The 72,089-nt window shown below is 42.9% G+C and overlaps 2 protein-coding genes across 2 annotated transcripts; one reads left to right on the top strand and one right to left on the bottom strand.

Moving 5' to 3' along the window:
* Positions 1-20,327: 20,327 nt before the first annotated feature.
* On the bottom strand, positions 20,328-25,144 carry LOC144894334 (cilia- and flagella-associated protein 300-like). The gene is made up of 4 exons (XM_078787019.1): positions 24,250-25,144; positions 23,534-23,706; positions 23,047-23,113; positions 20,328-20,923 (listed from the first exon to the last, which is right to left on the bottom strand). Exons 2-4 carry the CDS (start codon positions 23,704-23,706, stop codon positions 20,795-20,797), a joined length of 369 nt encoding a protein of 122 aa, XP_078643145.1. The 5' UTR covers positions 24,250-25,144; the 3' UTR covers positions 20,328-20,794.
* A 1,374-nt stretch (positions 25,145-26,518) lies between these two features.
* LOC144894206 (casein kinase II subunit alpha-like) lies at positions 26,519-41,579 on the top strand (the record flags this gene model as incomplete). The annotated part of the gene is made up of 3 exons (XM_078786305.1): positions 26,519-26,699; positions 36,498-36,575; positions 39,017-41,579. Coding segments are annotated over 3 exons (366 nt in total), but the record flags the coding sequence as incomplete, so codon positions are not given.
* Between the last annotated feature and the right edge of the window lie 30,510 nt (positions 41,580-72,089).

Raw genomic sequence — 72,089 nt, 5'->3', positions numbered from 1 at the left:
GGACAGATCATGAATGTATGATATTCATCTTCCATGCATACACCATCATCCATGCACTGAGATTTAATCCTTAATTGGATCGAGTATGATCCAGGGTAGACTGGGTCCACTTTTGCTACAAGTTAATTCGGATGTTTTGACAGTTTGCCGATCACTTTATACTCATTGTCAATGATAACGTGAATTGCATGCTTCCTATATCTTTTGCTTACAAACTATACCATATCTTACAAACCATGATCATTGGCGAACTTGGTGTTCTTTCAGACAACATGAGTACGCGATTTCCTGGAGTGTTGTTCTCACAGTTAGTATCTCAATCGAGGTCTTGACAAGGGGGGGGCGGGATATGTCTGTTGGAGAAGGGACGGGGGTATTTTCATCTGTAATTCTACATAAGTATGAAGCGGCTAATATTTATTCCACTCGATCTTCAATGATGGATTTCGACGCTACACGCACGTTCCTCTCTACTCATGAATACCCTGCAATGCGCATTGGTGATCGTGGGAAGAAGTGAAACTTTCCACAGACAGCGGCAAACTTTACAGTCATCAACTCAGAGTTGTTCTTCAAGCGCAAGACTACAAGAAACAAGGAAAAGCAAGGTAGGTCCGAGTTTACTGACTACTGATGGACGTCTTTACAAAAATATTTGTACTCACGTGATTTTAAAACATTCAATCTCAGTTGAAGTACGTGTAGCTATAGTTTAAACAATGTTTAAAACTACTATAAAGCAAAAGTTTTTACTCACCGCTAAATTAATATTTCTTGTTTAATTAAATAAATCTCTCACAATGTTTTCAAATAACCTTTTAATTAAATTAAATTCACCAAAAGAGGATATTCTAAAATCGTTAACAATATATTCATGCTCCGAAATACCCTTCCCATGCATTCTGCAATGTAAATATTGAATCATTTGAAAACTGTGATGATCATAAATGAACTCGTGTCTTCTTTTGTTGTATTGAAATAATGATGGGCTCAAATATAGTACATGTATTCAACAATTGAATATTAAGATCCGACAATATGATGCACATGCTCATACCGTATATATACACTAGAATACATAGTAACAGCTCTGTTGATCATTGTAACGATATCTAACATCCTGAGTTATATTTCCAAAGTAACTAAATATATCTTTCCATTCTTTCTGGGGGATTGACTTTATCCTAAAGGGGAGTGCTTTGATGCTGGAGGGAGTGTGTTGATCCTGACAGGGGGAGTGATTCTGTCCCAGGATAATTACACTCGAGAGTGTGCCAGTCCTCGGATTAGTTCACTCGAGAGTGAGATTTTAGGGGAGTGAGAGAATCCTGCTACAGCGGCACAATTGTCCTATGTGACTGCAGGGCCATTTAGCACCCGGTGCTCCCCAATGGCCCAGGTGGCCTTTCCACAACTGGAAATTTTAAAATTGCCTGGAGGACCCACAACAATCCACAAAAGGGCCCATTGGACTATGGGATGTCTGCTCGTATCGTTCAGTCTTGTGGTCCACTCATGGGGGGGGAGATGAAATTTGGTTTAAAGTGAAGCTAATATATGTGTCATCACTATTATACCTTATCCCACATCCAGAAGTTGCACATTCGCGAAGGGTGCGGGCTCAAAGTTTTGGGGGTAAACAAGGAATTAAGGGCATCGTTACTTCAGACCAAAATGTTGTTTTTCTACTTGTGTGCTCTGTATGTATTTAACCATTTTTAAAATATTAAATATGCAACTGGTGTATTTTTATTATAAATATACACATCTGGGTAATAGAAAAATGTAATGTGCACAAAAAAATAATGACCTGATAAGAAAGGAACTATCAAAGTTGGTATAATTTTATATAAAATGTGTTCTGGACTATTTTGATGTAGAGTGTAATGTTGTGTGATGTAAATATGACGGTAGACTCAACAGATATAGTCGGTTGACAGTTATCTACATGGTATTTGTATTTTATTCAGGAGTTACTATGCTTGTGACTCGACTCGTACATAGTTTGGAAACATGTGGAGAAACTTTGTATTTGAAAGTTTGATTACACAGGTTTCCTGGTATAACAGAATAATTAGGGCTCTAATGTATCGGCATTACAATTGAATTCTCCTCGTATCAATTGAACATGTTATGATTTGTATTTATATTAACATTTACAATATTAATATTTTCTTGTTATAGTCAATCAATTCATGATTTGTATAATACATTTACATGAAGAGTGATTTTCTTGCTGTAAAGTCAATCAATAAACTTGAATTGATAAATGAATCAATGACTTGAATAACATTCTTTCTTTCTTTTTTTTACAGTTTTTACAATTCATCATTTGTATGTACATCTACTAGAGAAGTAAAATTTGGAAATCAGAAATCCATAAAATCTGAAATCTGGCTATCAATATCTCATTGATCCACAAAAAAAAAATACAATCTGGCGTCTCGACTTTTGTTAAAAATAAATGAAATATTTACAAAATGTATACATGTACCTGATCCGTCATACATGTAGAAGAGTGAATACATTTACAAAACTTTGTCATGTATGACTATGAATTGTCAATGTACATGTGGGGTTTGGATAACATTTTGACAATGACCATAACTCAAAACCCCCTGACCTACATATGTTACAAATTTACCTCAATTTTAGAATTCCTTGCATCACCTCCCATTACATGTGGTGATGTAGATCCATGTCTACTTTTTAAAAAATCCAAACATTTGCTTTTAAGGTGCATTTCATGATTCTAGCATCATCTTTGATGTATGGTTCAGTAGATATCCAGGAAAATGGCTTATTTCCTAAAATTCAGTTGATTCAAACATTGAATTTGAATTACTACAGTTAAATTAAGTGCCTCATAGGCCACTGCAGTGTGTTGCAATTTCTGTCTGCCCACAGACATTCCCTTTACACAAAACATTTTGGAAAACTTAATATGTATTTTGGCTGTATCAAGAATGTAGATAAATCGAGCAAGGAACTTAATGTGCACCTGAAAAATTGGGCGTAGCTCCGCTGTGTGACAGCTTTTTAAAAAAGGTGTCAGAAAACTAACAGGTCTTGGGTGTAAAAGGATGCACAGAAGGTAACAAGAAAATGTATGCACTGCTAAAATTGGACATGGCTCTGCTGTGCAACAGGTTTTTAAACGAAAAATTTAAGAAAACTAATACATTCAATGTCGTGATTCAATAAATGCATTTGATTTTACCTGTATTTTGACGCACACACCTGACAAGTAGGTGCAAGAAAATGATTTAATAATGTTAAATGTGCCCCTGAAAAATCGGGCGTAGCTCCGCTGCATGACAGAGTTCAAACCATGAGATTTTCTTGTGTACAAACATGATAATACAGATAACATATTGATCACGGACGAGCAAGCTTTACTACTACTACTAGTCATGCTATTTATGAAAGAGCTGGTTGAACATGTTCACATGGATTCGATCACATCAACACATGTGCAGTATTATCTGCCGATGTTTATGGCATTATTGTACAAGGATATCAACGTAGGTGCAAAATATTTATCTTCTTGCTTTTGTTTTGCAACCAAGCCCCGTTTCTGCTTCGAAGAATCGGTAAAATACTGGTAGCATCGCCGATGAAATCCAGCGTCTTCGGGTGTAGGAACGTTAATGTAGCCGCCATGTTCTTGCACAAAACATGGATATTTCAGCCCGATTTCCGACTAGATTTTGCCAAATATGAACACTACATAAAAATGAAGCCCACAAAGATTCGATGAAGGGTCTTATATCTTCATCAGCAACACCAAATCGTTGCAAATACACTTTAAATTGAGAGAAATTCTCTCCCTTTCCGCAGCCATCATGCCACTTACGACACATAATTACATGCGATCAGCTGTTTGTGGACGTCGGACGTGACCCAAAAAATCGCGGTTTACGTAAATCGGCAATGAAATGCCAATAGCTGCCTTTGCCGTCGTCTTCCCAAACAGCGTTCCTTATTAGATAAACAAGAAGACGCTGCCGAAGACGTTACTTAAATAATATCTCATTGGATGAAAGCTTGCAGGTCGTTCAATACTATTTAGAATTGTAAGTCGCTTATATTTCACGAATTGCGCTAAAATGTGCACATTATATTCACGGGATAAGGTAAAATAGGTAATTTCTTAATTATTTCTTAATTTTAAACTGTTTTTTATGTCCCCCCCCCCGAACCGGACCACAAGACTGAACGACACGGGCGGACATCCCATAGTCCATACCGTCATATTTACATCACACAACATTACACTCTACATCAAAATAGTCCAGAACACATTTTATATAAAATTATACCAACTTTGATAGTTCCTTTCTCATCAGGTCATTATTTTTTTGTGCACATTACGTTTTTCTATTACCCAGATGTGTATTTATAATAAAAATACACCAGTTGCATATTTAATATTTTTAAAATGGTTAAATACATACAGAGCACACAAGTAGAAAAACAACATTTTGGTCTGAAGTGACGATGCATGCCCTTAATTCCTTGTTTACCCCCAAAACTTTGAGCCCACACCCTTCGCGAATGTGCAACTTCTGGATGTGGGATAAGGTATAATAGTGATGACATATATTAGCTTCACTTTAAACCAAATTTAATCTTCCCCCCATGAGTGGACCACAAGACTGAACGATACGAGCGCACATCCCATAGTCCAATGGGCCCTTTTGTGCATTGTTGTGGGTCATCCAGGCAATTTTAAAATTTTCAGTTGTGGAAAGGCCACCTGGGCCATTGGGGAGCACCGGGTGCTAAATGGCCCTGCAGTCACATCGGACAATTGTGCCGGTGTAGCAGGATTCTCTCACTCCCCGAAAATCTCACTCTCGAGTGAACTAGAGTATTTGAACTCGAGAGTGAACCAGCAGTCGAGTCGAGTATTTCGTGCCGCGCGGCCTAGTTGTTGAAGCTTCCTACCTTGAAGCTTGGTTCTCTCCAGGCATCCAAAGTGAAGTTATTTTTCCATTTGTGTGTTTGTCAAATTTCAACTCGTTATTTTATCGTCTATGCGTTATTGTTTGTTTATAGTTAGTTTTGGTTTGAATTTCCTGTAACTCGTAATAAATTAATCGTGTTCTGTTTGCTCCGCATGTGCGGCCTTGTACCCTGAGGCTACCCCCGTCGGTGGTTGTTAACTTAAGTTCCCTACTTCTTGTTTTGCTTGGTTCTTAGATGTTTCCCTTCTCCCCCAAACATCTACTCTTTGTCTAACGTTTTAAATCCCACCCCCCCCCCCCCCCACCCAAAAAAAAAACCAAGAAAAAAAAACCAAAAACATTTATTTTCCTTTCTCCACGTGTGCTGTTGTCTCATCGTGTACTTCTGTCCACGTGTGCTGTTCGCCCCGCCCCCATTATCTCCTTGCCATCCACCTTTTGCCCTGTTCACGTGACTCGTGGTTGTCCCTCTCGGCCCTCTCCCCGTTGGTATTTTGTGAATATAAGATTGTTCTTCACGGTTCTGTTTAAATATCATTTAAATATGTTTAAACTTTCCCCAGCAGTTTTATTCAGTGGTTTATTACAACACGCTGTTTTTCTTCCTATTTAAAAGGCTCTTTTGAATTTCCTCTCCAACTCACTCCACTTCAAAAAAAATAATTCAATCTCTTATACTTCTCCCTCACTACATGCTCTAAATTCTCATTCATTCCACCCCTCCTCCATCGTTCTTAATCAGATCGCTAACTTGAAAATCACAATAAACCCAATTTGTTACCAATGTTCGTCTTTCATTAATCATCCACTTTCTAAACTCCCCTCTTGCCCCTCCCCTCCAAATCCCCCCCTTGCCCCTACACTCCTAAACTCCCCCCTCCCCCCTTGCCCCTCCCCTCCTAAACTCCCCCCAACCCCTCCCCTTCAAATCTCCTCCCATACCATTCCTCTCCAATTCTCCCTCCTCCCCCCTCCTCCTCAAAGCCGCCTCCTCCCCACTTTGTCTCCCTTCTATCTCATACCTCCACCTCCCCCAACCTTCTACTTTCCTCTGCCACCCCCCCCCCCCCCTCAAACAACCCTCACTGTGCCTCATCCCATCACCATCAAACCTTTCGTCCTCATCCTTCCCTTTCTTGTAACTCTTCTGTAATCTCTGACACACTATCAACTGCTCTCCCTACCTCTCCCTCTCATCCTTCATCTTACCCTACCCCTCCCCTACACTGTCCTGTACCCGATGCTCCCCCTCTCTCTTCATTAACGGTATGAACCTCAAACATCCGGGGCCTTCGCTCAAACCTGACTGATCTCTCCATACAGGTTGCTTCTGACAATCCAGACTTGATCTGCTTAACAGAAACTTTCCTCCTTCAAGATGTCTCTGATTCCTTAATATCTCTTCCTGGTTACTCCCTCCTCCAGTATGATAGACCTGAGCCTCGTCCTGGTGGTGGGGTTGCTATCCTTATCAAAAACTCTTCCTCACTCTCCTGTCACTGCCCTCTCTCCACCTCACCCCCAGGAGTACCTCTGGCTACGGCTTCTTCTCCGCTCCCACCTTTTGTTCATATGTGTTCTGTACCGTCCTCCAAACAGTGATGACTCCATTTACATTTCACTGTCTGACAACATGGACCAACTTCTATCAACTCATTCCAACTCTCTCTTCCTCATATGTGGCGACTTCGACTGTCATCATGCCAGCTGGCTGGGTGTGCGTTCCTCTCTCACCAGTCATGGCACCTCAGCAAAGGACTTCTGTGACTCACTGGGATTGACACAAACTGTCAATTTCCCGACCTGGATCTCAGCCAATGGAGTATCTTCTCTTCTCGACTTGGTGATGACAAACTTCCCTGTAAATGTCTGCTGCTCTTCTTCTGCTCCAATCGGTTCTTCTGATCATGTGCTTGTTAAAATGGACATCTCTCTGGCCATTCTCAGAGAGCCTCCTCAGCGTCGACGAGCCTGGCGTTTCATTCAGACCGACTGGCACGGTCTTCAAGCAGCCATCAATCATCTGGACTGGTCTCCCAACTACTGCCTCTGACATCAATTCTTCCTGGGAATTCTTCCAAAGCAAACTGCTCTCTCTCATGCACAGATTTATCCCATCTCGTCTTCAGTTGTCTTACCCTTCCTCCCGTCCATGGTACACTGAATCTTGTGGTGAGGCAGTTGCCTTGAAACAACTTGCCTTTGCCTCTTGGAAGGCTAATCCAACTGAAGGCAATCTCAGTTCCTTCCACCAAGCTCGGAACAAGTGTGTGTCTACCCTCAGGAGAGCCAGGAAACAATATCTCTCCGTTCTCAAGACCGAACTCTCTTATCTGTCTCCCTCTTCCAAATCCTGGTGGCGTCTGGTCAAATCCGTTTCTGGTGTTTGCTCCCCCTCCATCCCCTCCCTCACCTCAAATGGCTACACAGTTGACACCGCACGTGACAAAGCCGAATGCCTAAACTCTGTGTTTGCCTCAAAATATTGTGTCCCAAACCCATCTCTCTCTGTTCCCACCTTACCCAGTCGAACCCAACTGCTCCTGGACTCTGTCCTTCTCTCCTGACAAGGTGGAGAAGTTTTTGTCAAACCTCGACTCTGATTCTGCAACTGGACCAGATGGCATCAGCCCACGGGTCCTAAAATCCTGCTCTGCCGCTCTATCTCACCCTCTCTCTGTTCTTTTCACCCTCTCTTTTGCTCAAGGTCATCTGCCATCTGCTTGGAAATCAGCAAACATAACCGCTTTACACAAAAAATGTGCAAAAACAGATCCTTGCAACTGCAGACCAATCAGCCTGCTCCCAATTATCAGCAAAGTCATGGAATCCATCATTGCTTCGGATATCAAATCCTTCCTCTTCTCCAATGGCTTGATCTCAGATCATCAATTTGGATTCAGACCAGGTCATTCAACTCTGGACATGCTGCTTCTGCTGTCTCAACAATGGATGGAGGTCCTCAATGCCAAACAGGAAATCAGAGCTGTCTCCCTTGACATATCACGCGCCTTCGATACGGTCTGGCACCCAGCTCTGCACACCAAACTCTCCTCCTCTGGTATCCATGGAAATCTCCACGCATGGCTTGCGGACTTCCTCTCTGGTCGTAGTCAACGTGTGGCCCTGAATGGATTTCTCTCATCTCCCCTTCCTGTTCAGGCTGGAGTCCCCCAAGGCAGTGTTCTGGGCCCTGTGCTCTTTCTTGTCTTTATGAGTGACGTCTCCGACTCTCTGGAAAATCCTCTATCTCTTTGCTGATGACTCCACTCTCTGCCGCTCCATTCCTCTTCCCCCAGATCGGCAGTCTGCAGCCTCCTCACTCTCTGAAGACCTGGACAAAATCACAGACTGGTCAAACAAGTGGAACATGTCTTTCAATCCTGACAAATCTCACACTCTTACAATGTCTCTCCGAAAGGACCGACTGGAAATCCCTCCCATATACTTTCTCAACAATCCTCTCCAAGAAGTTCTGTCGCTCATGCTTTTAGGTCTCACTATCTGCCATGATCTTTCTTGGGAAAACCAGATTTCCAAGCTGGCCTCCAAAGCCAGTCGCGACTGGGCATCCTCCGTCGTGCGAAGGCCTTCCTTGGCACACCTGAGCTCCTCACCACATACAAGGCTTTCATCCGCAGCTCAATGGAATACTGTTCCCCCCTCTGGGGTGGTGCTCCTGCCTCACACCTAGCTCGGCTTCACGCTGTTGAGGCCAAAGCTTTCAGAATCATTGGAATCTCCTGCGTTGAAGTCAACTCTGAGGGCCTTTCACTCACTCACCGCAGGCAGGTTGGTGGTGTTTCTGTCTTCTCCCGACTCCTCTCCGGCCTTGCTCCCCCAGCTCTCTGTGCTCTGTCCCCCCAATATTCCTTCAGGTCGCACAAGATCTGTCAGCAACCCTATTATGGTTCAACTGCCAAAATCTAGGCTCTCTGCTCACCTTCACTCTTTCATTCCCCTTTTCTCCCACCTCTGGAACAAACTCCCACACTCCCTTCAATCCCACTTCTCCCTCCAGGTCTTTAAAACAACTGTTCACCACCATCTCTTATCTTCCCCCATCCAAAACCTTGATCTTTTTACCCCCGGTAATTCACCCCAGAGTCCTTGCAGTGTTCATATGTTTTGTACCTCTCCCACCTCCCCCCAAGTCCTCCCGATGTCCCTGCTCTCAAATGTTGTGTTTGTGTCCTTCCCCCTCTCTCCCCATCTTGTCTGCCGCTCCCCTTGTTTTTTGTGTTTTGTGTGTCGGTTTGACTTTTTGTGTGATTAATGTTAGCTCTTTCACGAGCCTCGATCTTGTATACAAAACAAAAACAAAAATCCAAAACCTTGATGTTTTCTACCCCCGCTAATTCACCCCAGATCCACTTTGTTTGAAATTCCAACTTCTTTCCTGGAAGTCCTTGCAGTGTCCATATGTTTTATACCTCTCCCACTCCCCCTTCCCATGCCCTCTCCCTCCCACAGATCTCTCGATGTCCCTGCTCTCAAATGTTGTGTTTTGTTTCCTGCCCCCTCTCTCCCCATCTTGTCTACCGCTCCCCATGTTATATGTTGTATGTGTTGGTTTGTCTTTGTGTGATTAATGTTAGCTCTTTCACGAGCCTCGATCTTGTATGAAAAAAAAAAAAACTAATTCGAGCCCATCGTTATTTCAATACAACAAAAGAAGACATGAGTTCATTTATGATCATCACAGTTTTCAAATGATTCAATATTTACATTGCAGAATGCATGGGAAGGGTATTTCGGAGCATGAATATATTGTTAACGATTTTAGAATATCCTCTTTTGGTGAATTTAATTTAATTAAAAGGTTATTTGAAAACATTGTGAGAGATTCATTTAATTAAACAAGAAATATTAATTCAGCGGTGAGTAAAAACTTTTGCTTTGTAGTAGTTTTAAACATTGTTTAAACTATAGCTACACGTACTTCAACTGAGATTGAATGTTTAAAAATCACGTGAGTACAAATATTTTTGTAAAGACGTCCATCAGTAGTCAGTAAACTCGGACCTACCTTGCTTTTCCTTGTTTCTTGTAGTCTTGCGCTTGAAGAACAACTCCGACAAAGTTTCCGAGTTGATGACTGTAAAGTTTCACTTCTTCCCACGATCACCAATGCGCATTGCAGGGTATTCATGAGTAGAGAGGAACGTGCGTGTAGCGTCGAAATCCATCATTGAAGATCGAGTGGAATAAATATTAGCCGCTTCATACTTATGTAGAATTACAGATGAAAATACCCCCGTCCCTTCTCCAACAGACATATCCCGCCCCCCCCTTGTCAAGACCTCGATTGAGATACTAACTGTGAGAACAACACTCCAGGAAATCGCGTACTCATGTTGTCTGAAAGAACACCAAGTTCGCCAATGATCATGGTTTGTAAGATATGGTATAGTTTGTAAGCAAAAGATATAGGAAGCATGCAATTCACGTTATCATTGACAATGAGTATAAAGTGATCGGCAAACTGTCAAAACATCCGAATTAACTTGTAGCAAAAGTGGACCCAGTCTACCCTGGATCATACTCGATCCAATTAAGGATTAAATCTCAGTGCATGAATGATGGTGTATGCATGGAAGATGAATATCATACATTCATGATCTGTCCATTGTATAGCCAAAGTGCAGTCAAGTCAAAGTTTATTCCATGAAACCCCTCACATTGATTCATGGAAATAACTTAAATTCATGAATATAAATGGCCGCACAAGAAGGTTTGTAACCTCATTTAAAAAGCATCCATTCGATTCAATAACAGCACAATGAGTACGATCTATTTTGTACACCCATGGGAACACTACATGTGCTCTGGCCAATATACTTAGTTCGATTCTTGGATTCTTATCGAAATGATTAAACAATATTTATTTCCACAAATGTGCAGTGCGAATATGTCAATGAAATACAAATGAATGGAATGAGCACTGAAACATTGGGACGTTTACAGTACGGAAATGCAATAAATATTGTAGGTGTTGAGTTCAGACATCGTCATTTAACATCGCTTAAATCTATTAGATTAGACTTTATTTTGTGAAATTTGTGAATATTATTATACTATACATTCATATATCCAGTTCTCGGAACTGCTCAGAAGCGCTCGTTTCCTGGTTATCGGTACCTGAACACACCTTTGCCAATATACAAACATTTGAGTAACATTTAAAACCCGTATTTGATATTTCGTAAAAGTGCAGTAAAGTTATAGAACGTAACTTAAAATGACATTATGTGTTGAAATGAAAATATCCTTTTAGTATAAAACATCGTAAATGTATCGTAACGATTACTGCGAATGCTCTAATATCAAAATATATAGTTATTTGAATGTTAAATTTATACTTTTCTTTATTTGATTTGCCCAGTTTAACACGGGGATGCGAAAAACATTGTATTTCTATTTTTAGGGAGAGACGTTTACAAAGGACGTCATTCTGCGCTGTTTATCAATTCATTGATCATTTTATGTTCATATTCACTAACTTTGTCATGGTTGTTTCTAATTACCATGCAATAAATATTGTTTAAATCACAAAATATATAGGGGGAGTGTTAGAATCCTGGGGAGTCATTTGATCCTGCAAGGGGGAGTGTTAAAATCCTAGGGGGAGTGTTAAAATCCTAGGGGGGGGGTATGATAAAATCCTAGGGGGGAGTGTTAAAATCCTAGGGGGGGTGTTAACATCATAGAGGGAGTGTTAAAATCCTAGGGGGGGGTATGATAAAATCCTAGGGGGGGTATGATAAAATCCTAGGGGGAGTGTTAACATCATTGGGGGAGTGTTAACATCATTGGGGGAGTGTTAACATCATTGGGGGAGTGTTACCATCATTGGGGGAGTGTTAACATCATTGTGGGAGTGTTAACATCATTGGGGGAGTGTTAACATCATTGGGGGGTGTTAACATCATTGGGGGGTGTTAACATCATATAGGGAGTGTTAAAATCCTAGGGGGGGTATGATAAAATCCTAGGGGGAGTGTTAAAATCCTAGGGGGTGTTAAAATCCTTGAGGGAGTGATAAAATCCTAGTGGGAGTGATAAAATCCTAGTGGGAGTGTTAAAATCCTAGTGGGAGTGTTGAAATCCCAGTGGGAGTGTTAAAATTCTAGTGGGAGTGTTAAAATCCTAGTGGGAGTGTTAAAATCCTAGTGGGAGTGTTAAAATCCTTGGGGGGTGATAAAATCCTAGGGGGAGTGTTAAAATCCTTGGGGGAGTGTTAAAATCCTAGTGGGAGTGATAAATCCTAGTGGGAGTGATAAAATCCTAGTGGGAGTGATAAAATCCTAGTGGGAGTGTTAAAATCCTTGGGGGAGTGTTAAAATCCTAGTGGGAGTGATAAAATCCTAGTGGGAGTGATAAAATCCTAGTGGGAGTGATAAAATCCTAGTGGGAGTGATAAAATCCTAGGGGGAGTGTTAAAATCCTTGGGGGAGTGATTTCATCTGGAGATAAAACCACTCTGGAGTGATTCTATCCTCCTACACCGGGTCCCCAGGGCCCTGATAGATGGCGTTGGGGGAGGGGTCTTTACCGGGTAGACGGGTCCATTGACTTAACAGATTCTTCGGAGCAAGAAGAAGAAGCAGCCCTCCTGCTACATCCACCATTTTCCCAACCACAAGTTGTTTCAATAAGATTTTGTGCTGTTTAAATTGCATGCCCAATGAGCGAATGCATAGAATTTGTGGAGTGAGGCATGAGCTTAAGGTTAAATATTGTTTTTGAATGTTTGCATGTGGGTTTTCATACCAGGGTCGGGAGTTTACTGAACTGGAGTTTACTTTGACCCATGGAGTTTACTGAACATGTAAGACAAACCTTACATGACCATATGATTGTTACACTTCATAGAAAGTGTCATCCATTGTATGTCGGTAGCCGAGCGGGCACGTTTTAAACATTTGCCATAAATCTATGATCGGGGAGGGGGAGACAGCCACACCTTGCTTGCTATTCACCAGGTAGTTCACACAAGGCTGGGAGACTTCAGAATTGACTGATTCTACAGGTGATGGTTAATGTTGTACACTCACCTCCCAAACATACATCCCCCTACAAAACACTCTCACTTTAACTCATACAACCTTCTTTTCTTTAGCAATCAGCCATGTTTTTAGCAAACATTCAAATACAGTACAGTATAAATATTACGAGCAGAAAAGAACACTATCCCTCTTTTCTGATTGGAAATGGTAATGTCAACATATATTCCAAGAATAACAAGAAAGAGCAATCAGAGATTGCAGACCCTCGCCAGGATGTTTTCAGTGGTTTTAAGGCTTTTGTGTTAAAAACAAATATGGCGGTCGAACCACGTGGCCGATGACGTCATTATTATTTTATTTTATTTTCTCAAATTTATCCTGCGATGCTAAAGAAATTTCATCTTGATCGGATGAAGTGTTGTACTTGTCGAATTATGATGTCATAATGGAGGCACCTATGACATCATTAGCATATTTTATTCCCAATGGAGAGTTCTTTACAATGAGCCACGTCTCAATTTTTTCCCATGCAGCACTTTCAGATATATAGAGGTGCAAAGTTTTTCGGTTTTCCCAAGATGGCGGCCGAACCACGTGACCTATGACGTCATAATTATTTTAAAAATTCTACAAGTGGAGTTGCACCTATGGTGGAAATTTCCTGTCAATCGGACCAACGGTTGCCATTAAAATCATATTTATTCTGTGCGGACAGACAGACAAAAGGACTGAAATGCAATACCCTCGCCTGTGAGGGTAGTAATAACAAAAAGGATACTGCTCTTACTTTGCTGCGGTCTCATAATAAATAATTCTTTGAGAGGAGCTGCTGCGCTTCCACATGCAGTGCGCAAGGGCAACACTCTGCTGGGGTTCCAGCTGGGGATGACTTTGGCTCAACCTGCTCAAAGCTGGACTGGGTAAAGAAGAGACAATACATTCATTTGGGTTAAGGAAAAATCGTTTAACAGCAAATGTAAGGAGAATATCAGAAAGATTCCCACATCGTCATCCCCATAGTTACATGAAGTAGCAGGCGAGGGCGTCGATATCCGCCGCTTGAGAGTAGAACGAGGCGGCGAGAGGACGATACCTCTGCCATGCCAAGAAGTTCTTGCGCAAGTCACAAAAACATCGCTTCTCTCGAGAACAAGCGTGCACCTGGTACCTGATCTGGGCCTGAGTCTGCGCTTGGACGGCGTGAATATTTTGGGAGTCTGATCGGCATGGCAGCTGCAAAGAGTATTTGAAACCGGGCCTAATCGAATAAGTGACCCTGTGCAGATGTTTGAAAGGGAAAATGAATAAGGGAGGTTGAGAACGCCAACGTATACTTTGAGGTTGAGCTTCATTGAGCTGGGACGCAGCAGTCGAAGGCTCAAGATGATTGGACAGCGATGGCGGCACGTTTGACGACAGGAACTTGCCTTGAGCACAGATGGAACCTTCTGATGGAGATATTGCCAAGTACTTGGCTTCTTGTTGGTCCATTATGGGTGAATAGGTGACATTAGGCTTTTTACGGATTAAATGTAGTCTTACAGGTAATCCTCGTGCTGCATCAGCGCAGTCAGGTATCACAGGTTCTCCATGGTCTCGAGACGACGGATTGGCTTGATAGGTGTGTCCACTTGACCCAGAGCTAAGAGAGCTGATAACGTCGGCTGTGCCATCCATACCGACTTCCGAAGCACCGGGAGCTGAATATCCCAACGGTTCCGAGCTCAGCGGGTTGTGGTCCTTGTTGGATGAAGATGCCATGGCAACAAGCGTCGGATGGAAGACAGCCGAGGACCTCGAGATGCGTGAAGATCTCAAAAAGGACAACATCGGGTCGTGGCAACTGCGACGGAAGTTTAACGGTAAATCACGTGAAAAACAGGCCGACGATGATAACCGACGAAACGGTCGTTAACGGTAACTCCAACAAACCTGAAAAAGAACGCATTAACGAACACTTTGAATTATCAACATCGAGTTGCCTTTCCCGCTTTAATTACTAAATGAGCACAAATTGAACAGACACCGATTTACGACATTTTCAGGACCTTTCCTCGAATGTCTGGTGAATATTTAAAATAATGTTCCATCTTGATAAATGCGAACGAATAAAACGACCACAAATCCTTCCCTGCGCTCGTTTGAAAAGAACGTTTAATACCTGTCGCTGTTGATTGGTCGAAACAACATGATGACGTTTGCTTTTAAAATAACAATGATATTAATACCTGCACGTAATAATACAATCATGTTCCCTGACATTGTTGTGCAAGAATCTTTGACGCACAGCAAAGCGTGCGTGCGCTATGGTAGCCAACCTATGGCTGCTCTGTCCGAACGGTATCAAGTACCGGGATTAGCACCTGAATACCATTTTAAAAGTCTTTGCTATGACTCGGCTGGTTATAGGCCGGGTTCGACCCACGAACTTCCAAGAGTACCGGAGTCGGGGCAAGTATTCTAACCGTTAACCGATCGTCAGTGGTCGGATCTGGATTCGGATCTTCACCAAAATCGAATCGATTCGTCTTTGTCACACACCCAACCTGTCCACCCATTATCGTCCGAATCCGTCCCCAAGGTGGGTAGTTTGATGGCTCATTCGAAGGTGGCTACTTTGAGATATTAGGATCGTGAGTTCAAGCCCTGTCATACCGTTGAATTAACACCAGGTGGGTTGACTCAGCTTGTCATCCTTCCGAGGTCTGCAAAATGAGTACCAGCTCGCTGGGATGAATGAGCCATTCAGGTATCCTACGTCGGAGTGGCGACCATTCCAGGATTGTTCCCAATAGCCCAGAAACGGTCTCGGACCCCCTATAGTACGGCAGATAGGTGAAGTATTTGGGAGAATTGTGCCTTTGATCATACACGCACGAGAGTTGGCACACAGTTAGAGTATGCCCTAAGGAAGATATTTGGCTATAGGGCCATCGCAGATTTGTCCTGTGACAACAATGGCGGCCATTTTTCAAAAAAGGACAAATCTGCGATGGCCCTATAGCCAAATATCTTCCTTAGGACTTACTCTGACTGTGTGCCAAATGCCACGCTTGTATCATCAAAGGCACCTACGCATCATCACGATGCAAAAAGGAGCGGTCTTGCTCATTCCTCATGACATTATCTCAACCTGATTAGATCACGGCTGTGATTGGCTGAATTATGTTGCCATGACAACCATCTCGCTAACTTGGCTTGTTTACGCAATATTTCAAAAACGGTTCGACATGTAGCTTTCGTATTACACACGTATTCCTCATACCATCCAAAAGGCAGAGTACCTGGAGCATTAGCTCCTTGTTTGTTGAGATATTGTGCTGTTCAGCCTGTACCTGTCACTCGATCGTAAAGAATCGTTTTTAAAAAATCCTGCTCACAGACAGACAAAGAGGGGTGAAAACATGACCTCTGCCCACCTTAGGTGGCATCGGTAACAAGTAATCGCGAAGCGAAAAGCGCGGTTAAGCATTCAAGTACGTAAGTGTGCCGTGTGCTGTACTTCATACGTGTCTGCATTTTAAAAATTCATTTTCTCGCCAATTGTTGGTCCGATTGACATGAAATTTTACCATAGGAGCGCCTCCTCCTGTAGAATATTTTTATTCATAATTATGACGTCATAGGTCACGGTAAGGACGCCATCTTGGAAAAACGTTACACCTCGATATCTCCAAAACCGCTCAATGGAAAAAATTGATACATGGTTCATTGTCAAGTACTCACCATGGGGAATAAGATATGTTGATGGTGATGTCATCGGTGCTTTAATTATGACGTCATAATTCAACAAGTACAACACTTGATCTGATCAGTATGAATAAAAAAAATTCCTCTGCAATTGTTAGATCGATGGACACAAAATTATCAGAATATGTGCGGCTCCTCCTGCAGAATTTTTTTATGATAATTATAACGTCATAGGTCACGTGGTACAAACGCCATCTTGGAAAATCGAGAAAAGTGGCACCTCTATATCTCCGAAAACGCTTCATGGAATTTTTTTTTAAATGGCTCATTGTAAAGAACTCCATGTGGGGAATAGGTGTTGTTAACGATGATGTCATTGATGCCATAATTATGACGTCATAATTCGACAGGGACAACGCTTAGTCTGATCAGTTTGAAATGTATTGGGCGTGATCTATGCAACAATTATATTAAAGAATATAAATTTATGATGTAATCGCTCACATGGTCTGGCAGCCACATTGGATCAAAGAAAAAAAATGTTCAAAAACAGAAGAGTTGGCTCGCAACAAGTTGACTGCGCAGGGTAAGTATTCTATGAATACCATCTAGTTACATAAAAGCAATCAATCTATTTGCTCGAGAAAGTAATCAATATACTGAGTACTGTACGTACTATTAATATCACGTCTTCTCTTCCAGTTATAAGGGGTGAGGTCCAATGGCGCCAAACTTCTGTAATGCCTTGATTAGGTACGTATTGGGCACGGCCAGGCTATGGCAGGACACTCCTCGTCTCTGCCTTTCACCTAAATGTTTAAAAGAACGGAGCTTTTCATTTCCTCGGCATACACTACCCGTCAAAAGTTTTAGATTACCTCAATTTTTTGACCAGTGTTAAGCTGCACCTCAAACCTGCAGCTCGAAGTCTTCTCTTCACAGTTGAAACTGAGACTTGCTTACTTCGATCAGTGTTAAGCTGTGCTTGAAGCTGTTGTCCTGTGAGCCGCCTATCACGCAAGCTGTTGACTCTCAGAAACTTGTCTTCTGATTCTGTTGTGGCTTTGGGTCTGCCAGACCTCTTCCTGTCCGAGTTTCCTCCAGTTTCCAATATACTACTTCCCGCTGTGCAACATTGTCCAAATAATGCTTGAGGGTGTAATAACAGTCTGTTCCAATACTGCTTTCATACAGACAGGGGGTTTGTAATGAAGTAATCAGTAGAGGTTGGGACACCTGTAAGAATTGTTTGCACCAACTTTCAAGGCTTAATTTACTTACATTGCTGCAGAACAGCTGTAAGTTGTTAACCCATTACTTGTTCCCTGAAGAAGGCCTTTTTCTTACAATATAACTGTGCAATTTACATTATTTCCCCGTTTTTGCTAACCTAAACTTCTTTTTTTAACCTCGAGCAGTTTACTGCTTACCTTAGTACCATTTCAGGTTATTCACTGGACATTAAACTGTGTAAATTTCAACAAAAACTGCAAAAATTGAGGTGTTCTAAAACTTTTGACTGGTAGTGTAGTTCTGATGGCTAACCTGTGGATCAACAACAAAAAATGATTCTTGGAAGATCCTGCCCTATGTGTGGGAATAGCCAGCATCACAAGATGGTGATTGCAGTTTTTGCCACATATGCCCATGTACCAATACACAAACCTTCCTTATTTCCTTTTCTTTTTACATCACAAACCTTCCTGTGAGTTCCCTGCATCCACCACCATTGGTTTCGTTGAAATCCAATAATCCGTTCTCAAGTTATAGCACGACAGACAGACAGAGAGCAGACAAAGCTCCTTCGATTAATATAGACGTCATAAGTGATTAAATAAATCCACATTTAATATTTTTTGGAAAAAATATCCTTGATAGATTACAACTGAATTTGATAGATTTTGAATTTGATAGATTTTGGTAGATTTGTGGCCCTGAATGGGTTTCTCTCATTTCCTCTTCCTGTTCAGGCTGGAGTTACCCAAGGCAGTGTTCTGGGACCTGTGCTATTTCTGGTCTTCATCAATGATCTCTCTGCCTCTCTGGAAAATCCTCTCTATCTCTTTGCTGATGACTCCACTCTCTGCCGCTCCATACCTCATCCCTCAGTTCGGCAGTCTGCAGCCTCCTCACTCTCTGCAGACCTGGACAAAATCACAGACTGGTCAAACAAGTGGAACATGTCTTTCAATCCAGACAAATCTCACACTCTTACTATGTCTCGCCGAAAAGACAGACTGGACAACCCTCCCATCTACTTTCTCAACAACCCACTCCAAGAGGTTCTGTTACTTAAGCTTTTGGGTCTCACTATCTGCCATGATCTTTCCTGGGAAAACCACATTTCCAATCTGGCCTCCAAAGCCAGTCGCCGACTGAGCATCATGCGTCGTGCGAAGTCCTTCCTTGGCACATCTGAGCTCCTCACCACATACAAGGCTTTCATCCGCAGCTCAATGGAAGTGTTCTCCCCTCTGGGCCGGTGCTCCTGCCTCACACCTAGCTCGAATTCACGCTGTTGAAACCAAAGCATTCAGAATCATTGGAATCTCCCGCGATGAAGTTAACTCCGAGGGCCATTCACTCACTCACCGCAGGCAGGTTGGTGGTCTTTCTGTCTTCTACCGACTCCTCTCCGGCCTTGCTCCCCGAGCTCTCTCAGGGCTCTATCCCCCAAATATTTCTGCAGGTCGCACAAGATCTGCCTGCAACCGTCTTATGGTTAAACTGCCAAAATCTAGGCTCTCTGCTCACCTTCACTCTTTCATTCCTCTTTTATCCCACCTCTGGAACAAACTCCCTCACTCTCTTCAATCCCTCTCCTCCCTCCAGATTTTTAAAACAGCTGTTCACCACCATCTCTTATCTTCCCCCATCCAAAACCTTGATCTTTTCTACCCCCGTTAATTCACTCCAGATCCACTTTTCTGAAATTCCGACTCCTTTCCTGGAAGTCCTAGCTGTGTCCATGTGTTTTATACCTCTCCCACCACTCTTCCCACCCCCTTCCCACGCCTCCCACCCCCCAAGTCCTCTCCCTCCCACAGATCTCCCGATGTCCCTGTTCTCTACTTTTGTGCTTGTGTGCTTCCCTTTCTCTCCCCATCTTGTCTCCCGCTCCCTTTATTGTATGTTTTATATGTCCGGTTATTAATTTTTTTGGTGATTAATGTTAGCTCTTACACGAGCCTCGATTTTGTATTTAAAAAAAAAAAAAAAAACTGTGGTGAACAGTATCATCATGAACATACTGAAGTTGCAACCACGTGAGAATATGTGTCGTGTACAACTGCGTGAGCACCATTTACAAAGGGTGTGAGCAGCATGATTGAGACGTTTTAAACAAGTAAAGTCACAGGTAATTAATTGTTTCAAGGGCTATCGACATAGCCTGGAGATATGCACACTCGTCTCAAATGTCCAGCATGGATTTGAACCTCGAGCCAACTATAAACCGTCACCCTGGTGCTCTGAATGAAGGGCGAGACATCATTGCGTGCGCCGGCCTACATCGGATTGACGGTGTGTAAGCTTGATCAGCACACCCTGCCAATTTGTCACATCTCACCACCATAGGTGTTTTCATCTTCTCAGAAGACGTTCACTGCTTTCGGACAGCATTCAAATTTTCATTTCTGAGAATAATATGAATCATGGCCAGAAGTGGAAACAGTTTAATGAACATGAATCGAGCAAAGATACAGAAGTGAAGTGCAGTATAACAAACCAAATTTCATCATTAAATATATATTTTCTGACATAAAACAAAAATACAATTAAGTAGCAGAAAATGTTTTTTAGCAAGTGCAAATTTTAATCGAGTTTGGAGTGAAACAAGAAAGAAGAAGAGTTATAGATTTAATAATTCAGAGCCTCCCTAGGTCATATAGATCACAGTAGATCTGACATACAGACCAATTATAATAGTCTCTTTTGTCCCTTCGGAATGGGAAAATGTAACAATTGTGGAACTTCTTCAATGGTTTTAACCGGGTGAAGAACTCGGGTTTGTAGATAGTTTCAACTCTATCATTTGTTTTGGCTTTAACACCCGGTAACTTCAATCTGTTGGCAATATTGTTAGCGTTAACTCAAATATTCTCACCGCCAACCCAAGGTAACATATTACCAACCGGTTTTAGTCCCGTAACAATGGTAGAGTACAGTTGCTTGATGTTTGCTTGGATCAAGTATGAGGTAAGCAAAGTTTTGTTCATGCTCACGTGGAGATGGATAGCAACTTCCATGTTTGTCCTGCAAAAAGATTTCATCACATGGAATGATTACAACGGTGTTAGAGATAGTGGAGGTCATAAGCATATAAAAGTTGTTGGAAATCCATAATGGTGTTTCGAAAGGGGAAATAGACCCAGTGGTGCCCATCTCCTCTGCGGACCAGGGTTCTGAGCAGCTACGGGAATCGAACCCGCAATAGTAAATGCAACGAGGTTTCAGCAATTGCACCACAATGAGTCTCAATTTTTAGCTCACCTGGAACTAAGTTCAGATGAGCTTATGCGATGGCGCCTCGTCCGTCCGTCCAGTCCGTAAACACTTGCAACATCTTCTCCGAAACCGCTGATGGGATTGTGACCAAACTTGGCACAAATAAAATTATTATGTTTTGACTAAAGTTTGCTCACGACGTTAAAAAGAAAAGTCCTCCCCTTTGGGGGTGTATGGGGGAGGGGGTTGCCCCCCCAAAATAGGTATTTCCTTTCCTTTTCGATGAAACTCGACCACAACCTTCATTACCCATGATGCACCAAAGTTTGTTAAAAGAATTTTTTAAAAATCGGGATCTAAGGTAGATAATGGGGGAGGGGGGGAAGGTGGAGGACAGGTGAACCTGCCCCACAAACATAGGTATCTTTTGTTTGTTTGTTTAAAGTCTTATGATTATGTTAGTATGATTCTACCTGCTGCCCTGCCTTCTAGCAACCATTGAAATTGATTTAAAATACCTTTAGTCAGTGCAGTATACTGTTTATTCTACCAGCTGAGCACCCAGGGGTATTGCACGTACACTACATGACCAAAAGTATGTGGACACCCGAACATCGAACATCTCATTTCAAAATCATGGGCATTAATATGGAGTTGGTCCCCCCCCGCCCCCCTCGCCCTCCCCTCTTTGCTGCTATAACAGCCTCCACTCTTCTGGGAAGGCTTTCCACTAGTTGTTGGAACATTGCTGTTGGGATTTGCTTCCATTCTGCCACAAGAGCATTAGTGAGGTCGGGCACTGATGTTGGGCGATTAGGCCCGGCTCGCTGTCGGCATTCCAATTCATCCCAAAGGTGTTTGATGGGGTTGTGGTCAGGGCTCTGTGCAGGCCAATCAAGTTCTTCCACACCGATCTCAACAAACCATTTCTGTATGGACCTCGCTTTGTGCAAGGGGGCATTGTCATGCTGAAACAGGAAAGAGCCTTCCCCAAACTGTTGCCACAAAGTTGGAAGCACACAATTGTCTAGAACGTCATTGTATCCTGCAGCGTGAAGATTTCCCTTCACTGGAACTAAGTGGCCAAGCCGGAACCACGAAAAACAGCCCCAGCCCATTATTCCTCCTCTAACAAACTTTACAGTTGGCACTATGCATTCAGGCAGTTGCGTTCTCCTGACATCCGACAAACCCAGATTCATCCGTTAGACTGCCAGATGGTGAATTGTGATTCATCACTCCAGAGAACGCGTTTCCACTGCTCCAGAGTCCAATGGCAGTGAGCTTTACACCACTCCAGCCGACGCTTGCATTGCCCATGGTGATCTTAGGCTTGTGTGCGGCTGCTCGGCCATGGAAACCCATTTCATGAAGCTGCCGACGAACAGTTTTTGTGCTGGCGGTGCTTCCAGAGGCAGTTTGGAACTCGGTAGTGAGTGTTGCAACTGAAGGCAGACAATTTCAACGCGCTCCACGCTTCAGCACTCGGCGGTCCCTTTCTGTGATCTTGTGTGGCCCATCACTTCGCAGCTGAGCTGTTGTTGCTCCTAGACGTTTCCACTTCACAATAACAGCACTTAACATTTGACAGGGCAGAAATTTTACAAACTGACTTGTTGGAAAGGTGGCATCCAATGACGGTGCCACGTTGAAAGTCACTGAGATCGTCAGTCCGGCCCATTCAACTGACATTGTTTGTCTATGGAGATTGCATGGCTGTGTGCTTGATCATATATACCTGTCAGGAATAGGTGTGGCTGAAACAGCCGAATCCACTAATTATAAGAGGTGTCCGCATACTTTTGGTCATGTTGTGTATGTTTATTATTATTATTATAGATTTGTTAGGTTTTGTATACCGTAGTTCTAAGGACATCCTTTTCGTGATTATAGTGCTTATCAAGAATGTGTTGCTTTCATTCGATACTTACGTAAGCAGTAATTCGATATACAGCAGATGTAATCCGTATTGACTTGGTATCTGAATCCTTCACAACACTGTAAGGAATAAAATACAGTGAAATATTTTCTCCATTCTGCAATTATCTGAAAATCCCCAAATAATACAGGTGACAACTTGTCACTTCAAGCCTCCTCACCCTCCTCGACACCATGCTGACTACAATTGTGATCCATCACAACATCACCCACGGTGATACTCAGAGCAACTTTTGACAAACCAGATTAATGATGACCAGAACTCCCATACCGTCCATTTTCATTTCACTTCCATACTCAGCTGCCCGTGTAAGATCATTGTTTCTCAAATTAAAACAAATTACAGCACATGTTCTTTTTACTATCAGTAAAAAATAAGCTTTCTGAAATTTCTCATTTGTAACCTTGACTACATCTGGGGAAAAGACGTAAGCATGAGTTCTGTATGGGAGCTTATGTATAATATTTGAAAGTGCTGACCCAATGAGTTCTTTGTAAATATCCTTGGTAATATCAAAGTAAGGATCAATGACATCTTCAAATTGACACACAACACCACCAAGGCACAGGTGGCGGAAAAGCACGTAGAGGAACTCTTTCTTCTCCCTTTCACTGTAGGTTTCCGCGAGCTCAGAATCGGGCATCAAAAGCATCTGCAGGAAGAAAACGTCATAATCGTCAGCGTCATCGTAATAATATTCAGCATCACCAACACACAATTGCAGATCCTAATTTTATCTTCATCTTTTGAAAGATTTTCATGCATTGTTTGATGCTCATGGATAAGTGAAGGACTGAAATGACTGAGTTGTGATTTTGTGGATAGTGTGGAGTCTTGAGACAGGGAAGGAGAATAAAAATGGTTAAGACTTTGAAGAGGTTCCTCATTGGGAAAAGTTGGACAAAAAGGACAAATCTAACAAGGCGAGTGAACCATTTTTGAATTTTCTTTTTTGAAGTTAAAATAAGTGAAGGGTCGGGACAGTAATGTGGGAGAAGTGGGGTGAAAATGAAAGGTATTTTGAAAAAGATGGAAGCAAGGATAAGGAAGGGAAGGATTATATATGGGAGAGGAAATGAAAGGAGGGAAGGGGGGGTGTGGGGGGAGAAGATATAATATTTTAATATATGCAATTTTTGTATATGTATATCTATATATATAATATATAAATCGATGGCCGCTCATGTTGCATCACCTCTCGTAGTCTGTCTGAAATCAGAAAATCCCCACAAGGTTCATCAAGCCGTTTGACCAGTCGGCCATTGTCACGGGTGACACCAACAGCAGCCAGGCGGTCAAAGAAATTGAGGGTCACCTGGGTGCAGTACAGCTCTTCAGCAATGGCCTGCTGCACTTTACACCCTAACAAAAACAAAAATTTCTCTCACATCTGCTGTACATTTTTCTACTTTAGTCTCTTTACTTCAGGGAGCAAGCATTCATTTAACCAGGATAGCTCAGTTCGGGCACGTGGCTTTGAGCTGTCATCTGGGTTCGTTTCCCAGCATCACGATAAAGCGTCTCCCTGGTGCTGCAACAGTGAGTACGGCCGGCGTCCTTCAGATGGACATTAAGGCAGTTGCCTTGTCTACTAGCGCTTGCTTGTGAATGTTAAGTATCAAGTGGTACCTTTTGAAAGGAGTCAGCCATTTTGTTTTGGTACCATTACCAAAATCAAAAGTCCAATTTGAAAAAAAAGCTCAAGTACTCCAATTGTACCTTCATAAACTCTTACTCATCCTACCTAACCAAGGTACTCAATCACGACCAGATCCAAATCAACACTACTGTGCCCATGTAGCACCAAGACCCTCAGTCAAGACAGCCAAATCATTCATGAGCCTACCTGCTGTGGGACATGGGAATCTGAACTCAACTTCATTTGAGTAATACAAATTAAGCAGCATCTAAAACTACTGCATCTTCTAAGTCTACAAAATTAAGTTAAGTGCGACCCCTGTTAGTAGCAATTTTGAGCTATGGCGGCCATCTTGAATTTTCCATTTTTGCTTACTTTCTCATCTAATTGCATCAAGGAGGTCAACTGTCATCTGCTTGGAAATCAACCAACATCACCGCTTTACACAAAAAGGTGCAAAAACAGATCCTAGCAACTACAGACCAATCAGCCTTCTCCCAATTATCAGCAAAGTCAAGGAATCCATCATTGCTTCGGATATGAAATCTTTCCTCTTCTCCATTAGCTTGATCTCTGATCATCAATTTGGTTTCAGACCAGGTCACTCTACTCTGGACATGCTGCTTCTGCTGTCTCAACAATGGATGGAGGTCCTCAATGCCAAACAGGAAATTAGAGCTGTCTCCCTCGACATATCACGTGCCTTCGATACGGTCTGGCACCCCGCTCTGCTCACCAAACTCTCCTCCTTTGGTATCCATGGAAATCTCCACGCATGGCTGGCGGACGTCCTCTCTAGTCGTAGTCAACGTGTGGCCCTGAATGGGTTTCTCTCATCTCCTCTTCCTGTTCAGGCTGGAGTTCCCCAAGGCAGTGTTCTGGGCCCTGTGCTTTTTCTGGTCTTCATCAATGATCTCTCTGCCTCTCTTGAAAATTCTCTCTATCTCTTTGCTGATGGCTCCACTCTCTGCCACTCCATTCCTCATCCCTCAGATCGGCAGTCTGCAGCCTCCTCACTCTCTGCAGACCTGGACAAAATCACAGACTGGGCAAACAAGTGGAACATGTCTTTCAATCCTGACAAATCTCACACTCTTACGACGTCTCTCTGAAAAGACCGACTGGACAACCTTCCCATCTACTAGTGGACATCTACTAGTGAAACCACTAGTGAAACAACCGAAAAATATTTAAATGCTTTTTCAAGGTGTCATGCCTTTTTATCTATTGGCTTAGCCTGGTGTTAGCTTAGCGGTTAGGGTGCTGGCTTGGGATCCTAGGATCCTGGGTTTGAATCCCGGTTTATCGCTGAATTAACACCAGGGGGGTTGACTCAGCCTGTCATCCTTCCGAGGTCGGCAAATTGAGTACCAGGTCACTGGTAATTCCCTGTGTGTCGCAAGAGGGGACTAACAGGGTTGGCGGCAGGAAGGGCATCCGGCCATAAAACATTGCTTCAAAAAGGGGACCAGGGTGCCCCAAAAAGGCCAACCCCTGCTCTGCGGGGAAAAATGGCCTCTAAAGGTGGTTCATGCCTTTTTATCTATTATCTTTTTTTTTTCAGGAAGCGTTTCTCTTTGGCTTGAATTTGTTTTGCTTGTCCTCGTGCAATAATGTTTCTGTATCCTCACTTGGTTCAGCTAGAAATGCTTTTCATATTATTGCGCAAATCTGTTGCATTTGTCATTGGTTTGTTGTTGCTGTTGATACTTCAGTTGACTTGCATATCAGATGAAAGTTTATTTATTTATTTATTTTTTGACTCGTGTTTTTTCCCCTTTTTTCTGGAATCTGGGAGAGTCCAAAGTTGTGATTTTGTTTATTATGTGGTGATAAGGTACATGTGTTTCATCGCAGGCATTCACGGAAGCGCTGGGAGCGCTTTGTACACAGTGAGAATCAACATTTGGTGAGCCCGGAGGCATTGGACTTTCTGGACAAGCTGTTGCGTTATGATCACCAGACCAGACTCCCTCCCCGTGAGGCCATGGAACATGCATACTTCTGTAAGACAACACAGCTCAAACATCCATTGTCTGTAGATGCAGCAATGTACAAATCACTTTTTCTTAAATACGACGTCCACACAGCCTCCTCTTAAATACCACTAAAGGTGGTTACACAGCAATAAGCTCCTGATCTTTTCAAAAAGGCAAACCCGTATGTTTATAAAATATATTTGAGGTTTTGTGCGAGTTTGCAAAGGTAAAATGCAATGCGCTTCAAATGAATGAATATGAAACTCAATTTAAAAACCCTCTTTTTCTATAGTATCTTCTACCGCACTATACTACCAATGGTGAAATGACAAGTCGCTGCTTTCCAGCTGAGAATTGCCCAGATGTTTGGTCTGATTTGAACAGATACCTTCTGTACATGGCCTTGGAATGGATTTTGTTGCTTTCTTTCATCACGCCATGTCCAAGACGAATAAAATGTATGGAGTTCATTGAGGAATGTTTATTTGCTGTTAGAGTAGAACCCCCATCATGGTAATGAAGACCCGTGTAATCCTCAAATTCACCATGGGGAATGTTATGAAGTGAAGACTACAGGCCAAACTAACTTAACAAACCATTGAGAATTCCCTTCAGGGAAGAGAATGCCGACATTTTTGGGCAAGATACTAAACTCTGTCATGACATAAAACCTTTAATAATGAGATATCGGGGTGCAAGGCAAGCATCAGTGCGATTTGGAATACCACGCAAGAGAAAAGGACACAGACACGGTGCAAAAATAGGGTGTATTCTGGGCCTAAAAATGTTGAAATGGGATTGGTGGAATGCCACGCCTTGGAGCACATTGTTGAAGTGTGATGGAGGATCTGCGGGATTCTGGGATGCCAGTTACAGGCTTGATAAAACTGAATGATAGACTGAATAAAATAAAATAATATCGTCAATCCCACCTCAAACTTGTAAAAACAATTTTTCCATTTCATTTATTATTTTGCAGGTAGCTCAATCGAGACATGCATTGTGCCCCTGCAGGATTGAAAAAAGTGAACCAAATCACGATTGAGTAGCTCTCATGGCGCAAAGATTATCATCATTAGCTGTCCTATGACAGGATAAGGCCAATTCGTGAAATCATTGAGTTACAAAAAATAATTCCAAATAGTAGAAGGGGTTAAACAGAATAAGTCACCGATCATTGATTTGGGTTAAAAGGGCGATTCATATTGTTACATTTGTGGGGGTAGGGAAGAAATACCATAATGGAGATAGGAATGTATAGGTTTTAGCTTGGACCTTGGACGTGAAGAAGAACCCAGATGTAATAAGTAGGGAACCTGTCAGGTTAAGTGTTTGCATGTCGCCATAAGGGGCGTGGTTTTTGTGTTAACAAGACAGGGCTTAAGATTAATTCCCGTGTGTAATTGCTTCCTGTGATTTTCCCTTCCGGTTTTACATTCACTTGGTCCCTTAAACCACAACAACCGACATTGCCAATAGAGACTACACTCTGCCCCGACAACTCGTAACGAGAGACCACACCCCGAGAGTCGAGATTGGTCCAGGGGACATGGAGTGGTGTTGACGAAGCTCGGCGATTGGTCAGGGGTGATTTCAGAGGTCGAATGTTTGAGAGAGAAGAAGACGACATCTCCCCTTGCTCGCTCTCTTAGTTATTCGTCGCGTGAGGGAACGGCTGCGTTTTCGTGCCCGGGCACGCTGTGGAGTGATTTTGGAGCCTTTGTGAACTGTTGGCACTATCAAGGAAGAGATTGTCGCAGCCGTCGAAGAGGAGCCTGAAAGCGACGCTTCGTGGGGCTTGTGGCGGTTAAAACGGAGTGGGACTTGATGGAAGAGCGATTCGGCGCCATCTTACTCCCGCCGACGATCGGGCCATTGGCCGAACTGTGGGACCCGTTCCACGGCCACCAGGCATCCCACAGCCCTTTTTGAGGCCGGAGCTGAGTACCGGCCGACGAACGAAGTTTTTTTTTTTTTTTTTTTTGTATACAAGATCGAGGCTCGTGAAAGAGCGAACATTAATCACACAGAAAGACAAACAGACACATAAAACAAATAACATCGGGAGCGGTAGACAAGATGGGGAGAGAGGGGGAAGGACACAAACACAACATTTGAGAGCAGGGACCGAGAGACATGGAGACATCGAGAGATCTGTGGGAGGGAGAGGGCTTTGGGGGGAGGCATGTGAAGGGGGGGGGGGGGGGTGGGAGAGGTATAAACATATGGACACTGCCAGGACTTCCAGGAAAGAAGTTGGAATTTCAAACAAGGTGGATCTGGGGTGAATTAGTGGGGGTAGAAAAGATCAAGGTTTTGGATGGGGGAAGATAAGAGATGGTGGTGAACAGCTGTTTTAAAGACCTGGAGGGAGGAGTGGTATTGAAGGGAGTGTGGGAGTTTGTTCCAGAGGCGGGAGAAAAGAGGAATGAAAGAGTGAAGGTGAGCAGAGAGCCGAGATTTCGGCAGTTTAACCATCAGAGGGTTGCTGGCAGATCTTGTGCGACCTGTAGGAATATTTGGGGGACAGAGCACAGAGAGAGCTGGGGGAGCAAGGCCGGAGAGGAGTCGGTAGAAGACAGAAAGACCACCTACCTGCCTGCGGTGAGCGAGTGAAAGGCCCTCAGAGATAGCTTCATCGCGGGAGATTCCAAGGATTTTGAAAGCTTTGGATTCAACAGCGTGAGGCCGAGCCAGGTGTGAGGCAGGAGCACCAGCCCTTAGGGGAGAACAGTATTCCATTGAGCTGCGGATGAAAGCCTTGTATGTGGTGAGGAGCTCAGGTGTGCCGAGGAAGGACTTCGCACGATGGAGGATGCCCAGTCGGCGACTGGCTTTGGAGGCCAGCTTGGAAATGTGGTTTTCCCAAGAAAGATCATGGCAGATAGTGAGACCCAAAAGCTTGAGCGACAGAACTTCTTGGAGAGGATTGTTGAGAAAGTAGATGGGAGGGTTGTCCAGTCGATCTTTTCGGAGAGACATAGTAAGAGAGTGAGATTTGTCAGGATTGAAAGACACTAGGGCATGCCCGTACGATATCTATATCTAAAATTATATCCCCCCCCCCTCTATTTACATGAAATGGTTTGGTCCAAAGCGAACGGCTTGCGAGTACGGTGACAATCCCCCCCCCCCTCTATTTACATGAAATGGTTTGGTCCAAAGCGAACGGCTTCGGAGTTTGGTAAAGAAATCGCCATAGCGTGCCCAAACGCGCAGGAAAGCGAAAGAATCGCAAATTTAAGGAAATGCCCGTACTTCCGTAAGGAAGAGAAAAGAAATGAAAAGGAAAAACATTCCAAACCGCGAGGGAAAACAACACGGCACGTCGACACAACAACGTGTCCTGTGATTGGCCGTACGTAGCTGCCCCCCAAAAAAAGCTTTCACCGTCCGGCGACTGAATTTAAGGGGAAAAATAAAACGCTCTTCGCTTTAAACAACGCCCTTCGCTCTGACTGAATTGGGACAATGTTTTTATGTTTTTAATTGAATTACTATCCGTAATGGCGCACGCTCTCACGGGAGCTCCGGAAGGTCGTATATCGCAGTTACGATGAATCGCAAATTAGTTTTTATTAGTTTTAAAACATAGTTTAACGCCAACATAGCGCCAACATAGTTTGCAAACGTGAAATAAATGAATACGCTCTCAAATGTGCCGTCCGAGGCAGAGTCTGTTCGCCACGTTCGGCACACGTGATAGCTCGCTGCTCTCTGATTGGTTGAATCGTTTTTTGGACATAGCTCGGTAACTGCTTGTCCGATTAATTTCAAACCTTGAAAAGGCACATCCTCGGGTCCCCAGCAATATACCTGGCAAGTTTCAAGTATATCGGACCGGTAGTTGTCGAGAAACAGCGGTCACAGACAAACATACATACAAACATACAAACATACAAACATACAAACATACAAACATACACACAGAGATTGCTGGAATTATAGATAGATGTTCCACTTGTTTGACCAGTCTGTGATTTTGTCCAGGTCTTCAGAGAGTGAGGAGGCTCCAGACTGCCGATCTGAGGGAAGAGGAATGGAGCGGCAGAGAATGGAGTCATCAGCAAAGAGATAGAGAGGATTTTCCAGAGAGTCGGAGAGATCATTGATAAAGACCAGAAAAAGCACAGGGCCCAGCACACTGCCTTGGGGAACTCCAGCCTGAACAGGAAGGGGAGATGAGAGAAATCCATTCAGGGCCACACGTTGACTATGACCAGAGAGGAAGTCCGCAAGCCATGCATGGAGATTTCCATGGATACCATAGGAGGAGAGTTTGGTGAGCAGAGCTGGGTGCCAGACCGTATCGAAGGCACGTGATATGTCAAGGGAGACGGCTCTGATTTCCTGTTTGGCATTGAGGACCTCCATCCATTGTTGAGACAGCAGAAGCAGCATGTCCAGAGTAGAGTGACCTGGTCTGAAACCAAATTGATGATCAGAGATCAAGCCATTGGAGAAGAGGAAAGATTTCATATCCGAAGCAATGATGGATTCCATGACTTTGCTGATAATTGGGAGCAGGCTGATTGGTCTGTAGTTGCAAGGATCTGTTTTTGCACCTTTTTTGTGTAAAGCGGTAATGTTAGCTGATTTCCAGGATGCTGGCAGATGACCTTGAGCAAAAGATAGGGTGAAAAGAACAGAGAGAGGGTGAGATAGAGCGGCAGAGCAGGATTTTAGGACCCGTGGGCTGATGCCGTCTGGTCCAGTTGCAGAATCAGAGTCGAGGTTTGACAAAAACTCCTCCACCTTGTCAGGAGAGAAGGACACAGTGTTCAGGAGCAGTTGGGTTCGACTGGGAAAGGTGGGAACAGAGAGAGAAGGGTTTGGGACTAAGGATTTTGAGGCAAACACAGAGTTGAGGCATTCGGCTTTGTCACGTGCGATGTCAACTGTGTGGTCATTTGAGGTAAGGGAGGGGATGGAGGGGGAACAAACACCAGAAACGGATTTGACCAGACGCCACCAGGATTTGGAGGAAGGAGACAGGTTTGAGAGTTCATTCTTGAGTGAGGAGAGATAGTGCTTCCTGTCACTCCTTAGGGTAGACACACACTTGTTCCGAGCTTGGTGGAAGGAACTGAGATTGCCTTCAGTTGGATTAGCCTTCCAAGAGGCAAAGGCAAGTTGTTTCAGGGCAACTGCCTCACCACAAGATTCAGTGTACCATGGACGGGCAGTTGTTTTCTTTTATCATTCCATTTTTGTGTAAATGTGTCTGATGGAGGATCCTCACCGTAGGAGTTATAGTTTTTACCTCGCATTTCATTTTTATCGTACCGCATTTATTTTCATTAAATTCATTTATTGTGCATTTTATTCTTGTGTCGCGTTTCTTTGTTCTGTCCGTTTCAGATTAGACCCTGTGTGCTCGTACAGGCGAGACCTCAGTTCCTTCCTGTCCAGTGTGTGCCAAAAAAGATTCCGCCAAGTGTTGAACTGCTGCCTTGGAGTTAACCGATCGGCTATCCGTCTGAGGCCGGTGTTCATTGGCCATGGACATGACAATATTAAGACTGTTAATCGTGAATATAATTTTGCTTGTCGATCATTTTCGCAATGCCATTTTCACACAACTCTTTCCAATTGTTACCGCAGCGACAGGATTGCTCCCATGTGGAAATGCTAACTTCACATCTTTTTCAAAGTCATTTGAGATGGTCTTTGTAGCGTAGATATTCATCACCACTATTACGATGGCCAGCAGCAATTTCAGAATAGAAAATTGATTTTTGGCAGTCGGTTGTCGTAACGCAGCTTTGCTAAGGCCAGATGCACGAACATGGGTTTGAAGTTCGAAATGCACCCAACATCTCTAAGATACAAAGTCAGACCAATTTATTTTAAGAATTTTAACGCAAGTGATGTTGCTGCATTGATCCATTTAATGTGGTTGGCATACAGGGGGAAAGTTTCACGTCTTTAGATAAGAGTAGATAAACCTATGGCACAATACACAGCTAAGTTTGTATGCAAATTAATGCCAGCGGAGTGCCACACATGATTCCGCAGTTTGCTGAAGCTTGCGGCCGAGATGCGATAACTAATTTCACGATCATTGCTGAGGGTATTTTAAATATTGCTACCAAGATAGACAAGGTTGTTCACCAAATTCAACGCAGCGCCATCAATGGCAAAGGAGTGGGAATTTTGAAATTTTTAAGGAACTATTGGTTGATGTAAAATTTGTTTTCGATGGATTGATTGCTTAGCCAAAGTTTGGTCTGAATCCACCCATAGCTTTTTGAGATATCGTGCTATATATCGATTTTAGCAAGATCACTCAATGGTGAAGAATCACTTAAAAATTATAGGAACAGGATTTGAATCTTCACCAAAATTTAATAAATTCTTCCTTGTCACATACCTAACTTCTCCACCAAATTTCAGCCGAATCAATACACAACTTTGAGATATCCCAGTTCAAAGACAGACGAGTGAAAGCACAACTGTTACGGATCCGTCACTTCCACCTTTGTTGCTCTTATATACTTGAAGGATTTTTAGTTTCAGGTAATATTGTTGTTAAGATTGTTGTGTGAAATGGAGACGACTTTAGTAAAACGTGAAAAGAAGTGTTTGTGAAGGAAAAAGGAAGGCACGGAAAACAAAGCGGAAGAGAAGGGAGGAGGAAGAGACGGCCATGAGAGAGATGCAGCCGTGAATCGCATCGAGGCTGCGAGCTGACTTTTTCGAGGCTGCGATGGTCGCGAATGAGTTGAGGCTTCCCATGAAAGGGATTGCCCACGACATCGTCCTATATTGCGATTGCAATTAAATCTGCGTCTCCGGTTTAATTACCAAGCGTGAGTTATTGTTGGAGAAAAACCGAGCGCCTCCATTACAGGCTGATGCGCCATTTTGTCCTCGAAGAGACTGTCCACTTAGTGCATCTTGTTTTGTCGTTGGGATTTCCATATCAACCTCATCGTGTTGATTGCCATTTGTTTACCCATCGGCTCAATTCCCATATTGACCTCTCACCTCGTAACTCCTCGTTCTCGTTGTTCTGCACGGCTTCAACCAGCGTGGGGATCTGTGCACGGACTTTGGGGAATGTTACATTCCACTCACGTTTGGCGTGTCGTGAGTTTATTGCTTTGAGAGCATTGGGGAATGATGGTACCATCATATGTGTTGTTCACTTGATGCAAGTGACATTTTCATTGTACTTTCTTTAATAATGTTATTATTGTGTATGTGAGGACATAAGTTGAAGCTGAAGGGAAAGGTGTATGCTGCATGTGTGAGAAGTGTTATGATTTATGGAAGCGAGACATGGGTAATGAACGTAGAGCCACTTAGTGCATTAGGGTTAGGGTTAGGTTGGTTGGAACCAACCAACGAAGGTTGGAAAGGGTGGAAATGTGAATGGTTCGACGGATGTGCGGAGTATCGTTGAGAGAGAGGAAGACAAATGATGAATTGCGAAAGATGATGGGAATAGAGCCTGTGATTGATGCTGTGAAGAGGAACAGGTTGAGATGGTTTGGTCATGTGTTGAGGAAGGATGAAAGTGACTGGTTGAGAAGAGTGATGGAAATGAATGTAGAAGGAAGTAGAAGATGGGGAAGACCGAGAAAGACTTGGCTAAAGATGGTGGAAGAAGAAATGCGGGCAAGGTGGTTAACAAGGAGAGATGCAGAAAATAGGGCAAAATGGAGAAGATTGTCATGGGGACCGCAAGGCTAACCCCCGCTCTAGCAGGGAAAATGGCCTTTAAAATGCATGTTGTTGTGTATTGTGTATGTGAGGGTTCTTAATACAATTACCTGTTTGTTCTACAATTGTATTGGTGTGGTTTTACCATGGTTTATTAGAACACTAAAAATAACAAATATTTCTGCCGCGTTCCTTCTCGAGACTCTGAGGTGCACCGTAACCAGGGTTTGGGGAGGTAATACGTAAAAATAACCTCCATCCACTCTCGGTGGTGGAGGTAAATACCACCATCAATTCGCACATGAATGCAATTCCACTCGGAACATCCTTCCCAAGGAAGTGTTCAAAAAAGCCACAAGGAGAAATGTGAACAATGTTGGCGCTGCGAGCGATGTGAACAAGCCCCGCCTCACACTCATCTCAATCGCGAATGGGGCTGACAGCTTATTGCTCATTTTGATGTGACTATTCATATCATCATGCAGACTACGAATCGGCGAAATTAGATTGCCTGGACAACCAAGTCGACCCAAAATTTCCCACCATAAACATTGATATAGACTATCAAAAGCCTTGGTAAAATGAATAAAAGCAGCAAAGAGAGGAAGATTTTGCTCTCAATATATTTCCTGAATTTGACATTGAGAGAAAATCGCATCAATAGTCGAACGATTCTTGCAAAAATCATACTGCGACTCCCTTAAAATTCTTTCCCTGAAAGAAACAAGACTACTTTGCATAATTTTGGCAAAATCTTTTTTGCAGTGGCCGATAGAAGATGAATTCCACAATACAGTAGTTGCATGGATTTGACTGGTCACCTTTTTAAAAATCCTTATAACATTTGCATTCTTGAAATCCCTTGGTTAAAAACTCATGAACCCAAAAAGCAGAGAAATGATGAAACAGAAAGGTGTGGAAGTGGGCAATTTTCCAACATCCCATTGGGATAGAATCGGGGCCATAGCTCTTGTTTTTCATTTGCTTGATTGCACCATTAATTTCAGAGATTAATGGGGCAGTGTCGAGACTTTCTCGAACAGGACGTTGAGAGATTGAATCCAAAACGCTAATTGAGAAATTATCATTAGCTTTGATAAGATTGGAGAAATGCTCATGCCAGTGATAAAACATTTGAGACTCGTCTGTTAAAACGTCATTATTTTGAGCGAGGCGAGAAGAGCTTGATTTTTTTAAAATTGGACCAACAATATTTTTTATTGCTCAGACAAATTTGTGGCAATTGCCAGAATCAGCTAGTTGTTGGATTTCAATATTGCTTTGTTTTGCTGCCACAGATTGTTTTTGCACAATGAGTGTCGTGCCGAAGATTTTGTTTTTTTTGGTGCCACACGCAAATTATGTGTTGCTGTTCTTGTTGCACGCGTAAGTTATTTGATGCACCGTGTTTTGTTCAAAACAAGTTTTTTTTTTTTTTTTGTTGTTTTTTTTTTTTACAAAGGCGTTTTTCTAACAAGTTTTGAATTTCCGAATCTTTTTCATCAAACCGGTCATGATTTCGCCATTTATTCACACCAACACGATTTTGCAGCAACCAGAACCACGTTTTTCAAAATGTCCCAGTTTGATGATGAAATGTCAGTATTGTTTGAAATGTTGATTCACTGATAATTGATCAGAGTTAAGTTTTTAGACAGAAATTATTAGAACATTCTTAATTTAAAAAAAATTTCTGTACATCAAAGTGAAGGTAGAGTATTGTTTTGATCAATTTGATGCTTGGATTGTCCAAGAGGCAATGAAACGTCAAAGGGAGTGGTCGGTGTTCCAGTCCGCATTACTCATGCACATCACACAAGTTACATTTTGGATTAATGGAATAATGTATAGTGTGCTATTGTTTGGACAGAGCATGCTGTCAGGTATCCCTCCTCGTGACCGGCACTCTTAAGTGTTACAAACACTGGTAGCAAATAGATGTTTAAGTTGTGATTGGGGCATGACGAGGTCCTACAAGACATTAAATGGCCGCACACCAAGGCTTGTTTTGCATTGTCTATAAAATACTGTTCCATAACTTTTGCCCTGTTAGTGTATTTTGCTTGCAGTTTTCTCTCCGAGTACAGGTTTATGGTGGTTGAGCTTGAATAGTGTGCACACACTGTGATGGTTGCTGATTATGGCCGTCTACCTCAGATCCTGTGGTGAAGGAGCATGGCAGGAAAGGTTCCATGAGCAGTCTTTTCTCCAATTCATCTCCCAGCACAGTCCCAGGTTACTACCAACACCAACCATGTGACTCAACATTGATCAATTGGTATACATGATATCTAAAGATGGATTCCATAATATCACCGATTGAAGCACACCTGACCCACATGATCAAAGTCGTGCTGTGGCGCCAATTTGTCCATTTTGTCACGATGGCTGTTTCTCGTGCAATATATTTTTCAAAATTGAGTGATTCATGATTCATCATTTGAGTGCCGATTACAGATGGAAAAAGTGATTAATATGTGTCTTGGTTTTTCGGCATGGGAGGGTCTTTGTGTGTTGTGACGTCTGACATTGTGTACGTAACTTATAACTATTTTTTGGTCCCTCTTTTTTCTGCTTATCCTGAACCTCATTAATGACCCAATCGCGTAGGGCCAAAAACTCATGATCTGAAATGCCGTACTTTATTACCCTGCGCTTGCGAAGCGAAAAGCGGGGTTCAGCGATTGGGTGTGTCCCTACGCATGTCGTATGTGCATGTCTGCATTTAAAAAATGCATTTTCTCGGGCACCGTTGGTCCGATTGACACAAAAATTTCACCATCGGAGGGCGTCCGCCTGTACAATTTGTCGTAATTATGATGTCATAGGTCATGTGGTATGGACATGGCCATCTTGGAAAAACGTTGCACCTCTATCTCCGAACCCGCTCCATGGAAAAAATTTAAGCTTGGTGCATTGTCAAGTACTCCCCATGGAGAATAAGTGTTGATGATTATGGCATCAGTGCCTTCTTTATGATATCGTAATTTGACAAGTACAACGCTTGATCCGATCAGTATGAAAAAAAATTCTCTACAACTGTTGCTTGGTCGAAATTTTTACCATAGGAGCGAGCGCCTCTTCCTTTAGAATTGTTTAATGATTATGATGTCATAGGTCATGTGGTACAGGCACCATCTTTGAAAAAACATAAAACGTTGCACCTCAACGAAACCGCGCCATGGAAAAAATTGAAACGCGGTTAGTTGTCGAGCACTCCCCACGGGAAATAAGATATGTTGTCGATGATGTCGTGGTACCATAGTTATGACGTCATAATTCGACAAGTACAACGCCTGATCCGATCAGTGAATTCTTTTTTTCTCTGCAATTCTTGGTCTAATTGGCACAAAATCTTTACCCACAGGAGCACCTCCTCCTGTAGAATATTTTACTGATAATTATGACTTCATCTGGCACGTGGTACAGGCACCATCTTGGAAAAACCGAAAACCGTTGCACCTCTGTCTCCGGAACTGCTCCATGGGAAAAATTTAAACGTGACTCATTGTAGAGAACTCTGCATGGGGAATAAGTGTTGGTAATGATGACGTCATTGGTGCCTTATATGACATCATAATTCGACAAGTACAACACTTTATCTGATCAGTTTGAAATTGATTGAGCGTTAGCTATACAACAATTATATTAGAGAATGTGAATTTATGATGTCATTGGTCTCGTGGTCTGACAGCCATATTGGTTCAAATGAAAAAACCCTTTAAAAAACCAGAGTTGGCTCACACCAAGTTGACTGCGTGGGGTAAGTATTCTATGAATACTATGTCGTTTCCATAATGCATTTCTGTGATTGTATTTCCTTTAATGTAAAGCACACCCCTCTATATAACCTACATTCTGTTGCTCTTGATCATCTTCCATCTTTGCCCGTATTTTGGGAGATTACGGAGACTTTGCTATATTGTCGTGCGTACTGAGCCTAAAATTTGACTTTGCCATCAAAGGACAATTTAATACATTTTGGTCAACGATGTGCATACAATGTTGTCGGGGTTGATTGAAAATTTTTTAAAATCGAGGGGTTTTTTTTTTTTTTTTTTTTTTTTTTTTTGGGGATAAATTTATTCGATTGAAGCCAAATTTTAGAGATGGCCTCCATCGCCGACCTTTAAAAACGCCCACCAATTATTGCTGATTCTTTAATGAGAAGGGTGTGGGAGGGTTGTAGTATTACTTGTATCACAAATTGGCAAATGGAGCAAATGGAGCAAATGGAGCAAATGGAGAACATATTTACCCTCACCAGAGGAGGGGGAAGTATTGTATTTGTATTTGGGTTTGCCTTGTCGACACATAATGTGCTAAAGTCGGCCACAAGCTCCACCTGGTGGTGGCTCAGCCAGTATTGCACGTAATCTTTTTTTCAACCGATCACGTTTATAAAGCACGTACTACAGCAATACGTCCTACATCAATAAAATACGTGTATCTATAAAATACAAGTCTATTTTATACGTCTATAAAATACATACTTTGGGAAAGTGAATGTATACAAAAAAACCGAAACGGTCTGTCCGTCACACCAACATAAACAACCATCTAAATGCATCGTCTGCACACTGCACGAACACAATATATACCATACAAACACCCCATAAAAACAAGTCCTGGTGAAGGTCTGCAATCTAATTGCTTTCTTTTTACCGTTGTGGCAGGGATGAACTCGCCACGTGGCAGTCTGACATCATCTCAGCCCATGCTCCCACCACCCGGGACACCTGTAGCTGCCCCCGTGGCAGCTGCTGCCGGCTCCCAGCCCTGAGAAAAACGGTTCTCCTCCCCGGGGTAGGCATGCTTGGCTGGCCTCACACTCTGCCATGCACTGGGCAACGGGGTCTGGCCTGGACGAGCCGTCCCTTCTCTTCCCCAAGCTTGGCGTTCGATGACAAACATGGCCAAGTGTGGTGTTCCCATCCCAGGCACACTTTTACCTCCCCCCGTCTGTCCCAGTACAAGCATTTCGACCTCGACTTTGCCTTTGTCTAAATGGACCTTCCCGAGCCAGGCATTGCTTTTCCCAGCCTAACGGCCCTGAGCTCCATTTCTCTGACATGGTGACCTTCCTGTCCCAGCCCACAAGTCCTCAATTTAGGATATATCCCTCCCCTTCCCCACCCTCCTCAGCTGCTGTTTACAGTATGAAGGTTTGGGATTTTTCATTTCTTATGGGTCTTGCTTTTTTATAGCATTATGTAAAACATTTGTACAAAACTTGTGGCAGTACAAGTCACTTTGCCGTACCTTTGGCTGGGTTCATTGTAAAGACTGTGTCCCTCTCCCCGAGATTCGGAGCCAAGGCTTGTTGTTCTGCATCCAGGAAGGAAAGAGCGAGTCGAGTGTTTATTGTAGGTTGCCCAGGGTGCAAACGGAGCAGGATACCTATGATGTTGGCAGATGGGAACGACCCCTTCTGCTCACCGTATTGCTCACACCACCCCCCCCCCGCCCCCCCTTTCCCGCAATTTCCCTTATTCTTTGTTTCTCCCTCTGAGCGTATTGCCTGCCTGGCTGCCCTGCATTACGCGGGCACGCAAGGCAGAGAGACCCAATAAACAAGATTGTGTCCAGTTACCTGTCTTGCTGTTCATTGGGACGTTTAAACGTATTCATCTATTTTGAGTATCATTTGTGGTGACCTGCTAGCATTTGATCGTGTAAACAAATCCTCGTACAAGTTGTTTCACCTTTGATGTGTTGATAAAAAGGGGGGCGGGTGGGGGGCGGGGAAGAAAAAAAAAAGGCAGTTTCATTTTTTGTTTGTGCTCTTAAATTGCAAGATTTTTGCTGTTGGAGATTTTCATCTTTCAGACTTGACCCTGAAGGAAGTTTGCAGTTTGAACGGTTACCAAGGGGAATGAGGAACTGCTTCATTGGCTGCACAATGGTGACTGCGTTCACCTGTTTGCGTTGTACACCTGCTCACGTGTTTCCAAAGGGATGGGAAGAGGTGTGTGTGTGTGTGTGTGTGTGTGTGTGTGTGTGTGTGTGTGTGTGTGTGTGTGTGTGTGTGTGTGTGTGTGTGTGTGTGTGTGTGTGTGTGTGTCTGTCTCTGTCTCTGTGTGTGTCTCTGTCTGTCTGTGTCTCTGTCTGTGTGTTGAGGGCCATACTTTTCTCATCTCCACTGCTCATAAAAGGGTGTGTGTGTGTGTGTGTGTGTGTGTGTGTGTGTCTGTCTGTCTGCCTGCATCACCGTGCCAGTTATCCTGCTCGTAGTCATGCAAATGAATAAAAATGATGAGACCGGTTAACTTTTCTACATACGAACCATTTCCAATGTATTTTTCACAATTTATGGATGTGGGAATTTACTGCGTGATTTGTTGACGTCGCACTTTCCCAATGGAATATGAAACGCTGTAGTAACTGCTATCCGTGAGTCTGCACTGGTGCTCAGATCTACTGTAATCTATATACCCCGGCAAGGCTCTGCGTCATGTGCTGTTTTGTTACTACTGCAACCAGTCCGGATGGATTGTGGACATTTTTTATTTTTGTGTGTGGAAGAAATGGGTAAATGGCTTGGAATTTTTTTTGGCAGCTGGTCTTGCGATCAGCTCATAATGATGAATGTCTTGTCGAACAAATAATGATGGTTCGGGGGTGGGTTTAAGGTTAAGGTAACCTCAAAATGAGCAGAGGTGAACTTTGGTGACCAAGGTTTTGTAGTTTTCTATAGAAGAATATTGTCTAGACTTGTGGAGATCAGGATGGAGGGTTATTTTTGTTACGAAATTGGCAGCAGACAGCTCATGTCTAGACATTTTGCTTGAGGCTGGCATGGTCATTTGCAACCACTTTTACACATTGATAATTGCGTGTAAAAAGCTTTGCTCTATTGTTTTTTTAAAATTTTTCTCAGTGTTTTTGTTTAGGGACAAAAATATGTCTGGAGTCTTCACAGCTGTATGTGCACAATGCATATACACGATAGTCCAGGGATATGTTTAGCGGGAGGGCTCTAAGTCTAAGATATATGTGTGTTTGTGTGTGTGGTTTGAATTGAGGATCCGAAGCTGTTCATTTTTGTGAAACTGTTGCCCATGCTACTCCAAGCAGTTTGGAAGCCAAGCTTAAACCACCACGACCATGCATTTTGATACAGAATGAGTACATGAAATATTTAAAAACCGTAATTATCTCGAATTTGAGGTCCTTGCAGCATACCTTGCTTTGGATTTGGACAAAAAGGTTGTAATACAAGTGTTACTTGAAATACTGCATTGTTTGTTGTCCCAGTAATTGCTTTATTTGGAACAAAGACAAACTGACATCTTCGTCGCAGCTCTTAATTTTACAACTGCAAAAACTGTAGTTCATCTTTGTGCATTTACCACTGGTATTATTGTTACTTCCATGCGGTTATCGAGGGGACGGAGTGGTATCGGCACCGTCGGTGTCACCATTTCTTTCGAAAGGAGAAAAATATGGGAAATTGCAGGGGATGGGGTGGTGGGAGAAATTTCAAAGCGGTTGACCATAATTGTTTCTGAATGCAAATTCGACTCGCGGAAATGCAAGAAATACCTGTGGATGAGATGTGGTGAAGAGTTCCTGTAACTGGCAGAGTACCCCGCCCCGTGGGGTACCCCGCCCCGCTGCCTCGGCTATTCCCGAAAAATAAAAAAATAACCTGTGTTGTGCCCACATGAAGTAACAATATGCATAATGCTTGTGCATATATATGTCGTGGTTATATCGAGAAAGTAGCCGATTTACGTTGTGCATGTGTTCCTAAAAATTGTGACGTTATTCGAATATGATTATTCCCATATACAGTGCATTGTGCTATGAGGAGAGGGATGCGTTGCCAGGAAAAGAAATTTGGTCACACCAACTTAACTTAACCTTCACTTACCCTGCCACACTAACGGGGGGGGGGGGGGGGGGGGGGTTATCTCAAACCCCTTTTACATGTTACTAATAATGGCCAAAGCCCCACTAACGAGGGTCGAGTACATCATGGACATACGTGGTACACTTCACCACAGGGTGAAACATGTGAGACTGGGAGGTAAAGCGACTGCATCCACTGAACACTTGCCATGTTGTCTGTTCTCCACCAGCGGGCGCCATTGCTGTTGCACTGGCAGACCGCACACCACTGTATTGAAATTTTTCGCAAGAAGCACAACAATACTGTACTTAATTTTTGAACGATGTTATTTTGGACTCGCATGACTTAAATTGACTATTGCCCCATAATGTGTTAACGGCATTCAATCAAAATGACGCAAATAGACTCGACGTAAATCGGCTTTTGGTTTATTCCGATTTGGTAATAATTCTGATTGGTTTATTTTTATTTTATTCTCAAATTACTCCCCTTCCTGTCCGGGCTGGAGATCCTCAAGGCAGTGTTCTGGGACCAGTGCTATTTCTGTTCTTCATCAATGATCTCTGATGCTCTGGAAAATCCTCTCTATCTCTTTGCTGATGACTCGACTCTTTGCCGCTCCATATCTCACCCCTCAGTTCGGCAGGCAGCAGCCTCTTCACTCTCTGCAGACCTCGACAAAATCATAGACTGGTCAAACAAGTGGAACATGTCTTTCAATCCTGACAAATCTCACACTCTCACAGTGTCTCTCGGAAAAGACCGTCTGGAAAACCCTCCCATCTACTTTCTCAACCATCCTTAAAGAAGTTCTGTCACTCAAGCTTTTGGGACTCACTATCTGCCATGATCTTTCCTGGGAAAACCACATTTCCAAGCTGGCCTCCAAAGCCAGTCGCCGTCTGGGCATCCTCCGTCGTGCGAAGTCCTTCCTTGGCACCTCTGAGTGCCTCACCACGTACAAAGCTTTCATCCGCAGCTTGATGGAGTACTGCTCTCCCCTCTGGGCTGGTGCTCCTGCCTCACACCTAGCTCGGCATCACACTGTAGAAACCAAAGCTTTCCGAATCACTGTAATCTCCCACGATGAAGCTGAATCTGAGGGCCTTTCACTCGCTCACCGCAGGCAGGTTGGTGGTATTTCTATCTTCTACCGACTCCTCTCTGGCCTAGCTCCCCCTGCTCTGTCCCCCAAATATTCCTGCAGGACGCACAAGATCTGCCAGCAATTCTCTTCTGGTGAAACTGCCAAAATCAAGACTCTCTGCTCACCTTCATTCATCTTTTCTCCCACCTCTGGACCAAACTCCCACACTCTTCAATCCCACTCCTCCCTCCAGATCTTTAAAACAGCTGTTCACGACCATCTATTATCTTTCCCCACCCAAAACCTTGATCTACCCCTGTTAAAACACCCCAAATCCCCCTCTTTCAATCTCCAACTTCTTTCCTGTAATTCATAGTGGTGGTCATTTTCTTTATACCGTGTACCTCTCCCCTCCCCCCCAGCCCTCTCCCTTCCACATATCTACCGACGTCCCTGTTCTCTACTGTTGTGCTTGTGTGCTCCCCTCTCTCTCTCCCCCTCTTGTCTCCTGCTCCCTTCCTTGTATGTTTTATGTGTCTGTGCATGTTTTCATGTTTAATGTGTTGGCTCTTACACGAGCCTCGATTCTGTATACAAAAAAAAAATTACAATTGTGGTTGTGGCGTTAGACCAGCTGTGCAATCAATGGGTATATGCGAGACCTAGAGCATACATACATTCTGACATAGAACAGAGACATAGAGCATACATACATTATGTTATGGGTTTGGTGGGGGTTGCGATAGGACTTCTTGGACCCACCTCCTGGCTGATGACTTCTGGAGCCGACGGGCCGCAGATAACTCCTGGCGCGAAGTGTTGCTAAGCAACCACAAGCGCAGACTAAGAGGATTAATTCAGGCAGGGTCCATCGTCTAACTCAGTTTTACCTTTCTGGCGAATTAAACCCCCCAGATGGGGTACTATGCTCTCAATGCCCCACTGCTGTCAATCAAAACGGCTGAGCGATACTGTAAATAGGATGCTTGCTAATCTCGGACCACAACGAAACGTCGGGCAGAACTCTCTTTTACTCGTACAAATTATGGTCTCATCAATGGAGAGCCGATCGAGCAGTTTATCAAGGAATTGGCAAAGGCACTACCTTACAAGCAAGCAGTGTCACACGAGAAAGCTCTTACCCCTAACTTGTAAGCCCTCTTGGCCAGTCAATGTCTCATGATTCTACACACGGCAGGCGCCTCATCATTCTGGGGAAAAGCAGTTAAGAATGATAGTGAGAGAGGAAGATGGTGTATTGGCAGGTCCCAATGGTGGTTGGGCCCAACGTGAATAAGGGGAGGGTGAGGAAGAAGAGAAGGATATAGGATGTGGTGCGCATTGTAGGGAGAGCTGCTTTAAGGTGTTAGAAGAAATTGTGATATGCGAGTCAGTAAACCATTCCCATAAAGGAATGATGGCGTATGGTTGAGTACTTGTGCGTTCAAAGTGAACAAATTAGATGTAATGAACGCCACAGACAGAAAGTGAATGTGTTTGGCCAGTGTATCCTGGGAAACGCCACAGCCCGTCAGTTCTCCACTGCACCACGTCACCAACCCGTTCGTTCTCGGAGATTCAGCCTCACAGGTTCATCCTTGACTTCACTTTCCCCAGTCGTGGGCAAAAAGTCCTGAGCTCTTGGATTCTCCTGCCTTGTATTGTTCCGGCGAGAGGCTGAGTTTAGGGACCGACCAGCATCAAACTGCACTGGCAAGTGTTATTTTGGTCCTTGGATTCTTGTTCCATGTAGTTCGAACCAACTGGAGGGCTGTCTCCCCATTGGTCTGTCCTGTCTCCCAGCGATGCTCATTGTGTGGTGGTTCGTATGCAGCCTGTGGCTACTTGCTTGGATCCATTATTTCTGGAGGTGCGGCTGTGCCGCTGATGCAATTTTCCCCCTTTTACCAGTAAGCTGGTACTCATTTTACCAATCTCAGAAGGATGACAGGCTGAATGAACCCACCTTGTTATTTCAATGGCACGACGGGATTTAACTCAGGACTCTAAGATCTCAAGCCAGCCACCTTAACCGTTAAGCCATCACCAGGCTTCTCATTGAGCAATTCCAGCTCCTCCAGTGATACTGTCGACCAGGGTGCACGGCTTGGCTCTGCGTGATAATGTTTGTCGCTTGATGGGATTTGTATTCATGGTCTGCGCTGTTTGATGCTGATAATCGATTGTACTCGTTCTGTAATGTGGGTTTTGTAATGGGGTTTTTTTTTGCCTACAAAGTCGAGGCTCATGGAAGAGCTAGTACAGTACAGTGAACGGATCGGGATTGTACTGACATAAACAGGACGCAAAACACGCATGCAAGGGGTGGACAAAATGGATACAGAAGTCAACTCCAAGGAGGGAAAATTGGTAGGAGAGGTGAACTGGGTGGGGTTATTGAGTTTCGAGAAGATCATGCTTTAGGATTGGGGACAGTCTGACATGGTGGTGAACATCTGTCTTGAAGAGGTGAAGGGAAGAATGAGATTGAAGAGGGATGTGGAAGTTGATTCCACAGGTGGGGAAAAAGACGAACAAACAAGTGGAGGTGAGCAGTAATCCTGGATTTTGGTAGGTTCACCAGAAGGGGGTTGATGGTGGACCGTGTGAGCCCTGTAGAAACCTGGGGAGGACAAAGCACGGCAATAGCAGAGGGTGCAAGACCCAAAAGACAGAGAGAACACCAGAGTTGTCTGCAATGGCTAAGTGATGGACTGCTTCAGCGTGAGAGATTCCAATGATCCTAAGAGCCTTGGATTCCACTGTATTAAGCTGAGCAAGGTGCGAGGCAGGGTAGCCAGCCCAGATGGTAGAGCAGTACTCCATCAAACTGTGGATGAAGGCCTTGTAGGTGGATCGGAGTTCAGGTGTACCAAGGGAGGACTTTGTATGATGGAGGATGCCCAGTCAGCAGCTGGCTTTGAACACCAATTTTAAAATGTGGTTTGCCCAAGAATGATCATGGCTTATAGTGAGACCCAGGAGTTTGAATGACTGAACTTCCTCAAGACGATTGCCAAGAAGGTAGATGGGAGGGTTTGCCAGACGGTCCTTTCAGAGAGAGAGAGAGAGAGAGAGATCGTGAGTATGACATTTGTCTGGATTGAAACACATATTCCAGGTGTTTGACCAGTTTGTGATATTTTTATGGTCTGAAGAGAGGGAAGAGGCTGCTGCCTGCCTGTCTGAAGGATGAGGGATGTCATTGCACAGGGTGGAACCATCAGAAAATAGATAAAGGGGGTTTTCCAGAGAGTCAGAGAGATCATTGATGAAGATCAGGGAAAGGAATGGGCCGAGAACACCGTCTTGGGGCATTCCAGCCTTGACAGGGAGAGGAGATAAAAGGATTCCGTCAAGTGCCGCACATTGGCTATGAGAGTAGAGGGCATCAGCAAACCATTGTGGAATTGGCCTTGGATTCCATAGGCAGACAGTTTGGAGGGTAAGACAGAATGCCAGACTCTATCAGAAACATGAGATATATCCAGAGAGATGCCCCTGATCTCATGTTTGACATTGAGGGCTTGTTGGGTAAGTAGAAGCAGCATGTCCAAGGTGGAGTGACCTGGTCTGAAACCAAATTGGTGATTTGGGATGAGGTTGTTGGAGAAAAGGAAGGATTTCATATTAACTACTCTGATGGATTCCATGACCTTGCTGATGATTGTAAGAAAGCTGATCAGTTTTCCTCTTTTCTTAATGTAGTGCAGAGATGTTTGCAGATTTACAAGCAGATGGAAGATTACCTGGTACAAATAACAGGGTGTAAAGGGCAGAGAGAGGAAGTGCAAGAGCAACAGAGCAGGTTTTTAGGACATGTGAGGTGATACCGTCCAGTTCAGTATCAGAATCGTAGTCGAGGGTTGAAATAACGTTCTCGGGTACAAAAGACAGAGTCTGGGAGCGGTTGTGTGTGATTGGGTGGAGTGGGTACCGAGAGAGGGGGGATAGGACACAAGATTTGAAAGCAAAAAAATTGAGGCATTCGGCCTTCTCACAAGTTGTCAGCTGTGGTGCCATTTAAAGAGAGGGAAGGGATGGAAGGAGAGCATGCATCAGAGACAGACTCAACAAAGTGCCAACAGGATTTAGAGGGGGGAGATAAATGTGAAAGTTAATCCTTGAGGTTGGATTGATGTTTTCTGGCTCTCTTGAGAGTGGACTCGCTTATTGTGGATTTTTGGAATGCACTGAGATTGCTTTCGGTCAGATTTGCCTTCCAGGAAGAGAAGACAAGTTGTTTCAGAGCAACTACTTCATTACTGGATTCAGTGTACCATGGGCAGGAAGAAGGGTAGGATAATTGAAGACAGATGGGGTGATTCTGTGCATGAGAGAGAGCAGGATTTTGTGGAAGAATTCCCAAGCTGAATTAATGTCAGGGGCAATAGATATGGGAGACCAGTCCTGAAGAGATGCCTCCTTGCAGTCAATCAAGTTGAGATGAGTGGTTAAAAGTTTGTCCATGTTGTCTGAGACAGATGTAGATGTAGATAGAGTTGTCTCTGTTGGGAGGATGGTTCAACACAGATGAAAAAGAGGTTATTCACAGGTGTGGTGAGAGAGACATTGATTGAGAAGGATAGGAAGAGAAAGAAAGACAGAGGATTTAGATTGGGAAGAATCACAAAGGGTTTCAAATCTTCCACTCAAACACAACACATTTTCTTTTCCATGACTGATGGGAGGAGTGATTTAGCAAAACCTCACACAGCTGACACACCAGAAATGGTTGCAGGAGTTGACGCGTGCTGAGGGAAAACCGTCGCATTACGCTGGACGAAGTGATCTCCGAATTGAACATTAGCAAAAATTGACAAAACCCAGGCCCCAAAAATCAAACAAACCCCGTATTTATAACAGCCCTCATATCTATAACAGGCCGTGATCAGTTGAATGTGAGCCCCTCTCTGCTGAATACAGCGATACATGTTTTTACCGGTTCCAGGTCATGTTTTTGGTCGAGTGCGGGCTATTCTGGTGATGCAATGCCCTCTATAGGTTAGGGCGGAATTATTTTATTGTTTTAGGCCTGATTTCAACCCATTAATGAGCATAGATTTTGATGCGGTCAGTGCACCTTCGTTCGGCATCAGACAAAATATGTGGCCAAGTTTCATCAAAATCGTGTTTGGTTCAAGCGACATTGACAAGTATTTAGACTCACTGACTGACTGACTTACCTGCGGGAGACTGCTCGATCGCATAAGCTCACCGTGCTAGAGTCCAGGTGAGTTAAAAATGCCAAGTTCCATGCATTTGTTTTCTGTTGAGCTAAACTATCAGCAATCATCTGTTCACGTGATAATTTATTTTCAAGTGCCCCTTTATACCGTCAGCAATCAGGTAGCCGACCCCACACTAAAGTGGGAAATAATTGGGGGCTTTAAAGGTTTAGTCGTGGTTGTGTATTCGGCGTGTGGTTGTCGTGTATTAAGACATGCATGACACAATTTGTGATCTATTGTTTATTATCGAAATTTGAAATAACAGTTTTCATTTTAATAAAATCTTTCTATCTTAATATTGTTCTTCACTGAAAGCCTTTTCTCAATTCCAAAATGTACATAAACCATTTTACTCTTCACTTCCTTCATTTGGTTTGTAGATTCTTGCCTTCCTGCTCCAGTCACTAATCCAATTGTCAGAATCTCAATCTTCTGCGCTTACTTGCTGAGTTGCTCTTCATCTTTGCCTTTCTCTTTCTTTTTTCCCTCTCACAACTCTTAAGCTCAACTCTCTCTATCTTACATATACGTATAGTGGGGTGGCTTAGCCCAAATATTCAAAAGAATTGTGCATTTTGTGATACAAGCACCAGATTTGGCACAAATGTACATTAATATGTTGCGAACATTTTCAGATATTGGGCCACTTGAAATTCTCTCTTTATGTCCGCCATATTGGATTTCAAAATGGCCGCCACTTGAAATCTACATTTGCTATTATCTCTGGACGTAATGCAGCTATTGACTTGATTCTGGTATCTAAATGTATGTTTTTGGGGGCAAGGAATCCAATGGTACCAATTTCAACTTAATATTATCTATCATAGTCTGTTATATAATTTTATTTGGAAATTATCTAGGCAAATATTGGATTCAACACAATACTTTGAAAAGAATGTCTTAGTTCTGTAAATGTCTTAGGTATAATACTGACATGCTACATGGTCTAGTATTTGAGGCTAGGTGTACTGGTATCTGAGGCTAGGTATATACCGGTACTGAAGATACGTGTACATAAACAGTGTCATGTTAACAAGTTCAGCATTGCCACAAGTACATGTATGTTGTTGACTCATCGTCATGTGCAGTCCCCTTCACACACACAGAGGGCTGTGCACTGAAGGGCAGCCTTTTTGCACTTGCAGCGCCTCACACACACCCTTTCTTGCACTTGCAAGAAACCAGCTCAATGCAGCTGTGAGCTGCCTCAGTTAGCCTGGTCCAGTAAGGTGTGTACTGTCCTTCTCCAGTCCTTGACAGTTCAGGTGTTCCACAGCATTCTTCACGACGTCCATTGAGTGCCGGATCATGGCCACTGTGTGGGCACTCTCCAGGAAGAGTGGAAGCAGCGACGTGGGGCAGATGACTCGAGCATCTGGTGGCTGTCGGCTGGCATGAAATGCAGCCCAAGATGTGTTGTCATTGTCCACTGTACCAGTGTTGTCTTCCAGGACTCGCTTTGCATTGCCTAGCCATTGGTATTCTTCATCAGTCTGCTGTTTGAAGTCTCCTCTGGTCAATGACGCCACTTTAGCAGCTGGGACAGGCGACTTCTTGATGCTGCTAGTGACAGGGGGTACATCAGTGTAGTAGTGCGGCAAGGGGGCGACTGTCTTGGACCGTGCATCCCCAGATCCTCCAACAATGACGATACTCCGATCCACTCCTTCACCAGTGTAAGAAGGATGTTGTATGAGGGAGATAGCGGTACCATGGAAGGAGTCCTTTGATGTTGTTGCACTGGGGTTGTGATCTATGTTGTCTACAGCGGCAGTTGTAAACACTTTGCCATGCATCTTCGGAGGGCAGACCACTCGTTCTCTGTGAAACTGTTGGCAGACACTGTTGCCCATCTGTGCTGAGAGCTGGAGCACTCTATCATAGGAGATGCTCAGGCCAAGGTGTGACAGTCTGTCGACCAATTCCTTCTTGCGTGTATGAGCATGCAGCATCATCCCTATGTATATTGGAAGTGGGGTCTCCTGTGCAACACTGTGCCTGACACTGGTGGATGATGTGGTGCCACGTGTTCGCTTGTGTTTGATGCTGTTGAACTTCAGTATCTGAGCTGTGGCAATTGCTGCAGGGTTAGTGTCTGCCATCTGTTCCTTGATGCTGGGTCCCTCTAGGATCATACTGACTAGGGCAAGCAGCAACGGTGGCACAGATTCTTCTTGACATACTTCAGGGAATCCTGTGAAGGGCTTGGCTTCTCCAAACATGTGACGGCGAACAATCTGTGCAGCATGGGCAAGATGGACTGCATCACTATCACTGTCCAGCTCGCAGGCTTTGGCAAGAGCAGCACCGACATCTTCTTCAAATGCCATCAGGATGTCTCTCCCCTTGGTGTGTGCCCGCATGTCAGGAAACTGAGCCAACAGTCTCTGTTTCAGTCGTGTGGAGTGGACTCTCGTGTCGAGCTGGACTCCTAGCTGTTCCATTCTGGACTGATAGAGCTGGACAAGGTCAGCCAATCTGAATACTGGTGCCGTCTCCTCATCTTGTCTGGTTTCTTCAATGTAGAGGACGAGTTCAGCGAAGACAACTGCCGACATTGCTCGCTCTTGTTTTGTGTCCTGTGATCCTGTTGACTGGGCCTTTCTTGTGCGATTGTAAAGTCCTATCAAGCACCGTGGGTGATACTGGGCGTCCAACGCTATCATGTCCCCACCACTGAGACGGCCCAGCAGTTCTGTATCACCAAGAAGGGTTGCACAGGCACGCACCCGTTTGTCCATTTGGAATGTTGCAGCTTTCCGAAGACTGTCAGCCCCAGCAGGTTGTTCACAGAAGAAACAATTTTCTGGGACCTTCTTCTCTGTACTCGATGAGCGTGAATGTAACCTGGTGCGTTTGCATGCAGCTTGTTCCTCATCGCTCTCACATTCTTTCTTGAGTGCTCTCTTTTGTGCTCTCTGCAGTTTGGTGTTGTTGTACTGGAGCCTGCATGTCTGATGATATTTTGCACCGTGTGCAACCATCGCAGCTTCAATGCCATGACCATCATCGAGTCTTTCCAGGTGAAATGATCCTGGAAGCTCTCCAAGTTCACTGAATTTGACCAAGTTCTCTGCGAGTGAACTGTACCCACTCCCAATGTCTTTTCTCTTTGATTGGTCAGGTTTGGTCAGTGTCTCCGTCTCCTCAAATACTAGACCATGTAGCATGTCAGTATTATACCTAAGACATTTACAGAACTAAGACATTCTTTTCAAAGTATTGTGTTGAATCCAATATTTGCCTAGATAATTTCCAAATAAAATTATATAACAGACTGTGATAGATAATATTAAGTTGAAATTGGTACCATTGGATTCCTTGCCCCCAAAAACATACATTTAGATACCAGAATCAAGTCAATAGCTGCATTACGTCCAGAGATAATAGCAAATGTAGATTTCAAGTGGCGGCCATTTTGAAATCCAATATGGCGGACATAAAGAGAGAATTTCAAGTGGCCCAATATCTGAAAATGTTCGCAACATATTAATGTACATTTGTGCCAAATTTGGTGCTTGTATCACAAAATGCACAATTCTTTTGAATATTTGGGCTAAGCCGCCCCACTAGACAGGGTTGCTATGCTGCTACACTAGTACAAGTTTTGCTCTTTGCTTCTTTAAACATTACACTGTCTTTTTCCGTTTCCAATCTGCTGGCCTTTATTCCTCCACCCTTTTCCTCTTCGTCTCTTTTCGCTACCACCTCTAGCTCCAACCCCTGAACTCTCCCCTTCACTAAACTTTCTTCCTGCAAAAGATCTTTGTTTTTTGCTGCCATGTACTTCCACCTTTCCATCTACTCTTCTACTCTTCCCACTTGTTTGTGGTAACCTTTTCTTCCTTTTCCTACTCGCATCATCGATTTGCCCAGGTGAATCGTCTTTGTTCCCCTCTGACCATTCCAGGATGGGTGGGATCTCTTCACCCTCAGTCGGGAATGCTTGTGAACTGTTCACCACTTGCTGAGAAATCCTCTACAAATACAAACACAAACATGCATCATGAGGTTCTCAATTGTAGAAAATAAGCACAGTGAAACAGTATTCATTATTCATGAGATACTTCATTGATATTTGGGTACAGTGTAGACGGGCAACTGTCATGCTTTTTTTTTAAACCAAAGGGCATAAAGATTATTGAATCCCTTGCTAACACCTTTAGATTTTCCATGTTGTACTCGATATCCACATACTGTAAGATAAAAGGAACGTTTTCTCATCAGTGAATTTTTTTTTTTAATGTAAAAACAGAATCGAGGCTCGTGTAAGAGCTCATCAATGGAACAACGCTTTCTCTTTATGAGAAAACATGCTACACTATCCAGCATGTGCAGTTGATCCACATTTCCCCCTGGAACAAACGTTACATTTCACTAAATGTGTGAAACAAGCAGCTACGATCTAATCTGAATGCCTTCAGAAAGTATTCATACCCCTTGCCCTTTTTCATATTTTGTTGTTACAGCCTGAAATGAAAATAGCTTTAATTGAGATTTTTTTTCATCACCAATCTACACAAAATAACCCACAATGACAAAGTGAAAACGTGTTTTTAGAAAATTTTACATATTCATTGAAAGCGAAATACAGAAATATCTAATTTACATAATTATTCAGCCCCCTGCGTCAATACTTCGTAGAAGCGCCTTTGTCAGCGATTACAGCTTGGAGCCTTGTTGGCTATGTGTGTATCAGATTTGCACATCTGGATTTGGAGAGTTTCTCCCATTCTTCGTTGCAGTTTTGCTGAAGCTGTTAAGTTGGATGGAGAGCGTCAGTTAACAGCAAATTGTTTTTAAAATTTTTTTTTTTTGTATACAAGATCGAGGCTCATGTAAGAGCTAACACTAATGACAAAACAAACGGATATCAAACCACCTGAGTTTTGTCAATTGTTGTTATTATATACTTGTAGGATTTTTGTTTCAGATAATATTGTTAAGATTTTTGTGTGAAATGGAGATGACTTTAGTAAAAGGTAAAAATAAATATTTGTGAAGGAAAAAGGAAAACGTGGCAAAGAGACCGGAAGAAGAGAGATGGATATAGGCAGAGAGAGGAGGAGAGAGCTGAGTCATGTCGAGGCTGCGAGAAGACTTGTTTTTATATATTGGTCGCGAATGAGTTGAGGTTTCCTGTGAAAGGGATTGTTTGCGACATCGTCCTATATTGTGAGTGCAATTACACCTGCGTCTCAGGTTTTATCACCAAGTGTGAGTCATCGTTGGACAAATCAAGCGCCTCCATTACCGGCCTACATGCCATTTTGTCCTCGAAGAAGAAGAGGCTGTCCGCTTGGTGCATCTTGTTTTGCCGTTGGGATTTCCATATCGACCTCATCGTGTTGATTGCCGTTGGTTTACATATCGGCTCAATTCCCATAATCGACCTTTCACCTCGTAACTCCTCATCCACAGCCGCCCCAATACCTGCCTGTTGTTTTGCCGTTCTGCACGACCTCGACCTTCACCCTGTGTGGGGATCCGTGCCTGGACTTTGGGGAATGTTACATTCTACTCACGGTTGGCGTATCGTGAGTTCATTGCTTTGAGAGCATTGTGGAATGATGGTACCATCATATGTATTGTTCATTTGATGCAAGTGACATTTTCATGGTACTTTCTTTAATAGTGTTATTATTCTGTTTGTGAGAGTTATTAATGCAATTACTTGTTTTGTTCTACAATTGCCTTGGTGTGGTTTTACCATGGTTTATTAGAACACGCAAAATATCAAATCTTTCTGCCGTGTTCCCGCTCCAGACTCGGAGGTGCACCGTAACCGGGGTTTGAGGAGGTAATACGCAACACATGAAGGACTATCTCTCTCACTCTCTCAACATTAATCTCAATACAAAAGAGTCATTCTACATCCTTAGGCTGGTTAAAAAAAAATTCTTGTTTATCATCGCCGCCCGCCCCATAAAAGTAGCCCGCCCATAAAAAAAAATTTTTTTTTTTTTTCCCTCACGAAGTCAGTACCATTCCCGCTCAGTGGAAAACAGGTTCGAATTTTGTATGTGCTCGCGTACAAAGCCAAGTCTTTGTGTATGTGCTCGCGTACAAAGCCAAGTCTTTGTGTATGTGCTCGTGTACAAAGCCAAGTCTGAGCCAAGTTACATGTGCGCGACAGTTTGAAAGAAAATGGCGTTCGTTGTTTGCCAAATTCGGCGAACGTGCAGTGTTCTAAAGGCCTGGGTTGGTGTCAAAGTGCCAGAAAATATCACTGGACGAACTGTATTATGAGCTCGTGTCAGGAACGCTTGATGGTAAGAAATATAACCGTTTTAATGTACGTTGTTGTTGTTGTTGTTGAATGTTTTTGTGTGCGGGTTTTCCCCCTCGCTCGCTATTTACATGGACCGCTATGAAGACCGCTATGCTGGCTATGAAGATGTGTGCTATTTCTGTGGCTGTGTTGAGGAGCTGAGTACCACAGATGAGTCATATCCGATATGCAGTACCTGCGGTAAGACTCTAAGACTAAGAGTCCTACTGCCGAGAAGAGGCCCACTCGGAAGTTCAAGAAGTAGTTGCAGTTGGTATTCTGAAGGAGAAGCCAAATATCATCGGCAAACGGGAGAGCCTCACGTGATAATTATTGCTGTGGATTTCTCGTCAAAAATGAAACGAGCGCTACCACTACATGTAGTAGGTGATGATAGATACATGAATAAACGGCAACCAACATTCTCTTGGTGTTGAACTCTACTCAACATGTACGAGTGCTATAATAGCAGTAGCTGCTGATTGATAGGTGTATAAACACGAATGTGGAACGCTGGTCAGTAGCTGCTGATAGATAGACATATAAACGTGAATCAGACATTCTTTTGATGTGGTTTATGTCCTCTTCCATGTTTACCAAACTGCTCAATATGCACGTACCGGTACCATGAAGTGATATTTCGTGGCGAGGAATTCTCGTCAAATATGTATGAATGCTATATGGCAATAGCTGCTGATAGATACATGTATGGCAACCGGACATTATTCTTAAAAGCCGAAGTTTTGGTCGACCATTGTTATATGTATCAGCAAATATTAAAAGTAAACGGAACTCAATGTGACATAGGTTTCTTTATTTTCTTTATTTGAATCGTATCAGTGCGTACTTACGAAGGTTTACTAGTTTAGAAATCAGAACATGATTCATCATGTATGTCCGATCAAGTATATTTAAGAAAAAAACATATTGTGCGTTGAATAATCCATTAAAATTTCACTCTGAAAAAAAAAAAAAAAAAAAAAAAAACCTCCCGCCCTACCCACTTTTTTGAAAAAAAGTGATGATAAACAGGAAAAATTTTTTTACCAGCCTTACCACGAATGGAGCAATGTTAAAACCTGAATTACATCAAAATCCCAAACCCTGAATGTAACAATAGTGATGTTTAAAAAAATATGTTAGTTAAATATTTTTGCTTTGAAATCCACGACGTTGATCCTTGCCATGTATTTTCTATCGAACCTCGGTGTAATCAGTAAAGACCTAAGTTGGATAGAATGAGCTGTGTCTGTACCTCTTCTATCAGAGTCGTCTCACATGTTATACTATTCATCCACCTCGTTAACTGCCTCTTCTTTTCTTCTCCACCTTCCTCTAAAATGTACTCCAAGAATCCTGGATCAATCTCCTGCTCCACCTGTTCAGCAAAGGAAAGTATAGACAGTGACATGGCTGTATTTTGTCCACAAGCAAACTAGGCCTTTGTAGAAAGAAGCTTATTTAACATTGCAATTTTGTAAGGAAAGAGGTTGGACAAAAAACAAATTGGAACCATTCATTGTATTAAAGAACGATAATGCTGAAGTGCAAATGCACACAAGCTGTGTAGTGCAGTATATAATCTTAGTTTTACAGTTTCATACATAATTGGAAGAACCAAACCTTATTAGGTCGATAAATAGAATAGCTGGTAGCATGGAAGAGCATAACTTGGCAACGGATGTATGAATGATATTGGTGAGATGGGAAAAATGAGTACAGGGTGTTTTACGCAACATCTTTGACAAACCCCACAGAAAAAAAATCAAGGGGGGTTATGCCTGGTGATTATGGGGGCCAGGCAGTTGGTGTGTCTCGGACAATCCAGCGACCTGGAAATTTTTCATTTAGGACGGCTCGAACGACTACGGGCCAATGAAGGGGAGCACCGTCCTGTTGAAAATTGACATCTGATTGCAAGTCTTCAATCTGTGGGAAGGCGAACCCTTCCAACAGGTTCATGTAAATTATTGAGGTCACTGTATCCTCCGCAAAGAAAAACAGACCCACCAAGTGGTCATGGAGAAGGCCACACCACACATTGACCTTTGCACTGGCGCATATGTGTTCAATGACCACGTTGGGATTTTCAGAGGCCCAGATCCTCACATTGTGCTGGTTGACCTTCCCCGATACATGAAATCAAGCTTCATCTGTGAACATGACCTTTTTCAGGTAATCTTCGTCATCCTCTATGTGACTGAGCATTTCCAAGGCAAACGCCTTGTGTTTGTATCCGTCATTTGGTTTGAGTTCTTGCAGAATCTGTACCTCATAGGCATAAAGCTTCAGTCTTTTATACAAAATCCTGTGTACAGTGGTGGTTGGTAGTCCCAGTTCTCTAGATGTGTGTCCGATTGATTTTCTGGGACTTTGTTGAAATGATTGATGCACTAGTTCAACGTTAAACATCTGTTGCACTTGTGCCTGGTCGACCTGTACTTTTCTGTTTCTGAAAACTTCCGTTCTCCTTAAACCTTTTGTACCACTTTTAATACTCATCCATGATGGGGGATTCCTTCCATACCTTGTACAGAAATTATACTGAACTTGCCTGCCGGATCTCGTCTTGATGAACCATTTGACGCACTGATCTGGTGAAACTGCCAGACCTCTTCTGGTGAAACTGCCAAAATCAAGACTCTCTGTTCACCTTCACTCCTTCATTCCTCTTTTCTCCCGCCTCTGGAACAAACTCCCCCACTCTCTTCAATCCCACTCCTCCCTCCAGGTCTTTAAAACAGCTGTTCACCACCATCTCTTATCTTCCCCCATCCAAAACCTTGATCTTTTCTACCCCCGTTAATTCACTCCAGATCCACTTTTTTTGAAATTCCGACTTCTTTCCTGGAAGTCCTAGCAGTGTCAGTGTTTTGTACCTCTCCCACCCCCATTCCCATGCCTCCTCCCCCCAAGCCCTCTCCCTCCCACAGATCTCCCGATGTCCCTGTTCTCTGCTGTTGTACTTGTGTGCTTCCCCATCTCTCCCCATCTTGTCTCCCGCTCCCTTTTTTGTATGTTTTGTGTGTCTGTTTTTTTTTTGTGATTGATGTTAGTAGCTCTTACACGAGCCTCGATCTTGTATACAAAAAAAAAAATCCCCGTTTTTCCCCCTTTCATCCCCAACCCATCTCTGATCCATATTTTCCCAAGCCCCCATCCCTCTTCACTTCATTTTCACAATTATTAGTCCCCGTTGGATAGTCCGAAACGGAGGCTTATGGATTGGAGCTCGTCCGTGCGTGGGTCTGTCCGCAACCATATCTCGGACATGGATGGACCGATTGTGTTCATCCTTGGCAAAAAGACGATACATGGTGTACATATGCACATCATTTTGTTTCACTTGATGTGATCAAAGACGGCCAACTGGCGGCCATTTTAGTTGTAAAAAAAACCCGATGTTGAACACGTCCTCAACCCTTTCTCGGACATGTATTTACTGATTTTATTCAAACTTTGCACACAGATAATGAATTAATGGCTTACATATGCACCTCATTCTTTTTTGAGATCAGATCCAATATGGCCGACTGGCGGCGAAAGGTGTTAACTAACTTTCAAACACGGATGGCAGATGACTTTGGGCATACATGGAGTAAATAGAGCAGAATGTTTGTGAGGTACATATTTATCTTTTATTTTAACCCATCATCAAGCGACGAGTAAAAATGCCTTGTCTATTTATGAACCTGAAAGGGTGGAAGAGTCAGGATGCAAAAGTGTGTGTGTGTGTGTGTGTGTGTGTGTGTGTGTGTGTGTGTGTGTGTGTGTGTGTGTGTGTGTGTGTGTGTGTGTGTGTGTGTGTGTGTGTGTGTGTGTGTGTGTGTGTGTGTGTGTGTGTGTGTGTGTGTGTGTGTAATATATGTGTGTGTGTGTGTGTTCTATTCACACAATCACCGACACACATTTTGATCACAATAGCCTCCCCATTCCTTCGGGAAAAAATGGTATTGGTGTCAAAACCGGTGACCAATTGCACATTAATAGTACGAGGATGTTGGAGCTCTGATTAATTTGATCTGTTCAAACTGCACAGAAGCAGGTGATGACCTTCTAATTGAGGTTACATTGAAAAATAATGAAGATTCTCATTCACGGATTTAGTCTCATCTTTTGCCCGGCACATACAAAAACAGGTAAACCTCCAACCAGCCTTACACTTTCCTCCTCATCTAATCAACAGGTACATCATAATATGCGGATGGATAAATAAATCATGGATAACCCTGAGAATATCAACATTTAAACTGTGGCTTTATTTATTATTTATTAGTCAGCCGTTTTCCCCTCAAAGAAACAACAAAGGGGTTGAGGGGGGGCGTGGGGTGGGGAGGGTGAACCAGAACTTACCTGATTTAAGGAATCTTCACTGCATAGTTTGTCCACGTACGCCATCAAATCCTTGTCCGATTCCATTGTTTGTCTTACTTGTTGCTTTTCCTCGGCCCCCTCGTCCTTTTCTAATACCTTTTTGCATTTTCCACCTTTTTCTCGTGTGTCCGTAACCTTGACGTATTCCTTCGCAGCCATATCAAACAGTTTTTGTCTTTCTTCGGTTCTGCATTGCTGGTTCAATCTGAATGACTCAAGTTCTATTGCATCCTTCCCTGCAAGAGATAATATATCAATCAGAATGTTCAAATACTCCATAAATCAAACTTACATGCACATTTGTGTTCATGGGAAGCCAAACTGAAAGGGGGTGTGTGTGTGTGTGTGTGTGTGTGTGTGTGTGTGTGTGTGTGTGTGTGTGTGTGTGTGTGTGTGTGTGTGTGTGTGTGTAATTCCATTCTAAGCAGGATCCAGTGCGACCAAACATTGCATGGCCTCCTCTTTCATCCAGAGTAAGGTCAAGGGCTATGTTTGGATACAAAAAAATTTGACCCCAGATGAAACCAGATAATTGGCCTTCAGGCCTGATCGGGTCTTGTGCTTATACACTGCGTGGGGGGTTTTTTTTTCCCTGAGAGATCGAGTAATATGTGTTATGAAGATCGTATGTTGAGGTTGTAGTGATTTGTTATCAACAACGCATTTAATTACCACAGTGTTTAATTGCATTTCTCCAGGCAATGGCAGGTACTTTAGCTAATTTGCAATAAAAACAGCCAACAAAGCATGAAAATAATCGACATACATATATGCAGGATATTTGAAAACTCACATTGTCGTTTATTAATATATTTCAATGAAATGTTTGTGTAAATGATAATGAAATGGAAAATCAAAATTCCCACCTTGAGCTTTTGAAATTGAAGTCTCACATCCACATCTTTGCTTTTCAAGATGAACATACCTGGCAGATACACATAAAGCTTCTTATTGTGGTTCATCATCAAGGAGCAGTTGTGGCTTTGAGCCAACTTCAATCCTGATAGAATTAGCTCAAAGCGCTACATTTTATGCATTCATAGCTTATCCTCACTCACAGCAGCACTCAGATACAAATTTTGAGTGTATTTAAGCAGTCGACCACAAACTAACATACCCAGAATGCATTTCTTTGAATTATTTGAAGTCTTATTTTGTAGCCTCGCATTGTCGACGCTGCTTTTTCTTCACTATAAGTTCAATTTTAAAATGGTGTTGTGGCCGAATCAGACTAATTAAAACCTGTTTTACTAGAACGGTACTCGGTAGAGCGCATACCTCCACCAGGCTAAACAGTTTGTTTTGTATCCAACTGATAGGCCGGATCTGGATTCGGACCTGAACCAAAATCTAATCAACTTGTTCTTGTCACCTAACCAAATCATCCACCGAGTTTAGTCATAAGTCGTCCATAACTTTTTTTAATATCATGTTATATAATCGCTTTTCGCCCGATCACTCAATGGTGAAGAATCACTTTAAAATTAAATAATTCTCATATCCTAATCCATATTCAGATCTTCACCAAAATCGAATCGATTCTTCCTTGTCAGACATCCAACCGGTCCACCAAGTTTAGTCCAAATCCGTCCACAACTTTTTAAGATATCCTACTATGTATCGTTTTTGGCCCTTTCTCCCAATGGTGAAGAATCACTTTGAAATTCTAGTAGCCGGATCAGGATCTTCACCAAACTCAAATCATTTCGTCCTTGTCACACACGCTACCTCTCTGCCAAATTTCGTCTGAATCAGTCCACAACTTTTTTAGATATCTTGTTCACAGACAAACAAACAGACAGGGGTGTAAACATAACCTCCATCCACATTTGACATTTTTCCATGATGAAGGTCGAACACTCAAACGTTGCTGAAGCCGGCTGTCCTATCTACTGCTTCTGCCGCCACAACGATGATATCTACAGTTGGCTCGTACCATCTGTCAGGTCGCATTACCTGCCGGTGTAGGAGGATAGAATCACTCCCCAGGATAAAATCACTCTAGAGTGGTTTTATCATAGGATGAAATCACTCCCCCTTGGATTTTAACACTCCCCCTTGGATTTTAACACTCCCCATTTGATTTGTACACTCCCTTACGATTTTAACACCCTCCCCCCCCCCCCCACCCCTAGGATTTTATCGTCCCCCGAGGAATTTAACACTCCCCCTAAGATTTTAACACTCTCCATAGGATTTTAACACTCCCCTTGGATTTTAACACTCCCCCTTGCAGGATCAAATGACTCCCCAGGATTCTAACACTCCCCCTATATATTTTGTGATTTAAACAATATTTATTGCATGGTAATTAGAAACAACCATGACAAAGTTAGTGAATATGAACATAAAATGATCAATGAATTGATAAACAGCGCAGAATGACGTCCTTTGTAAACGTCTCTCCCTAAAAATAGAAATACAATGTTTTTCGCATCCCCGTGTTAAACTGGGCAAATCAAATAAAGAAAAGTATAAATTTAACATTCAAATAACTATATATTTTGATATTAGAGCATTCGCAGTAATCGTTACGATACATTTACGATGTTTTATACTAAAAGGATATTTTCATTTCAACACATAATGTCATTTTAAGTTACGTTCTATAACTTTACTGCACTTTTACGAAATATCAAATACGGGTTTTAAATGTTACTCAAATGTTTGTATATTGGCAAAGGTGTGTTCAGGTACCGATAACCAGGAAACGAGCGCTTCTGAGCAGTTCCGAGAACTGGATATATGAATGTATAGTATAATAATATTCACAAATTTCACAAAATAAAGTCTAATCTAATAGATTTAAGCGATGTTAAATGACGATGTCTGAACTCAACACCTACAATACTTATTGCATTTCCGTACTGTAAACGTCCCAATGTTTCAGTGCTCATTCCATTCATTTGTATTTCATTGACATATTCGCACTGCACATTTGTGGAAATAAATATTGTTTAATCATTTCGATAAGAATCCAAGAATCGAACTAAGTATATTGGCCAGAGCACATGTAGTGTTCCCATGGGTGTACAAAATAGATCGTACTCATTGTGCTGTTATTGAATCGAATGGATGCATTTTAAATGAGGTTACAAACCTTCTTGTGCGGCCATTTATATTCATGAATTTAAGTTATTTCCATGAAGCAATGTGAGGGGTTTCATGGAATAAACTTTGACTTGACTGCACTTTGGCTATACAATGGACAGATCATGAATGTATGATATTCATCTTCCATGCATACACCATCATCCATGCACTGAGATTTAATCCTTAATTGGATCGAGTATGATCCAGGGTAGACTGGGTCCACTTTTGCTACAAGTTAATTCGGATGTTTTGACAGTTTGCCGATCACTTTATACTCATTGTCAATGATAACGTGAATTGCATGCTTCCTATATCTTTTGCTTACAAACTATACCATATCTTACAAACCATGATCATTGGCGAACTTGGTGTTCTTTCAGACAACACGAGTACGCGATTTCCTGGAGTGTTGTTCTCACAGTTAGTATCTCAATCGAGGTCTTGACAAGGGGGGGGGGGATATGTCTGTTGGAGAAGGGACGGGGGTATTTTCATCTGTAATTCTACATAAGTATGAAGCGGCTAATATTTATTCCACTCGATCTTCAATGATGGATTTCGACGCTACACGCACGTTCCTCTCTACTCATGAATACCCTGCAATGCGCATTGGTGATCGTGGGAAGAAGTGAAACTTTCCACAGACAGCGGCAAACTTTACAGTCATCAACTCAGAGTTGTTCTTCAAGCGCAAGACTACAAGAAACAAGGAAAAGCAAGGTAGGTCCGAGTTTACTGACTACTGATGGACGTCTTTACAAAAATATTTGTACTCACGTGATTTTAAAACATTCAATCTCGGTTGAAGTACGTGTAGCTATAGTTTAAACAATGTTTAAAACTACTATAAAGCAAAAGTTTTTACTCACCGCTGAATTAATATTTCTTGTTTAATTAAATTAATCTCTCACAATGTTTTCAAATAACCTTTTAATTAAATTAAATTCACCAAAAGAGGATATTCTAAAATCGTTAACAATATATTCATGCTCCGAAATACCCTTCCCATGCATTCTGCAATGTAAATATTGAATCATTTGAAAACTGTGATGATCATAAATGAACTCGTGTCTTCTTTTGTTGTATTGAAATAATGATGGGCTCAAATATAGTACATGTATTCAACAATTGAATATTAAGATCCGACAATATGATGCACATGCTCATACCGTATATATACACTAGAATACATAGTAACAGCTCTGTTGATCATTGTAACGATATCTAACATCCTGAGTTATATTTCCAAAGTAACTAAATATATCTTTCCATTCTTTCTGGGGGATTGACTTTATCCTAAAGGGGAGTGCTTTGATGCTGGAGGGAGTGTGTTGATCCTGACAGGGGGAGTGATTCTGTCCCAGGATAATTACACTCGAGAGTGTGCCAGTCCTCGGATTAGTTCACTCGAGAGTGAGATTTTAGGGGAGTGAGAGAATCCTGCTACAGCGGCACAATTGTCCTATGTGACTGCAGGGCCATTTAGCACCCGGTGCTCCCCAATGGCCCAGGTGGCCTTTCCACAACTGGAAATTTTAAAATTGCCTGGAGGACCCACAACAATCCACAAAAGGGCCCATTGGACTATGAGATGTCTGCTCGTATCGTTCAGTGTTGTGGTCCACTCATGGGGGGAGATGAAATTTGGTTTAAAGTGAAGCTAATATATGTGTCATCACTATTATACCTTATCCCACATCCAGAAGTTGCACATTCGCGAAGGGTGCGGGCTCAAAGTTTTGGGGGTAAACAAGGAATTAAGGGCATCGTTACTTCAGACCAAAATGTTGTTTTTCTACTTGTGTGCTCTGTATGTATTTAACCATTTTTAAAATATTAAATATGCAACTGGTGTATTTTTATTATAAATATACACATCTGGGTAATAGAAAAACGTAATGTGCACAAAAAAATAATGACCTGATAAGAAAGGAACTATCAAAGTTGGTATAATTTTATATAAAATGTGTTCTGGACTATTTTGATGTAGAGTGTAATGTTGTGTGATGTAAATATGATGGTAGACTCAACAGATATAGTCGGTTGACAGTTATCTACATGGTATTTGTATTTTATTCAGGAGTTACTATGCTTGTGACTCGACTCGTACATAGTTTGGAAACATGTGGAGAAACTTTGTATTTGAAAGTTTGATTACACAGGTTTCCTGGTATAACAGAATAATTAGGGCTCTAATGTATCGGCATTACAATTGAATTCTCCTCGTATCAATTGAACATGTTATGATTTGTATTTATATTAACATTTACAATATTAATATTTTCTTGTTATAGTCAATCAATTCATGATTTGTATAATACATTTACATGAAGAGTGATTTTCTTGCTGTAAAGTCAATCAATAAACTTGAATTGATAAATGAATCAGACTTGAATAACATTCTTTCTTTCTTTTTTTTACAGTTTTTACAATTCATCATTTGTATGTACATCTACTAGAGAAGTAAAATTTGGAAATCAGAAATCCATAAAATCTGAAATCTGGCTATCAATATCTCATTGATCCACAAAAAAAAAATACAATCTGGCGTCTCGACTTTTGTTAAAAATAAATGAAATATTTACAAAATGTATACATGTACCTGATCCGTCATACATGTAGAAGAGTGAATACATTTACAAAACTTTGTCATGTATGACTATGAATTGTCAATGTACATGTGGGGTTTGGATAACATTTTGACAATGACCATAACTCAAAACCCCCTGACCTACATATGTTACAAATTTACCTCAATTTTAGAATTCCTTGCATCACCTCCCATTACATGTGGTGATGTAGATCCATGTCTACTTTTTAAAAAATCCAAACATTTGCTTTTAAGGTGCATTTCATGATTCTAGCATCATCTTTGATGTATGGTTCAGTAGATATCCAGGAAAATGGCTTATTTCCTAAAATTCAGTTGATTCAAACATTGAATTTGAATTACTACAGTTAAATTAAGTGCCTCATAGGCCACTGCAGTGTGTTGCAATTTCTGTCTGCCCACAGACATTCCCTTTACACAAAACATTTTGGAAAACTTAATATGTATTTTGGCTGTATCAAGAATGTAGATAAATCGAGCAAGGAACTTAATGTGCACCTGAAAAATTGGGCGTAGCTCCGCTGTGCGACAGCTTTTTTAAAAAGCTGTCAGAAAACTAACAGGTCTTGGGTGTAAAAGGATGCACAGAAGGTAACAAGAAAATGTATGCACTGCTAAAATTGGACATGGCTCTGCTGTGCAACAGGTTTTTAAACGAAAAATTTAAGAAAACTAATACATTCAATGTCGTGATTCAATAAATGCATTTGATTTTACCTGTATTTTGACGCACACACCTGACAAGTAGGTGCAAGAAAATGATTTAATAATGTTAAATGTGCCCCTGAAAAATCGGGCGTAGCTCCGCTGCATGACAGAGTTCAAACCATGAGATTTTCTTGTGTACAAACATGATAATACAGATAACATATTGATCACGGACGAGCAAGCTTTACTACTACTACTAGTCATGCTATTTATGAAAGAGCTGGTTGAACATGTTCACATGGATTCGATCACATCAACACATGTGCAGTATTATCTGCCGATGTTTATGGCATTATTGTACAAGGATATCAACGTAGGTGCAAAATATTTATCTTCTTGCTTTTGTTTTGCAACCAAGCCCCGTTTCTGCTTCGAAGAATCGGTAAAATACTGGTAGCATCGCCGATGAAATCCAGCGTCTTCGGGTGTAGGAACGTTAATGTAGCCGCCATGTTCTTGCACAAAACATGGATATTTCAGCCCGATTTCCGACTAGATTTTGCCAAATATGAACACTACATAAAAATGAAGCCCACAAAGATTCGATGAAGGGTCTTATATCTTCATCAGCAACACCAAATCGTTGCAAATACACTTTAAATTGAGAGAAATTCTCTCCCTTTCCGCAGCCATCATGCCACTTACGACACATAATTACATGCGATCAGCTGTTTGTGGACGTCGGACGTGACCCAAAAAATCGCGGTTTACGTAAATCGGCAATGAAACGCCAATAGCTGCCTTTGCCGTCGTCTTCCCAAACAGCGTTCCTTATTAGATAAACAAGAAGACGCTGCCGAAGACGTTACTTAAATAATATCATTGGATGAAAGCTTGCAGGTCGTTCAATACTATTTAGAATTGTAAGTCGCTTATATTTCACGAATTGCGCTAAAATGTGCACATTATATTCACGGGATAAGGTAAAATAGGTAATTTCTTAATTATTTCTTAATTTTAAACTGTTTTTTATGTCCCCCCCGAACTGGACCACAAGACTGAACGACACGGGCGGACATCCCATAGTCCATACCGTCATATTTACATCACACAACATTACACTCTACATCAAAATAGTCCAGAACACATTTTATATAAAATTATACCAACTTTGATAGTTCCTTTCTCATCAGGTCATTATTTTTTTGTGCACATTACGTTTTTCTATTACCCAGATGTGTATTTATAATAAAAATACACCAGTTGCATATTTAATATTTTTAAAATGGTTAAATACATACAGAGCACACAAGTAGAAAAACAACATTTTGGTCTGAAGTGACGATGCATGCCCTTAATTCCTTGTTTACCCCCAAAACTTTGAGCCCACACCCTTCGCGAATGTGCAACTTCTGGATGTGGGATAAGGTATAATAGTGATGACATATATTAGCTTCACTTTAAACCAAATTTAATCTTCCCCCCATGAGTGGACCACAAGACTGAACGATACGAGCGGACATCCCATAGTCCAATGGGCCCTTTTGTGCATTGTTGTGGGTCATCCAGGCAATTTTAAAATTTTCAGTTGTGGAAAGGCCACCTGGGCCATTGGGGAGCACCGGGTGCTAAATGGCCCTGCAGTCACATCGGACAATTGTGCCGGTGTAGCAGGATTCTCTCACTCCCCGAAAATCTCACTCTCGAGTGAACTAGAGTATTTGAACTCGAGAGTGAACCAGCAGTCGAGTCGAGTATTTCGTGCCGCGCGGCCTAGTTGTTGAAGCTTCCTACCTTGAAGCTTGGTTCTCTCCAGGCATCCAAAGTGAAGTTATTTTTCCATTTGTGCGTTTGTCAAATTTCAACTCGTTATTTTATCGTCTATGCGTTATTGTTTGTTTATAGTTAGTTTTGGTTTGAATTTCCTGTAACTCGTAATAAATTAATCGTGTTCTGTTTGCTCCGCATGTGCGGCCTTGTACCCTGAGGCTACCCCCGTCGGTGGTTGTTAACTTAAGTTCCCTACTTCTTGTTTTGCTTGGTTCTTAGATGTTTCCCTTCTCCCCCAAACATCTACTCTTTGTCTAACGTTCTAAATCCCACCCCCCCCCCCCCAAAAAAAACCAAGAAAAAAAAACAAAAACATTTATTTTCCTTTCTCAACGTGTGCTGTTGTCTCATCGTGTACTTCTGTCCACGTGTGCTGTTCGCCCCGCCCCCATTATCTCCTTGCCATCCACCTTTTGCCCTGTTCACGTGACTCGTGGTTGTCCCTCTCGGCCCTCTCCCCGTTGGTATTTTGTGAATATAAGATTGTTCTTCACGGTTCTGTTTAAATATCATTTAAATATGTTTAAACTTTCCCCAGCAGTTTTATTAAGTGGTTTATTACAACACGCTGTTTTTCTTCCTATTTAAAAGGCTCTTTTGAATTTCCTCTCCAACTCACTCCACTTCAAAAAAAATAATTCAATCTCTTATACTTCTCCCTCACTACATGCTCTAAATTCTCATTCATTCCACCCCTCCTCCATCGTTCTTAATCAGATCGCTAACTTGAAAATCACAATAAACCCAATTTGTTACCAATGTTCGTCTTTCATTAATCATCCACTTTCTAAACTCCCCTCTTGCCCCTCCCCTCCAAATCCCCCCCTTGCCCCTACACTCCTAAACTCCCCCCTCCCCCCTTGCCCCTCCCCTCCTAAACTCCCCCCAACCCCTCCCCTTCAAATCTCCCCCATACCATTCCTCTCCAATTCTCCCTCCTCCCCCCTCCTCCTCAAAGCCGCCTCCTCCCCACTTTGTCTCCCTTCTATCTCATACCTCCACCTCCCCCAACCTTCTACTTTCCTCTGCCCCCCCCCCCCTCAAACAACCCTCACTGTGCCTCATCCCATCACCATCAAACCTTTCGTCCTCATCCTTCCCTTTCTTGTAACTCTTCTGTAATCTCTGACACACTATCAACTGCCCTGTTCCCTACTTCTTGGGAGATCTCGCGAGATCTTGGAGACGGCGGCAGGGATTTTCGAAGCTCCATACGGTCTCCACGTTTTTCGAAGTTAAGTCTGTTTACAATTGTATTTTGTCGAAACTGTATTTATCTTTCGGTGTGTGAAGTTATTGTGTGCAACTTTGGTTGTTTCTCGGTGTTTATCTTTCATAAATTGATCGTCTGTTTGCCGTGTCGCGAGCAAGGCCTTGTACAGTGTGCACTATACAACCTTGAGGCTTTGTTTTTCTCTCAGTGGTCCGTCGTTTGTGATCCAATAACTTTCGTTCTCTGTATTCCCAGGCTTTTCACCCATAGCCTACTTCCTTGTGTAAATCTCAACTCAAAAAAAAAAAAAAAAAAAAAAAAAAACATTTCCTTCTCTGTTCTCATTCGTTTATTCATTCTTATTCGTTCGTTCGTTCTTCGACCACGTGTTTCTCCCCCATTTCCCCAGATAGTTTTCACTCATTAACCTTCAATGTTTACACTTTCCCCTCAAGTTATGTATTCCGTCATATTTTATAACACCTTTTTCTTCTTCTTCTTTAAAAGGCTGCTTTCGACTTGCTCACCAAATCAATTCATCCCAAAAAAAATATCCATCTCCTATAGTGCCTTTGTTCTACATTCCCTAAACTCTCCTGCACTCCATCCTCCATCCAGCGTCCTTAAACGTATTTTTAACTCGAAGGTCACAAGAAACTCATTTTGCAATAAATGTTCGTTTCCCATAAATCGTACACTTTCAAAAATCCAATCTCACCCCTCCCCTCCAAATCTTCCCCATAACCCCTCCCCTCCAAATCTTCCCCATCACCCCTCCCCTCCAAATCTTCCCCATCACCCATCCCTTTCAAATCTCCCCCCTTGCCCCCTCCCTCCTAAACTACTCCCTCACCCCTCCCCGCCAAGACGCCCCCTCGCCCCTCCCCTCCTAGACTCCTGCCTCACCCCTCCCCTCCAAATCTCCCCCATATCCCATCCCTTTCAAATCCCTCCCCTTGTCCCTTCCCTCCCAAACTCCCCCCTCACACCTCCCCTTCAAATCTCCCCACCCTCATTGCTTCTCAATTTCCCCCCGCTCACTCCCCCTCCTCAAAGCGTCCTCCCCGCTTCTTCCCCCTTCAAACTCTCACCTCCATCTCCCCCAACCTTCTGCCTCGCTCTTCCCCCTCCTCAAATAACACCTCATTGTGGCTCACCCAATCACCATCAAACCTTTTGTCCGCCCCATCCTTCCCTTTCTCCGAGCTATTCTGAAATCTCTGACACACCTTCAACAGCTCTCCCTACCTCTTCCACCTCTTCCACATCTTACCCTACCCCTCCTCCCCCCTGTTCTGTATCTGATGCTCCCCCTTCCTCTTCATTAACGGTATGGACCTCAAACATCCGGGGCCTTCGTTCAAACTTAACTGATCTCTCCATACAGGTTGCTTCTGTCAAACCAGACGTGATCTGCTTAACAGAAACTTTCCTCCTTTATGATGTCTCTGATTCCATAGTATCTCTCCCGGGCTACTCCCTCCTCCGGTATGATAGACCTGAGCCTCGTCCTGGAGGCGGGGTTGCTATCTTTATCAAAAACTCTCTTCCTCACTCGCCCTGCACTGCACTCTCTCCACCTCACCCCCAGGAATACCTCTGGCTACGGCTTCCCCTTCGCTCCCACCTCTTGTTCATATGTGTGTTGTACCGTCCACCAAACAGTGATGACTCCATCTACATCTCGCTGTCTGATGATATGGACCAACTTCTATCTACTCATCCCAACTCTCTCTTCCTCATATGTGGTGATTTCAACTGTCATCATGCCAGTTGGCTGGGTGTGGGTACCTCTCTCACCAGCCATGGCTCCTCAGCAAAGGACTTCTGCGACTCACTGGGACTGACACAATCTGTCAATTTCCCGACCCGGATCTCAGTCAACGGAACATCTTCTCTTCTGGACTTGGTTATGACTAACTTCCCTGAAAATGTCTGCTGCTCTTCTTCTGCTCCGATCGGATCATCTGATCATGTCCTTGTTAAAGTGGACATCTCTCTGACCATCCTCAGGGAGCCTGCTCAGCGTCGACGAGTCTGGCATTTCACTCAGGCCAACTGGCACGGTCTTCAAGCAGCCATCAATCATCTGGACTGGTCTCCCATCTCTACCACCTCTGACATCAACTCATCCTGGGAATTCTTCCAAAGTAAATTGCTCTCTCTCATGCACAGATTTATCCCATCTCGTCTTCAGTTGTCATACCCTTCCTCCCGTCCATGGTACACGGAATCTTGTGGTGAGGCTGTTGCCCAGAAACAACTTGCCTTCGTCTCCTGGAAAGCAAATCCAACGGAAGGAAATCTCATTTCCTTTCACAAAGCCCGAAACAAGTGTGTGTCCACCCTCAGGAGAGCCAGGAAACAATATCTCTCCGTTCTCAAGACCGAACTCTCTTATCTGTCTCCCTCTTCCAAATCCTGGTGGCGTCTGGTCAAATCCGTTTCTGGTGTTTGTTCCCCCTCCATCCCCTCCCTTACCTCAAACGGCTACACAGCTGACTCTGCACGTGAAAAAGCTGAATGCCTCAACTCTGTGTTTGCCTCTAAATCTTGTGTCCCAAACCCATCCCTCTCTGTACCCACCATACCCAGTCGTACCCTGCTGCTCCTGGACTCCGTGTCCTTTCCTCCTGACAAGGTGGAAAAGTTTCTGTCAACCCTCGACTCTGATTCTGCAACTGGACCCGACGGCATCAGCCCACGGGTCCTAAAATCCTGCTCTGCTGCTCTATCTCACCCTCTCTCTGTTCTCTTCACCCTCTCTTTTGCTCAAGGTCAACTGCCATCTGCTTGGAAATCAGCCAACATCACCGCTTTGCACAAAAAAGGTGCAAAAACAGATCCTAGCAACTACAGACCAATCAGCCTTCTCCCAATTATCAGCAAAGTCATGGAATCCATCATTGCTTCTGATATGAAATCTTTCCTCTTCTCCAATGGCTTGATCTCTGATCATCAATTTGGTTTCAGACCAGGTCACTCTACTCTGGACATGCTGCTTCTGCTGTCTCAACAATGGATGGAGGTCCTCAATGCCAAACAGGAAATTAGAGCTGTCTCCCTCGACATATCACGTGCCTTCGACACGGTCTGGCACCCCGCTCTGCTCACCAAACTCTCCTCCTTTGGTATCCATGGAAATCTCCACGCATGGCTGGCGGACTTCCTCTCTAGTCGTCGTCAACGTGTGGCCCTGAATGGGTTTCTCTCATCTCCTCTTCCTGTTCAGGCTGGAGTTCCCCAAGGCAGTGTTCTGGGCCCCGTGCTTTTTCTGGTCTTCATCAATGATCTCTCTGACTCTCTCGAAAATCCTCTCTATCTCTTTGCTGATGACTCCACTCTCTGCCGCTCCATTCCTCTTCCCTCAGATCGGCAGTCTGCTGCCTCCTCACTCTCTGAAGACCTGGACAAAATCACAGACTGGTCAAACAAGTGGAACATGTCTTTCAATCCTGACAAATCTCACACTCTTACTATGTCTCTCCGAAAAGATCGACTGGACAACCCTCCCATCTACTTTCTCAACAATCCTC

This window comes from Myxine glutinosa, chromosome 11, assembly GCF_964187855.1.
Source record: "Myxine glutinosa chromosome 11, kmMyxGlut1.1, whole genome shotgun sequence".
NCBI lineage: Eukaryota > Metazoa > Chordata > Myxini > Myxiniformes > Myxinidae > Myxine > Myxine glutinosa.
Note: the sequence above shows the minus strand (reverse complement) of the source record. Positions and strands in the feature narration are given on the sequence as shown.

What these genes read in the sequence shown, in the direction of transcription:
- LOC144894334 (XM_078787019.1), bottom strand. Translation starts at nt 23,706, where the DNA reads ATGCTTTTGATGCCCGATTCTGAGCTCGCGGAAACCTACAGTGAAAGG. An exon ending in ATTTACAAAGAACTCATTGG is followed by an intron (nt 23,114 to 23,533) that starts GTCAGCACTTTC and finishes TATTCCTTACAG; the next exon opens with TGTTGTGAAGGATTCAGATA. An exon ending in TATATCGAATTACTGCTTAC is followed by an intron (nt 20,924 to 23,046) that starts GTAAGTATCGAA and finishes ATCTTTTTGCAG; the next exon opens with GACAAACATGGAAGTTGCTA.